The 72,089-nt window shown below is 40.0% G+C and overlaps 1 protein-coding gene across 1 annotated transcript; it reads left to right on the top strand.

Moving 5' to 3' along the window:
- The first annotated feature begins 3,891 nt into the window (after positions 1 to 3,891).
- LOC131253313 (N-(5'-phosphoribosyl)anthranilate isomerase 1, chloroplastic-like) lies at positions 3,892 to 59,989 on the top strand. The gene is made up of 3 exons (XM_058254272.1): positions 3,892 to 4,163; positions 57,593 to 57,953; positions 59,627 to 59,989. Exons 2-3 carry the CDS (start codon positions 57,658 to 57,660, stop codon positions 59,871 to 59,873), a joined length of 543 nt encoding a protein of 180 aa, XP_058110255.1. The 5' UTR covers positions 3,892 to 4,163; positions 57,593 to 57,657; the 3' UTR covers positions 59,874 to 59,989.
- The last annotated feature ends 12,100 nt before the right edge of the window (positions 59,990 to 72,089 follow it).

Here is a 72,089-nt window from a genome sequence, read left to right on the forward strand (position 1 = left end):
GGGTTTGGATTAGTGTTTCGGGTTCTGGTTGTTGATCATGGTTCGGATTGTCCTTGCCTCTTCAAGATATTAGCCTGGACAGGGTGTCTACACACTCCTTCCCTTACAACTAATAAACCAACCATATAAGATATATAAGTAGACATATTATAATTGAAAAAAGGGTCAAGCCGGTGAATTGCCTCCATAGTTAGTAGAGAAGAGAAGACATACTATTAAGGAAACAATAAGAACAAGATTATAAAGAAGCCGTAAAATATAACTTAAAATTGGCATTCAGGACCAGATAACAACATCAACCCCTCCAAGATAACATGATGACGAAGTAGGTACGAGTACGGGACATAAGCCAAGCGATAAATCACAAAGTTTTTTAAAAGTCTCGTAGTATTCTATAAGCGGTTGGGAATTCCTTACAAATCAGATCATAAAAAGAGGCTTAAAAAACTTGTTGAATATATGAATGATGATGATGAAAAGGTATCTCCACCATCCAATTCAGCGGAGGTAAACAACCATCTTTTAGACACCTTCAGCTTAGACTCAGCCTAGAGTTCTTGTCATGCCCCAAATCCGGGGACGGACAGCTTCCATGATGCCTCGAATCCGGCACTCGACTTCCATACACCAAGTCTCGAGTTCGGCGCACCGCAAGGAAGATTTTTGACTGATTTTTTTATTATATAATAATAATAATAATACCTGAGCATGAAGATCCATGATCAAAATACCAAGCAACACTCTCCATTATAAATCCCGATGATTACAAGTATAATGCTTTACAAAAGGTACAAAACGTCAACATTGCCAAATTGAAAAATAAATGCAATGCATCAAGAAAACTAAGTCTTTCAAGCTACTCCTGCCCTGAAAAAAAAAAGAAGGGAAATAGGAAGCTTAGGCAAAAAGCCTAGTGAGTACAAACGTGTGTGCAGTATATCCCACATGCAAGCAAGACAAATATGCCACAAGGAAATCATGTATGGTGAAAAGCATGTAGCACGTAAGGTATGATGCCAATGCCAATGTAATGCATATGCATCATACTAATACTCCGAGTCAATACTACCAGCATCACCAAGTCATATTTTCATTTCTCCTATACCATAGCCATAACCGTATTACACGCATCTGTAATCACATCATAATTATCATATTATCATGCCATATCATAACTATATATCTCAGGAAGCACCATGGTCGACACCCATGCACCAGACATTAGTAATCGACCTCGCATACACTAGTAAACAAATTTCATATTGGTCCAAAATTCCTATGACCCAAAAAGGATTTCAGTGGTAGACATTTAATCCCCTTCGGCTTTTGTAGTGTGGTCCACTTGATAGTTAGATCTATCTTATTTTTCTTCTCAAGCCTTAAGACAACTCACCAAATGGATGGACCGTTTGGATATAACACATTCCTCATGATCAGATTGATCTAGCTTCCAATTTTTTGTATTGTATTTTTATTTATTTATTATTTTTTTAATGGTGTGGGCCACCTAAGTTCCGTGTACGAATGATTTTTGGGGGGTGACCCATTTTTAAAGGGGACCCATCAAATGCACGGTGTAGATACTCGACATGCATCAAGGTGGGACATGTGGTGGGACCCACTGTCCCTCCAGTGTCCAGCAGTAGGACGCTGCTTGCTGCAGCGTCATTTGGACGCTGACAACAACAGCGTCTAATGTTGTTTGCATTTTTTAATTGTTTTTAGTTTTCTTAAGATTTTTCATAGGTGGGGCCCACATTAGGACAATCCAGTCTGTCTGCTGGGTTTTGTGGCTCGTGACGGGTCCATTGAGCCCAATATTAGATATATTTTGGTGTATAGAAACATTATAGTGGGCCCTAATAGTTAATATCACTAATACCATTGTTTTCTACAATGTGGCCCGCTAAAAATTTGGATTGGCTTCGTTTTTTGGCTCAACGCCTAAAATGAACTAGGAAATTGGATGGACGGAGTAGATCAAACATATATGTTAAGGAGGGGGGCGTTGTGGGCCCATAGCCCCCTTCCCTTAAGCAAGCTGGGACGCTGCTTGCTCCAGCGGTCCTTTAGACGCCGGTAGCAGCGTCCTCTCTTCCTTCTCTCTCTCTCTCTCTTTTAATTTTATAAATAGATATGTGCACATGTGTGCATGGGTGTTCGTGTGTGGCCAACTTAATGAGCCACACTTAGACGGTTTGGATGGCATACAAAATTTTGGTGGGGTTCACTATTAATGGGTCCCACATGAAGCCTATGACAATTTAAGTTTTGTATATTTTCTCTTATACATCCACACCATTAATCACATCATTATCATAATATCATCACCACTATTAACCATCGTTTTACATGTATTCACCTATACATCCACACCATTAAACACATCATTATCATCATATCATCACCATTATTGATCATCTTTTTATATGTACTCTCCTATGTATCCACATCAAATCATCACCACTAATAATCATATACATAATAAAAAAGAAAACAAACCAAGAGTGGAGTGGGTGTACTCACCTTGATGGATTAGATGGATGGTTGAGATGGATGGAAGGGATGAGATTGATGGATTTGATGGCCTACCAAGATCACTCCCCTCTCTCTCTCTCTCCATGTGTAGAAAATGGAGAAATGCTAAGGGATGAAGGACTATTTGTAGAGAAATTGTTAAAATATGGTTAGATTCAATTAATGTGATCTTGGTTAGCTTAGATTAGGATTATGACAATTAATTCATGATTTGTAATTAATGGTGGGTTAAAGGAGCATGGGATGATATTGTGTGATGATGTCATGCTTAAGGTGTGGCATGGAAAAGAATTGACTTAAGGTGTACATGAGAGAGGGAGAGGTATGGGTGTGTGACATCACACACATGGGTAGAGATTCTCTCACCCATGTGTGGCATGTGTTGTGCACATGTGTGGAATGGAGTAAATGGTGCCTTGCGCACATGATATATTAATGATTCTTGATGGCGTATCTCACTAATGTAGTATCGTACAGATGCACAGGTGGTAATTACATGATCGCAGCGACGGGGCGGTTGATATGAAATAAGTTTTGAGGTCTTGGGGTTCCGGTTAGTTGGGTGTGTACTATGAACGACCAATCCAGGTCTAGCTAAGGGCATCGATCACCGTGTATATATGCATAGAAAATGGTATGGAATGGACAAGGTGTTACACTTCTCCTGCAGTTCAAGCCGTAAAAAGAAAACTAAAGAATGATTCTGGTTATGAAGGTGGAGGATGGGGTTACTATTATAGACAATGTTACTTGGGTTATACGCCATAAATGCATTAATCATACAAAGGATATTGAATGAACAAATGACTTATTGGTTTGTATGTGGAACCTCATTTGAGATTCCGAACATACTTTTAATTTTTAACAATGTTTATTTACTTTGTTCAATTTTTTTAATTACTTTTGAGTATTTGATAATGTTTATTTTGAACAATTCAAGTAGGAAAAAATATATAGAAAAAACAAGCTTAACTCGATTTGACTCGGTGCTGACTTGACCCGACTCAGTCATTGTGTCCACCCTGATAAACATGGATAAAGAGAAAACACATATATCATCTCCATCCAAAACTTCTCTGGACCCGAGAAGTTTTCAACTGTAACAGTTTAATCCCCATTGTGTAGTCCACTTGGGCCTTGGATATGCCTCATTTTTAAACTTATACCCTAAAATGATTTAAAAAAAATGAATGGACGGTGTAGATAAGACCCATACATCAAGGTGGGCACTCAGAGCTCCTGCCCGTTCTCAGCTGGAGACGGGCAGGTGTAGGACGCAATCCGCTTCCAGCTCTACCGGTTCAAAACACATACAATCCGCATTCATGAAACATATTCATGATGGTGGGTTCCACGAGAATTTCCAGGACCGACAGCACGGGGTCGGTACCGGAGGTTTAATATGGAATCCATGTCCGATGAATACGATGAAGAAGATGGGAGAAACTGAAGAAGGCAGACATTTCTACGACAGAAAAGACCTCATAAACACACTCCGGCGCTGTTAGCAAGCAAACCCAACCCTCCCTCTCGTCATCTCCAAATATCTCTCGATCTCGATCTCTGCTTCAGGCATATCTCCTCATCCACCATGGAAACCGCTGCACTTCTCCGCTCATTTCACTGTAAATCTCTCTCTCAGCTCCTGACCCTAGGTTGAAGTTTTTGCATTTTTCAGCATGCGATTTGAGCTTAATTGCTTACGATTCAGTGAGGATTCGGTCTGGATGCACTTTATTGTTTGTTTTATTACGTTTGAGATGGTTGGGAATGATGGAATGCTGTGAAAATTGGCTTACGAAGAACTCCCTACCCACACTTGTTGGAGAGGAAGGTGAATCTGGACTGTTGATCTCGTGGGTTACACTGTGGATGGTCTGTAGTTTGAAGACCACGCCAGTTGGATTATCGTTTTGGTGTGATCTGTGTCCTTGGCAATGGCAAGAGCTGTGAAATGGTAGATGGTCAGCCGGGGGGAAACGTGCAATGGTGGTGGCTTGGATGGTCCTGATCCATGGTGTGGCCTACTAGATGGATGGTCCTGATCTACCTTCTCTCCTGCTGCTGATATTGGTGGGAGGTTGTTTTATGGGGTTTCCCATACAACTGGGGCCACTGTATCACTACCCTTGTGATAGAACATTTTTTTAATTTATTTTTAATTTTTATAATTTTAATTTCAGGTGAAGGATTTGATGCAATTGATGTGTATTTTAGGTTCTATTTTCTACATTCTTATATGGTCGGTCTTTATGTTGGTTGCATCCTTATATGTTGCTTCAATATTTCACCTATGCTTGCTATAGGATTAAGAAGAAGAAATGAAATATACAATGCTTGGCCCAAATTGCCAGCGTCTCCAATCGCCCTTTCTAATTCATCCATAGCATTCATCTGTTGGGTTCCACCATGAACTGTTGATGGACGAAAGATCTCCCCGAGCCATCCCATGATGCAATAATTGAATTGTGAGTGGATGGTTATAAAGAAAAGGTAGGCTATGGTTCACATGAAATGGGAAGAAGTCCTCTGATTGGATGATGGGGATTGTCTGCTAAGGAGATCTTTTTTTTGTCACCCATCCATGGTGTGGTCCGCAAGTGAAAAGCCTGCATCACTCGAAGGTGGTTCCCTCCTGCACAAATACTAGCTCTGATCAAAGGACTAGTAAATTTCGGCAAATATTGTTTATTTGTTTAGATATGCCTCCTTTATAAACTTGAACATCCTTATTTTTTTTTTTTTTTTTCAAGTAACACTAGTTTGAACTTCTATGGATTATGGGGGGATGTCATAAGACTCACTAAAAGTAGCTTCTGTCCATGGTAGACTGTCATTCCAGATGTGTGGGACAGAATACATGTCCTTTAATTGGCATAATGTTTAGCAAAGGAGAAGGGAAGGAGTTGCGTAATCCTGTTAGTGTTAGCTTCTGTTTCTTGAGGAAGCCTTACCTACCTGGTTGTTATCTATGTTAACATGATCCATTGTGCGATGGGGTACTTGCAAAAGATAGACTGGACTCAAGGTGTAAAGATTCAGCACTATCTTGGGAATTGCCTTGAGTTAATATGAATTGGGCAACAAGGTGTCTTTGGTGCTCTAGTGCCTTCTATTTTACTCCTATTTTGAATACGTATAACAAGATAGGATTTTCAGCGATAAGCTTAGCATAGGTGTTTTCAATTATCATTGTCAAGGTTCTTATCTATAGATTTATGAAGGTATTAGGTCTTGACTGAGGCAGAGTGATTTTGTTTGGAGGTAGATGCTTGGAATTTTTTTTCTCGGCAAATGAATTTATTCAACCGGTTTCAACATTTGGTGTCTGTATCCTGAGCCATGCATTTCTTTGTATATTACATATTCCTTAATATGAATCTCATCATTCTCAGAGTTGCCCATAAAATAAAGGTCTTGTAGTGAAAACGTAGGCTGCTAAATGTGTGCTTTGGTATTTGAGAGGCACAAGTATTTCACCACTTTTAACAAAGGATTGAAAATTCTGCATGGTTTTGGAGATCCGATTTCGCCCATTTTCTCGCTAAGGGAAGGTCACTATGGGGTATGTATTTCATTTTGGTAATGAGCCGATATGATGGATGTTAAAGCTTTAAGCAACGGTGGCATTGTTGACACCGGAACCAAGTACATGGTGGTAACACAGGCGTGTAAGGAAGTGGTTTTGCTTCAAGGCTTGAGGGATGATATAAAGGTTGAATTATTGATTATAAACATATTGATTTATTTTTTGACAACATGGGAGCCATTTATTTGGCTAAGAATCAGGTGAATCACAAAAGGATGAAAAATATTTTGGTCTAATACCACTTTATTTTGTAAGTTGTTAAAAGAAAGATTCGATTGATAAAAGTAGGAACTGAGGAAAATATGGCGGATAGGCTTACAAAAATGGTTCAAACGGAGAAATTGGAGTAGAGCCTAACTTCTCTAGTCTTCAACATGAAGTGATTAGGGTGGTTTGACAAGGTAAGGATGCGATTTTGCTATCTAGGTGGATCTTGTTAGTGTGTGATATTAAAATCATGTACATATTTATTCATTTTAGTGGAGTTATAATGTACTCATGGGGTAGTTATGCATATGTACACTTTTGGGTGGTATTGAAGATATTTTACTCCTAAGTTGTTGGTTTGTAGCGCATGTTATATGGGGCTAAAAGGTAAAAGTGAATTTTGGATATAAGAGTGAGAGAAAGAGGAAAGGGCGAGTTTAGAAGGGTTTTTTTTTTTTCTTTGTTGAAATCTTAGTAGTGAGGTGATCTCTAATGACGTCTTTTAACGACAGGGATAATGGTTCGAGAGGTCAATTGTATTTATTTGCTAAAGGGTTTGTTTTTGAGAAGAATAGATTACTCATATCACCCTTGTAATATCCTTTTGATAGTCTATTCTTTTGGTTGCCATCTTACTTATGGATGTAGCTTGTTGTGGTGAACCACGTAAATCTTGTCTCTTGTGGACTATAGTTGTGTATTGGTACATTTTTTCTTCAATTTATTTTCCTTTATTTTGTTGCACACGGTTCTTAGCGAAATTAGTGGTTGTTGGTTCTGCATGCGAGGTGTTTGTGGGTTTGCTTGAATTAACGATTGGTTTTGAGCAACGGACGATGGTGCTACTCATTACAACCCATGCCGTCTAACACTAGGAGACAAACATCGGTATGAGGCCACCAACATTGATGCATTATGTGTAAACATCAGATTATCCAATTGATTTTATATCTAGGATGTGGCTCCTCCACAATGGGGCCCGCGGTTCAAAGAGTACATATTAGCAAGCACTCTTACCATTTTTATGGTGGATGAGTTTCTACATTTTTTTGAAACTAATAACACATTTTCATCAGCCTATTTGGATTAGTGGAAACTCAAATGTAGATGGGGAAAGGAAAAAGTCACATCTAAGGAAAACTATGAAACCTGTAATTGTGAAAAAGAATCCTTAAATAACTTGTGTGATTTAACATACATGATTTCAATGGAAATGTGGATGATCAATGGTAAAAAAGTGGGAGTTGTTTATAAAAATCTCATTTCTTAGTTTTTAGAGAGGAAAAGAAAATGACCATTTTTGAAGGGAAATTGTGGAAAGGAAAATCAATTTCCTTAGTCATTTTTTCTTTAGCAAATGTTGGGAGCCGTCACATGAGAGGAAATCAATTTTCTTTCCTCTATTGAATCCTGTTTTCCACCAATATAAAGCATGAAAAATATAATGAACCCATTGCTTTAGATTAGGGCATGCGAACATCCCCTATAATGTCTTTACTTGTGAACACTTTACAACCACAACCAGTGTTCGAGTTGTCGGTATCCCTACAAGTTTCGTTGGCCGGAGATAAAGATATAATATCGTTATCGCAGGTAATTAGAAATGCGGGGAAAAAGGGGGAAACATGGAGAAAATGGTGGAATTTTTTAGCTAAATTTCAGGACATGCCTAAATACACATATTTACATATTCAGGAATGAAAAAATTGTAAAAAAAAATGCATTAAATAATAAGTTTCCAATTAATGGGAGCCAAAAAGTATGCGCTGCCATAAGATCACTCAAATAGTAACCAAAATGAGTTTATATAATACAAATGCAAGCTTACAATAATTAAGACATGCAAAAGTAAATTAATTCAAAAAAATACACATTTTTGGCCATATTTCATCCCCACATAGCGACGAGGTGGCTCGTAATCATTGTCCGGATCCCGTGGCAGTTGAGAGTGGTACAGTTGCCCAACATGTTGGCAGTACTGTTCCCAGGTCATCCTCGTATCAATTGAGGAACTCTCTTATGTACTTCTGATAGTCATCCTCCCTGAACTGTATGAGTATACTTAAACATGGGTATTGTATGACATACATCGATGACATTTGCTGAATAGGGTGCTGAGGGAACATATCAAGTCTAACCCCGACTCCTTGATAGTATTGCTACTAATCATACGGGTACCCCGAATATCCTCCTGTCAAAGGGTCATGACTTGAAGAACTATCTTCCGGCTACGGGCTACCTGTACCCATGGGTAGATGAGTGTGACTGAATGTCAGAGCTGTCATGGCCATACCCATGATATCCCCCATGAGCATAAGGTGGGATGGAGATGGAGCTCCCCTTATATGAATTTATGTCCATAGATGATAAGTTGTGTGGGAGAGCATCAGCCGCGGCGCGTCCGGCTTTCTTCTTCGAACGACGCTCGAACATATATGTGGGATCTGATATTCTCACCTTGGATGGTGGATGAGATCCATGGTCCTCGTTTTGAGTGATATGGTCAAAGCTTTGCTCCTTAATGAACTAGCCAACGGATCGTTGGCTTTGACCCGTCGTATAGCCCCCACCACTGCCACCCCCACCCCCACTGGTACCACCTATACTAGTGTCGGTGCCTCCGTCCCCTCCTTTATCACCGTTATTGTCGTCGTCGTCGTCCCCACGACCAGTGTCGAGTGGGGATTAAGTCTCATCATCATCACTCACTATGACTTGATAATGGAGAGGGGGCAGTGAAGATGCTTCCTTACCCACATTGAAAGGTGCCAAACTCCTCACCAAAGGATCAAATGAGTTGTATCCACCCTTTGTTGGTTCACTACCTGATCGACATCGATACAAAGAGACGTTGCTCCTTCGGCTACCTGTGGAGCAGGGCCTCCCTCAACATCATCTAAATCAATTGATTTGACCCACCCATAAAGTGGGTCCTCATCATCGTCCCCTATCTATGCCATGGTACCTATGGACAACAGGTCGAGTGGGTCCAGATTTTCCTCCATGTCTCGATCTATCCGCAACTGCCTCTCTTAACTTCATATTGTAGTGGTAGTAAATGAGCTTCTGCAACTTCTCGTATGCCAGCCTGCTCCTCTTGCTGGTGTGTATGAGTGATCATGTGCTCCAATTCCTCTCACATAATGAAGAGGATACATTCTATGTGAGAACATGGGCTGCCAATAACTACAGTACGGGCATGTCGACTTCGTACATCGCCAACCACTCACCTATATGTATATATATGTATGTATATATATATATATATATATATATATGATGAGCTTGTTTTAGTTTGAAGTTTAAACAAAAAATGTGATTACCTAATTATGTGACTATACTCACACGACAATATCGTTTCTGTCGATGCTTTTGCTAGTGCGGATGAGAACGTACCCCAAGCATCCTTAAACCGCAACAACTGTAAATAAGGATTCAAAGGTCATTATTTTTAATCAACCATATTTCTAGAGGCTATAAGGAAGAAAATTTATTTTATCAATTATCATTGGTGAAATCTGCTTAAATTGCATTACCTGGTTATCGAATTCTGCCTGCACTGTCGATTTTGGGAACAATCGTTCGAACACCTCGTGGACGGCCATTGTCAAATAATTATTCTCATGGAGCCGACATTTATGATGAAATTTGGGATTTAGGTAGTATGCTGAAATCTGAATATTAGTTACTCAGTTGCATTAACATGCAAACAGAAGTGATGCTTAAAGTGCAAGTGCAAATGATAAAAAATACAAGTAATTGTAACAAACTTACCAGCTTGGTGGAGTGGATGCTTGAGGGTCCTGGTCCATTGTTTATGGATGATATTGATCACCCACTAACACGAAATAGGGATTGGAGTATGTATCCCCTCTCTCATAATTCTCATAAGCTCATACATTGACCCTATTAAAGGCCACATCTCATTATCTACGGCTCGTAGGACCTTGTAGATCGAATGCAGGATAGAAACGACGGTGTGAACTCTATCCCAGAAGGAATCAGAAAGCACTATCTTCGAAACATTCTTTGCACCCTCAGTCTTCCTCTGATTCCATTATAAGTATTTCTCAGATTTGAACAAATTCCTGAGACCCACGCGGTGCCTGTATAAGCTGTCAACTGCAATAAGGTTAGTGGCGAACCGTGTCGCGCCTAGTCTAATGATATCCTCTCCACAACACTCGCGCATTGCAGCCAACAACCATGAGTGATTGTATATAAAGTTTGTCACTCTCCTTGCATCTTGAATGATCCTCTTGACAGAATCTCTCTAGCCTATCCCCTCAAGCATTAAATCAATGCGGTGTGCCGCGTATGGGGTCTAATAGAGATTATACCTCCTCATCAATTTCTTCCACACCTTAACGAACGCACTGCCATTGTCCGTCACAACTTGGACAATATTTTGAGACCCAACATCTTTAATCACTCATTTTAGGAGCTCATATATGTATTTGTGATCTTTTATGTTGGCTGATGCATCAATGGATCTGAAGAAAATGGGTTGCCCTCTATAGTACACCATAAAATTGATAATGGACAATTTCGTGGGTCTTGTCCACCCATCACACATGATCATCACCTCGTATTGCTTCCAGTTCGGCTTGAGTCTATGTACCCAAGCCTGCATCTCCTTGTGTGACTTCGCTCAGCCAACACTCTTCTCATCTCCTCTCTCACCGACTTTGTTACACTTGGGCAGTTTTTCACATTCTTGTATTCCCCTGCCAAATGTTCCTTCAGCCTAGACACTCCCCCACTCCGTATCACTTGGCCACAGCAGTTGCGTATGGCTCCATATTTATTCTCTTCCACTGGCTGTCCATGTTTCCACTCAATGTCCCTTGCTTCTCCTTTTCTCGATCCAGACAACAGTTTGCTCTCGATTGATACTCTATACAGATACAATGAGACAAATTGCATATAACTCCATAATGAAGGACGGATCAGATTGTTAAAGCTTAAGTGGACCACACCACAGGAAACAGTTGGGTTAATGATGTCCCCCATTGAAATGTTCCTAGGGCCCACAGTGATGTTTAAATGTCATCTGACCCGTTCATAAGGTTAACAAGATATGAATGAAGGGAAAACATAAATATCAGCTTCATCCAAGTGGACCACACCACAGGAAAAGCGGTGATTGAACATCCACCATTAAAAACTTCGTAGGGCCACTGTAATGTTTATTTGCCATCCATCCTATTGATTAGGCCATAACTCATAAAGGCCTAGATTAAAGGAAAAAGCGAATAGCAGCTTCATCCAAAACGTGTGACCCCAAAGAAGTTTTTAACAGTGGGGTTCAATCACTAGTGATTCCTATGGTGTGGTCCACATGAGATTTGGATCTACCTAATTTTTGGTTCATCCCTTAAAATGATATGAAAAAATGAATGAATGGTGTGGATAAACCAAACATCATGGTGGGTCCCACAGAACACCTTCAAACAGCGCTAGTAGGCAATCTGTGTCGTTAGTGCGGACTGGGAGAGGATTAGGTGTTACCTAGGTAACACAGTAGTGGGTGTTATCCTTACCGTGTGGGGCTCACTATCATCCTTGTGATAAATCCACCCCATTCATCTGTTGGATCATATCATTATAGGACATGATACTAAAAACAAGGTAGATCAAAATCTCGTGGACCTCGCCAAAGGAAACAACAGTAATTGAATCCCACCGTTAAAACCTCTAATTGTGTACTGAGTAACTCATACTGAGTAAACTTTGTGGGGCCCACCATGATTTATTTATTTTATCCACTCCGTCCATTCATTTTATTAAATAATTTTAAGGCTTTATTTAAAAAATGAATCATATCCAAAGCTCAACTAGACCACATCACAGGAAACAATGTGAATTGAACATATACCATTGAAAAATTGTTAGGGGCCTCAGAAGTTTTGGATCATGCTAGTTTTTTTTTTTTTTTTTTTGTGTTTTATCTTCATACATGTCTGTATGGTCTTATGAATAGGTCTAATGACAAATAAACATCATTGTGGGGGCCTAGAAAGGTTTCACGGTGGAAATCATTATTCCCACTGTTTCCTATCGTATGGTCCACTTAAGCTTTGGATATGCTTCAATTTTGGTCTCAACCCCTTAAATGAGTTGAAAAAGCGGATGGACGGCGTGGATAAACCACATAAATTCACGGTGGTGGGCCCAACAGAGTTTACTCATTGCAATAAGAGCATACTGAATAACGCACAGTACGCAATCCGATTTCGCACCAACTTAGGTGAGTTCGGAATCAGATTGGCTGGTGTACCGCACACCAACAATCTAGCCAACGTTGTGCTGGAAACCTAGGTGGTGCCCACCGTGATGTTTGTGAGAAATCTACCCCTCCATCCATTTTTTAATCTCAGTTTAGGACTTGATATAAAAAGTGAGCATGATCAAAGACTCAAGTGGGCCTCACTAAAGGAAAAGGTGGGTGGGGAAATTCCTACCATTGAAACCTCCCTGGGGTCGACAGTAATGTTTAAATGCCATCCATACTATTCACAACGTCATTCCTACTGGGATGAACTGAGAAAACAAATATTACCCTGATTCAAAACTTCTATGGCCCCACGAATATTTCAACTATGGACGTTCAATCCTCACCTTTTCGACCCACCTGAGTATTGGATCCGGCTCATTTTTAGTCCCATATTCTAAAATGATCTTACAAAATGTATGGGCGGGGTGGATTTCTCACAAACATCACAACGGGCCCCACCTAGGTTTCCAGTGCAGGAACTTCCTGTAACCTAACTGGCGTAGCAGTGTAGGTAAGCGTCGTGCGAAGACGAGTGCTGACGCTCCTCGAGCTCCGAGTTGTACAGGAGATCAAAGTTACATCTACATGTGCCCCACAATGATGTATTTATCATATCTACACCGTTCATACATTTGGCAAGATCATTTTAAATCTTGATCCCGAAAATTAGTAATTTCCAAGGTTTAAGTGGATCACACCACAAATAGCAGTGGGGACAATGATTCTCACCGTTAAAACATTTGTAGGGCCCACCTTAACATTTAATTTCCATCCAATCAGTTCATACGGTCACATAGACCTGGATTAAGAGAAAAAACAAATATAATATTGATCTAAAATTTCTGTGACCCCCAAAAGGGTTTCAATGGCAGGTGTTCAATCCTCCGTTGCTTTTTACAGTGTGGTCCACTTGATTTTTAGATCTATCTTATTTTTTGGATGAAGACTTATGACGATCTCACCAAGTGGAAGGACGGTTTGGATATAACTCATACCTCATGATGGGACCCACAGAACTTGGTGACGTCAACACACCAGCCACATTGGTGGTGTGTGGTACACCGACCAATCCGCTTCCGGTGAATTCAGTATCTCACCATATCTGCTACCCTCGACAAAAGACTCGAGAAAGAGGGGCAGTGCGAGAGGGATTCTCACTCAAGAGGAAAAAAAAAAAACCCTAAAATTTCACATGCAAGAGCGATTCTCGCACGAGGAATTGGGGTTTTTGCGGGAGATTTCAAATCCCTAAATCATTCCCAAATTGAGAGTAAATCTCACTCAAATCCCTGATTTTTCGCCGAAATTGTAACATGGAGCTTTCAATTGAAATAGAAAAGGGAGATACTGAGATTTTTCTTACCTTTTGCGTACCGGCTCTATCGATCGAGAAGTTCCTCTGAGTTTCGACTTCTGATTAACCAAGTACGAAAATCACTCTCAATTTTTTTACCCCCCCCCCCCCCCCCCCATTTTTAAGTATTTATGCAATTCCAGCCCTAATATTCCAATTTTTCTTTTGATTTTTATCTATTTATTAGAGAAAAGAGGTAGTTAGCTACAGTTTTCTCGTGATAGGTTGCGTGGTTGGTGGCCACAGTCTATATTCCGATAATATCGCCCGTATTTCGATAATATCGCCGATATTTCGTCGATAATCTAGAACGAAATGAAAAAATGGGTTATCAGTGTCGCCAGTGGGTATCGTGCAATATATTGCGCAATGTATCACATGCTATTTCGATATCATGCATATCGCAATATCGTGCAATGTATCCACACTCCTTTATAAATTCTTAATGTATTGTGCAATATATTGATACCGAGTGCAATATCGAAAGGATAAAAGGAAACCAACGTTATTTTGTTTGGAAAATCCTCAAAAATCACAAAAAAACTTTTTTTTTTTCAAAAAAAAAGAAGAAGAAGAGTTTTTTGTGAATTTTTTAGGATTTTCCAAAAAAAAAAAGAAGGGATTTTTACCCGAAAATTCCTCTTAATAGTTGATATAAGGAGAAGATGCTTTGAGGTTTCATATTTACTAAAACATTCTTTTGAAGAAATGAGAAGTCTGATTTACCCTTCAAGAGAATCGTGTACAATCGAAGATCGCAGCTCCCTGCCTCATATGGAACCAATTGCATTTGTGACACTATAAAGCTACGTGGGCCCCATCGTGATGTGTTTACAAAATCCACACCGACCACTAGTTGCGTAACCCAATTTTAGGTGCAATTAAAACAATCTCCATCCTTAATTCAGATGGACCAAATGATTGGAAAAGGTGTACAGGTTGACACCTACCCTCCAAACTATTTCCCTCGGTGTGGCCCATCTGAAGCACAGATTATCCTGATTTTTGGGCACCAGACCTAAATTTTAGCATGGCATCTAATGTTTTAAGTGGATTTCACATAATCAACACATTAGGCTCTATAAAAAAAATCATTGTCGGATGCCTCTCCCATTCGTTTCCTTTGATGTGGTCTATCTAAATCATAGGTCAGCTTAGTTTTTTGGCCTTGGATTTAGCATGGCATTAAACATCTACGGTCAGAGTGGATTTCACAAAGCATGGTAGGCTAGAGTGTGCAATCTCATATATATATATATATATATATATATATATATATTTTAAAATATGGAAATGAAAATCTCTTTCAAATAGTTGGAGAGCAATGGACTTGGAGTAGTGTAGCAACAATGGTACTTCATGGTGGTATAAAACCTTTGTGGGCCCCATTATGATGTATGTGTTTTATCCACATCGTCCATCTAATTTTTCAAATCATTTTAGGGCATGAACCCAAAATTGAGGTTTATCAAAATCTCAAGTGGACCGCACCATAGGAAACAATGGTTATCGCAAGCCCAACATAAAAGTTTCCTAGGGGCTATAAAAGTTTTGGATCAAGCAAATATTTTGATGCAAACCCGAAAGGGAAAGCAGATAAATCGAGAAGAAAAGAAAGAGATTGTGGGAAAGACCCAACAATCCCCTAGGCAAATGCTAGAGATCACAAATGCAAGACTGTAAGCAAGCTCAACAGTCCTCTAGTCTTGAACCAGAGATCACTCCCCCTCCCCCCGTTAATAGCTACCGTAGAGAATAAGAAATTTCATAAAGAGAATATTAATCAGCTTGTATTATTCCATAGGACATAAGTCCTATTTATAATCAACCTTACTATTTGTAATAAAAGATATAAAATCTAAAAATCTATGAAATAGGAAAGCACTTAAGTAACAAAGCATTCTATAATTAAGAAAATGCCTAAAATAAGAGGATACTTGGATAAGAAAATATTTAAAATTATTCCTTGCCTAAAAATAAAGATATGAAAGAAAGAGCAGATCTCATAATTTAGAGATTTGAAAAAATAGAAAGTAGGGATGGCTAAAAAAGGAGGGTGGTCTGTTTCTTGTACACATGTGCAAAGCATGCTCGCATGAGATGCATGCCTTTTCTTCAAATCCTACTTAATTGACATGTGTGGCCATTTGGTCAAAGAGTTCTGGGTTGATCCGCCTGAAATCCTCTACTGAAATCCATGTGCTGTCGGACCTTGGTCGACCCTTCTATTTGACAAGAAACTTCTGATACCCCCCTTGGTGTGTGGAAACTATCTGATCATCTAACACGTCCTCGATGATTTCTTCAAGTTAGCGTGGTACCTCAGGTATATGGATAGCCTGTTCTTCCGTGCTCTCGTTTGTATGATGTCCAAGAGAAACTGTAAGGTCTTCCACATTAAAAATGGGGCTGATCTTCATTTCAGGTGGCAGCTTGATTAGGTATGCATTATCACCTAGCTTCTTCAAAATGTGGTAAGGACTTGCCTTTCTGGAGTGGAGCTTTGTATAAGAGCCTGCTGGAAATCGCTCAGGCTTAAGTTGCACCACGACTCTATCTCCTTCTTGGAATTGTGCAAAACATCGTCGAACATCTGCATATCCCTTGTAATTTTCATTACTAAGGGTGATCTTTTGCTTAACTTCTTCATGTATCTCCTTAACATGTTGTGCAAAAGCTTTAGCGTCCTGGCTCGATCGAGTCACACTAGGAAGTGGGACTAAATCGATAGGTTGTCGCGGTCGCAATTTCGAAAGGAGAGAGTCCTGTAGTGCGGTTCATAGAACTATTATAAGTGAACTCAACTTGTGGTAACACGATGTCCCATGAGCTTATATGATCACCAACCAGACATCGAAGTAGACTCCCAAGGCTATGGTTTACGACTTTAGTTTGCCCATCTATTTGCGGATGATACACACTTGAGAATTTCAACTTAGTTCCCATCTTAGACCACAAGTTGCGCTTGAAGTAGCTCATAAACTTGACGTCACGATCAGATACAATGGTCTTGGGAACACCATTTAGATGAACCACCTCCTTAAAGAAAACATTGGTGATGTGCATGACATCCGATGTCTTCTTACAAGGGATAAAATGAGCCATCTTCAAAAAGCTGTCAACCACAACATAAATAGAGTCATAGCCATGTTGAGTCTTAGGCAATCCCAAGACGAAATCCATACTGATGTCTTCTCATGGAGCATCTGGCACAGGTAATGGCGTATAAAGACCAATATTCTGCTTGCTACTTTTACTAAGCTGAGACGCTTGACATTGACGAACAACGTTCCCAACGTCTTTTTTTAAACCTGGCTAGTAGAAACGATCTTCAACTAGAGCGATCGTTTTATCGATACCAAAGTGACCACCTGGGCCCCCTGAATGAAGCTCTCATATAACCAGGGGTGTACATCAAGTCGAACCGAGTCTAGCTGGCCTTAGCTTGACTCGGCTCGGCCACTGGCTGACCTCAGCTTGAACTCGGCTCAGCTTGGTCCTTGAGCCTGACTGGCTAGCTCAGCTCGGTTCGGTCAGCAGCTCGGCCTGAGTTCGAGCCAAGATTGAGCCGAGTTCGCCATTGAGGCATTTCCACAAACACCTAAATTGCAAATTCAAAATCCCACTGTTTTACAAACAGAGGCAATGGTTTTACAGGTATTTTATCAAACACCTTCTATGCAACATAAAAATCAAGAAAAACAAAGAGAAAAGGGTATTTATTTCATGTACATACCTTCCTTGCCACCAGCCACACTTCGTTGAGTCATTTTATCAAACAGTTGGTGAGCAACATCAATGGCAGAGTAACCGAGTCACTGAACTGGTTCGATCCGAGCTGGATTCGAGCTGGATTCAATCCGAGTTGAGTCGAGCTGGGGCTTGCTCGAACTCATTTTCGAGCTCAAAAAATTAGCTCGACTCGGCTTGAACTTAACTTCGAACTAAGTTGAATCGAGCTTTTTCGAGTCGATTCAAGCAAGCTAACCAAGCTAGCTTGGTTCATGTACACCCCTACGTATAACAAGTTCTCGCAAGGAACTCTTAGGAAGACAACCTTATGTCGAAGAATAAGTACCCATTGTGCAAGCTATAACTTGGGTACTCGGTGCCTGCATCAAAAATAAGTGTTAAAAATACCTTTCCAAAATCTTCATCTGTGGCATAGTCCTGTTTAAGTTCTTCAAATCCAACAATGGAAACTGATAAGGTAGACAAAAGGTGCGACTTTCAGCTGAGGGCGTCTGCTACCTTATTTTCAATACTGGCACGATGTTTGAGGTTGAATGTAAACTCTTGAAGATAAGCACTCCACTTGGCATGCCTAGCACTCAACTTCTTTTGAGAATTCAAGTAACATAATGCCTCGTGATCAGAATAGAACACAAACTCTTGATGAATGAAGTAATGACACCAATGCTTCAGAGCTTGTATAATAGCATATAACTCCACATTGTAAGTAGAATACTTCTTTCGTGTCTCATTGAGTTTCTCACCGAAAAAGGCCACCAGATGTCCTTCCTGGCTAAGAACACCTCCTATGCCTACGTGCGATGCGTCACAGGCAACTTTAAACACTTTTTCGAAATCAAGAAGTCTAAGAACTGGAGCCTCTGTCATTTTCTGCTTGATTTCTTGAAATGCCTTTGTTGCTGCTTTAGTCCACTCGAATGGATTGGACTTCATACATTCAATAATTGGCGTCATGGTGGAACTAAAGTCCCGAATAAACTTTTGATAAAATGTCTCAAGCTCATGAAAACTACGAACCTCATGAATGTTTATGGGAGTAGACCATTCAACAATAGCCCTTATCTTTTTTGAATCAGCCTTTACGCCCTCTGCTGAAACGACGAACCCGAGAAAGACCACACTAGAACTCATGAAGGTGCACTTCTTCAAATTGATGTAGAGTTTCTCATGGTGCAGTACTCTCATCACTTGGCGAAGATGATCTAGGTGATCTTCTTGTGAATGGCTATAAATGAGGATGTCATCGAAGTATATGACAACAAACTTGCCAATGAATGGACATAGAATTTGTGTCATCACCCGCATGAATGTGCTAGGTGCGTTCGTCAAGCCGAATGGCATAACTAGCCATTCATACAATCCATCCTTTGTTCATCTTCTTGTGAATGGCTATAAATGAGGATGCCATCGAAGTATATGACAACAAACTTGCCAATGAATGGACATAGAATTTGCGTCATCACCCGCATGAATGTGCTAGGTGCGTTCGTCAAGCCGAATGGCATAACTAGCAATTCATACAATCCATCATTTGTCTTGAAAGCAGTTTTCCATTCATCGCTAGGACGAATTCTTATTTGATGGTACCCGCTTCGTAAATTAATCTTCGAAAAAATTGTAACATTTGCCAACATGTCCAACATGTCATCTGGGCATGGAATGGGAAAACACTACTTTATTGTTATCTTGTTGATGGCGCAACTGTCAACACACATTTGCCAATTGCCATCCTCTTCTTTGGTGTCAGCAATGCTGGCACAACACATGGGCTGAGACTATTACGAATGAACCCCTTTGTTAATAATTCTTCCACATGTCAACGAAGCTCTGCATGCTCTGTCGAGTTCATTCGATATGCTGGAAGATTTGGTAATGGCGCTCCAGGTACTAGATCAATAGCATGATGAATGTCGCGCATGGGTGGAAGCTCACTTGGTAGTTCATTAGGGACCAAATCTTGAAATTGGGACAATGTCCAAAATCTCAGGTGGTTGAACGACAACGTTATCAATTGGATCGATCTTGCATCCTACCAGAGCATACATGATTCCACGTTCATGACTCTCCTTCATGTAACGGGCATGCTCAACATAGTGGAAGCGGACTTTGCCTCTTCAAGTTCGTCATCTTTCATAGGGTTAAGAGTAATGGGCTTTCCTTTGTATATAAAGTTATATGTGTTCTTGCGACCCTTGTGAGTTACATCCCTGTCATATATCCATGGGCGCCCCAGTAATATGTGTGACCTTCATTGGAATGATGTCGCACCAAAGCGATTCTTCATAACGACCCAGAGAGAAGTTGACTAAGCACCTCTTAGTCACAGGGATGAACATGTCATTCACCCACGTAATCTTGTATGGCTTGGGATGCGTTTGAGGTTTTGGTTTTAACTTGTCCACCATGCTTTGTGATACTACGTTCATGTTGCTGCCTCCGTCAATAATGACCTTGATAGCCTTTCCACCACACAATACTTGTGTATGGAAAATATTCATTCATAGCTAGTCTTCTTGGGCCTCCTCCATTGGTGTTGTCAGAATTCTTCTGACTACCAATGATAACTTGTTTTCATTTAGGCCATCGAGGCCTTCCTCATGTTCCCGCTCATCATCTTCTGGATCATTTGCATCTTCATCTTCCACTTAGCCTCCAATGAAGTCTTCTGTCTCATAAAATTGGAGAGTGCGAGAGGGACACTCAGTTGCATAATGTCCACGACCACCACACTTAAAGCAATTATTGGTCGACCTCCCTTGTGTTATTGCAACAGACTTTCGCTTGGTATCACCGTTTCGGGGAAGAGGATTGGGAGCAGATTGGGCAGAGTTCTAACCGATTTTGTAATCTCGAGGTAAGTTAGTGCGGGGCACGAATGGTTGTGGGCATGAAGTGGAGCCACTAGTAGTGGAATGAGTGGATGCATAACCCCCGCCTTGAAAGTTACCGCCCTGTATCATCAACTTCTGGTCCTGCACTTTTCGGGCCATTTGATATGCTTCGTCTACACTGTTAAGCTGAATAGTTACCAACTCTCTTTGAATCTCGAACCGTAGCCCATTACAATAACATGCCAGTACTTGTTGTCTTCCTGTTTCTGTAAAGTAGCATCGAATGACTAAGTCATAATAATGCTACATGTACTCCATGGTCAGATTGTCTTGTCGAAGCGTGAGGAGCTCTTGAAAAGAGGTAATCTCATAATCTAGCGGCAGAAACCTTTGCTTCATTCTTGCTTTCATTTCCTCCCAATTGCTTACGGTAGGAAGGCCACATCGTTGTAGATCTTCTTCGATGGTGTACCACCAGTCTTAAGTTGTGCCTTTAAGTTTCAAGGTAGCAAACGCAACTTGACAACTTCTTCCATTTCGTATCAATGAAAATATCACTCTATCGACTTTAGCCAGTCATTGAACACTTTGGGATCCAAATTACCATTGTAATCTAGAATATCAATCTTGATATGCTTGGCGAGATCTGAAGTGTGAATATTCCTCCCTCCTTCGGGATAAATTGGATGATCTCGTTGGAGGTTGTTCATCCCCCTGGCTCTTGGTTGCGCATAGCGATATTGTTGGGCCCCGTAGCCAGGCTCATATTCTTCGTCTTGGAAATTACCATTCCAAGTATGATGCCTTGAGTCAACATTTCTAGACTCTAATTCTCCATCAGGGTCATCTATATATGTTTGGCAGTTTGGATTGATTCCCTTTCCTGTGTTTTCGAGAATAATAATACGTCATTCTAAAGTATTCATTATGGTTATGGAATGGGCTTCTAAGTCATCTATCTGTTTTGTGATCAAATCGACCACTTATTGCATGGTTGTGACAGTTTCTTCTTGAGGTTCTGTGGCCATCTCAGGATTGTAAATCGTCCCTCTTCTAGTGCGGTGCATAAGACAACGGGCTTTGGCAAACAAGCAAAATAAAATTTTCTTCTTCTTCTTCTTCTTCTCTCTCTCTCTCTCTCTCTCTCTCTCTCTCTCTTTTGCGTAAGGAAAGAGAGGAAGGGCAAGGAATTGATATGCTGGGATGGGATTATGATGTGGTAGGGTTGGAAGAGTTTTTTTTTTTTTTTTTTGTAGAGTTAAGGTTTGGTGATTTTAAGATAGGAAAAAAAAAAAGAGGAAAGAAAAGAGAAGGATGATGGATGGATGAAGGGGAGGGATGAAAGGTTAGATTGAGATGGAAAAAAATAATTTACCTTCTAATTTTCCCAAGAGCAGAACTTGCTCTGATACCAATTTGATCCAAACCCGAAAGGGAAAGCAGATAAATCAAGAAGAAAAGAAAGAGATTGTGGGAAAGACCCAACAATCCTCTAGCCAAATGCTAGAGATCACAAATGCAAGACTGAGCAAGCTTAATTGCCCTCTAGTCTTGAATTAAAGATCACTTTCCCCCCCTTCAATAGCTACTGTAGAGAATTAGAAATTTCATAAATAGAATATTAATTAGCTTGTGTTATTCCATAGGACATAGGTCCTATTTATAATCAACCTTACAATCTGTAATAAAATATATAAAATCTAAAAATCTATGAAATAGGAAAGCACTTAAGTAACAAAGCATTCTATAATTAAGAAAACACCTAAAATAAGAAGATACTTAGATAAGAAAATATTTAAGATTATTCTCTGCCTAAAAATAAATATATGAAAGAAAGAGCAGATTTCCTAATTTAAAGATTTGAGAGAAACAGAAAGCAATGATGACTAAAAAAGGAAGGTGGTCGTTTTCTTGTACACAAGTGCAAAGCATGCACACGTGGGATGTGGGATGATTGCATCATATTTGTGTTTTCCCTTCATCAAGGTCTGTGAGACCTAATCAACAAGTTGGATGGAAAATAAATATTACAGTGGGCCTAAGAAGTTTTTAATGGTGGGCTCTCAATCACCACTCTCCTGCGGTGTGGTCCACCTTAAATTTGGATCTACCTCGGCTCATCCCCTTAAATGATCTTGCAAAATGAGATTTGGAACTTCTCTAGCCCCACCATGATTTATGTGTTAGATCCACACCGTCCATTAATTTTTTAAGATTATTCTAGAGCATAAACCCAAAAATGAGGCACATCTAAAGCTCAAGTGGACCACATCACAGAAAGCAGTGGGGATTGAATGACTACCATTGAAACCTTCCTAGGGTCCACCGTGAGATTTATTTTCCATCGAACCTCTTCATAATGTCACACAGACTTGGATGAATGGAAAACACAAATAATAGCTTGATTAGAGACTTCTGTGACCCTAAAAAGTTTTCAATGGTACATGTCCAATCCCCATTGTTTCCTGTAGTGTGGCCCACGTGAGCCCTGTATATGCTTTTAGCTCGGTGGAGTTGATGGTGAGTCAGTGACCATAGTCAAAGTGTCGGTGATTGAGTGGGCCTCTCTTTTGAAAGATGTAGCCAATTGTGATATGCTCTCCCCCTTTTGGTTTTTTCTTTTGTATTCTTATCCCGTTCCGGTTGATAACAGGCTTTCTAATAAAAATTTCATTAACCCTATAAAAAAATCTTTACATAGTGGGTTGTTAGAAATTGTCCTGATGGTTCCAAATTAAACAGTTTGTTTTAGGGGTCGTTTGGATGCTAGTAAAATATTATAGTTGTAAACAGTGTTTATATTATCAGTGATTTTATCGAATTATTGCCAATAATATCGGTGTTGCTGCATTGGCGACATCGATAACCCATTTTTTCATTTCGTTCTAGGTTATCGATGAAATATCTATGATATTATTGAAATATGGGCGATATTATCAAAATATCGACTGTGGCAACCAACCACGCAACCTATCACGAGAAAACTTTAGCTACCTCTTTTCTCTGAAAAATAGATAAAAATCAGAATATCGGGGAAAAAAGAAAATTGAGAGTGATTTTCATACGTGGTTAATCAGAAGTTGGAACTCAGAGGAACTTCTCGATCGACAGAGCCGGTACGCGAAAGGTAAGAAAAATCTCAGTATCACCCTTTTTCTGTTTCAATTGAAAGCAACATGTTGCAATTTCAGTGAAAAATCAGGGATTTGAGTGAGATTTACTCTCGATTTGGGAATGATTTAGGGATTTGAAATCTCCCGCAAAAACCCCTATTCCTCGTGCGAGAATCGCTCTTGCATGCGAAATTTTAGGGTTTTTTTTTCTCTCGAGTGAGAATCCATCTCGCACTGCCCCTCTTTCTCGAGTCTTTTGTGGAGGGCAGCGGATATGGTGAGATACTGGATTCACTGGAAGTGGATTGGCCGGTGTACCACACACTACCAATGTGGCTGGTGTGTTGACGTCACCAAGTTCTGTGGGTCCCATCATGAGGTATAAGTTATATCCAAAATGTCCTTCCACTTAGTGAGATCGTTGTAAGTCTTGATCTGAAAAATAAGACAGGTCCAAAAATCAAGTGGACCATACTGTAAAAGCAGCGGAGGATTGAACGCCTACCATTGAAACCCTTTTGGGGGTCACAGAAATTTTGGATCAATATTATATTTGTTTTTTCTCTTAATCCAGGTCTGTGTGGCCTTATGAACAGATTGGATGGAAATTAAATGTTAAGGTGGGCCCTACGAATGTTTTAACGGTGAGAATCATTGTCCCCACTGCTATTTCTAGTGTGGTCCACTTGAACCTTGGAAATTACTAATTTTCAGGATCAAGATTTAAAATGATCTTGCCAAATGTATGAACGGTGTAGATATGATAAATACACAATTGTGGGGCACATGTAGATGTAACTTTGATCTCCTATACAACTCGGAGCTCGAGGAGCGTCAGCACTCGTCTTCGCACGACGCGTACCAACACGGCTACGCCAGTTAGGTTGCGGGAAGTTCCTGCACTGGAAACCTAGGCGAGGCCCGTTGTGATGTTTGGGAGAAATCCACCTCGCCCATACATTTTGTAAATCATTTTAGAACATGGGACTAAAAATGAGTTGGATCTAATACTCAGGTGGGTCGAAAAGGTGAGGATTGAATGCCCACGGTTGAAATATTCGTGGGGCCATAGAAGTTTTGAATCAGAGTAATATTTGTTTTCTCAGTTCATCCCAGTAGGAATGACGTTATGAACGGTATGGATGGCATTTAAACATTACTGTCGACCCCAGGGAGGTTTCAATGGTAGGAATTTCCCCACCCACCTTTTCCTTTAGTGAGGCCCACTTGAGTCTTTGATCATGCTCGCTTTTTATATCGAGTCCTAAACTGAGATTAAAAAATGGATGGACAGGTGGATTTCTCACAAACATCACGGTGGGCCCCACCTAGGTTTCCAGTGCAGCGTTGGCTAGATTGTTGGTGTGCGGTACACTAGCCAATCTGATTCTGGACTAACCTAAGTCGGTGCGAAATTGGATTGCGTACTGTGTGTTATTTAGTATGCTCTTATTGCAATGAGTAAACTCTGATGGGCCCACCATCGTGAATGTATGTGGTTTATCCACCCATTCACTTTTCTAAGTCATTTAAGGGGTTGAGACCAAAATTGAAGCATATCCAAAGCTCAAGTGGACCATACGACAGGAAATAGTGGGAATAATGATTTCCACCATTGAAACCTTTCTAGGCCCCCACAGTGATGTTTATTTGTCATTAGACCTATTCATAAGACCATACAGACATGTATGAAGATAAAGCACCAAAAAATTAGCTTGATCCAAAACTTCTGTGGCCCCTAAGAATTTTTCAACGGTATACGTTCAATTCACACTGTTTCTTGTGATGTGGTCCAGTTGAGCTTTGGATATGATTCATTTTTTAAATGAAGCCTTAAAATTATCTGAGAAAATGAATGGATGGAGTGGATAAAATAAATAAATCACGGTGGGCCCCACAAAGTTTACTTAGTATGAGTTACTCAGTACACAATTAGAGGTTTTAGCGGTGGAATTCAATTATTGCTATTTCCTTTGGTGTGGTCCATGAGATTTTGATCTACCTTGTTTTTGGTATTATGTCCTATAATGATATGATCCAACAAATGAATGGGGTGGATTTATTAACAGGATGATAGTGGGCCCCACATGGTAAGGATAACACCCACTATCGTGTTACCTGGGTAACACCTAATCCTCTCCCAGTTCGCACGAAGGAGACAGATTGCCTATTAGTGTTGGTCGAAGGTGTTCTGTGGGACCCACCATGATGTTTGTGTTTATCCACACTGTTCATTCATTTTTTTAGATCATTTTAAGGGATGAGCCAAAAATTAGGTAGATCCAAATCTCATGTGGACCACACCATAGGAATCACTAGTGATTGGACCCCACTGTTAAAAACTTCTTTGGGGTCACACGTTTTGGATGAAGCTTCTATTTATTTTTTCCTTTCATCTAGGCCTTTATGAGTTATGGCCTAATCAATAGGATGGATGACAAATAAATATTACAGTGGCCCTATGAAGTTTTTAATGGTGGACATTCAATCACCACTTTTCTTGTGTTGTGGTCCACTTAGATGAAGCTGATATTTATGTTTTCCCTTCATTCATATCTTGTTAACCTTATGAATGGGTTAGATGACATTTAAACATCACTGTGGGCCCTAGGAACGTTTCAATGGGGGACATCATTAACCCAACTGTTTCCTGTGGTGTGGTCCACTTAAGCTTTGACAATCTGATCCGTCCTTCATTATGGTGTTATATGTAATTTGTCTCATTGTATCTGTATATAGTATCAATTGGGAGCAAAATGTCGTGAGGATCAGGAAAAAGAGGAGCAAGGGACATTAGGTGGAAGCATGGACGGCCAGTGGAAGGGAATAAATATGAAGCCATATGCAACTACTGTGGCCAAGTGATACGGAGTGGGGGAGTGTCTAAACTGAAGGAACATTTGGCAGGGGGATACAAGAATGTGAAAGACTGCCCAAGTGTAACAAAGTCAGTGAGAGAGGAGATGAGAAGAGTGTTGGCTAAAGCGAAGTCACACAGGCTGCAACAGAAGGATTGGGAGAGGGATCTGAGGGAGGAGCTATGAGGCATTGGACGGGGCATAGGTGCCATCAACGAGCAAGATGACGACGATGATGAGGGGATCGTATATCCCGATGAATGTGTTACGGCTCGAGATAGGAGGGAGTTTAGACAAGTGATTCGTGAGTCTCGAGCATCAGAGTGGGGGGAGCAAAAAAGATGGTGTGATGAGAGTAGGCTGTTGTTTAGGACGTCCTGACATTAGGCTGGTGGGTGCAGCAGATAGTTTGAGGGAGGCAGTATGGGTGGTAGTGGTTTTGTCGGGCATGGCTTGCAACTCATGTAAAGCACTCGTGTCACAGATGCACTCATTGCAAGTGTTAATCAAAAGAGATTAAAAAATATGTGGAACAAGGAGCTCAGGAAGAAAGTGGGAGGCTATATCTAAGTGCAGCAGCCAGTCCTTACTTCAAAAATATGATTGAGGAGGTGCAGCGTGACGGGCCCAGCGTAAAGTCTTCGGCGCTGTAGGAGATTCTTGGCATCTACCTCGATTGGGAGTACGAGGAGATGCAGGCTCGAGTACGTGGACTCAAGACAAACTGGAAGCAGTATGGGGTGGGGATCATGTGTGATGGGTGGATGGGACCCATGAAATTGTCCATTATCAATTTCACGGTATACTATAGAGGGCATCCCGTTTTCCCCAAATCCATTGATGCATCAGCCAACATAAAAGATCACAAATACATATATGACCTCCTAAAAGGAGTGATTAAAGATGTTGGGTCCCAGAATTTGATTAAAGATGTTGGGTCCTAGAATGTTGTCAAAGTTGTGACGGACAATGACAGTGCATTCATTAAGGCGGGGAAGAAATTAATGAGGAGGTACAATCTCTATTGGACCCCATGTGTGGCATACTGCATTGATTTAATGCTCAAGGGGATAGGCCAGAGGGATTCTGTCAAGAGGGCCATTCAAGATGCAAGGAGAGTGACAAACTTTATATTCAATCACTAATGGTTGTTGGCTGCAATGCATGAGTGTTGTGGAGGGGACATCGTTAGACCAGGCATGACATGGTTCGCCATAAACCTCATTACACTTGACAACTTATACAAGCACCGCGTGGGTCTCAGGAATTTGTTCAGATCCGAGAGATACTTAGAATGGAATCAGAGGAAGACTGAGGGTGCAAAGAACGTTTCGAAGATAATGCTTTTCGATTCCTTTCGGGAGAGAGTTCACACCGTTGTTTCTGTCCTACATCCGATCTACAAGGTCTTACGAGTCGTAGATAATGAGATGTGGCCTTCGATGTGGAAAATGTATGAGCTTATGAGAATTATGAGAGAGGGGATACAGACTGCAATCCCTAGTTTGTATCAGTGGGTGATCAATATCATCGATGACGATGGACCAGGACCCTCGAGCATCCACTCCACCAAGCTGGTAAGTTTGTTACAATTACCTGTATTTTTTTTATCACTTGCACTTGCACTTTAAGCATCACTTCTATTTGTATGTTAATGCAATTGAGTAACTAGTATTTGGATTTCAGCATACTACCTAAATCCCAAACTCCATCGTAAATGCCGACTCTATGAGAATAATGATTTGACGATGGGCGTCCATGAGGTGTTCGAACGATTGTTCCCAGAATCGACAGTGCAAGCAGAATTTGATAACCAGGTAATGCAATTTAAGCAGATTTCGCCAATGGTAATTGATAAAATAAAATTTCTTCCTAATAGCGTCTAGAAATATGGGTGATTAAAAATAATGACTTGTGAATCCGTGTTTACAGTTGTTGCAGTTTTGGGCTGCTAGGGGTACGTTCTTATCCGCACGAGTAAAAGCATTTACAAAAACGATGTTGTCGTGTGAGTATGGTAACATAATTAGGTAATTGCATTTTTTGTTTAAACTTCAAACTAAAACAATCTCCTCATGGATATATAGGTGAGTGGTGGGCGATGTACGGAGTCGACAAGCCCGCATTGCGGTTATTGGCAGTTCGTGTTATCGTATAGACTGTATCCTCTTCATCATGTGAGAGGAATTGGAGCACATGTCACTCATACACACCAACAAGAGGAGGCTGGCATATGAGAAGTTGCAGAAGCTTGTTTACTGCTGCTACAATATGAAGTTAAGAGAGAGGCAGTCGTGGGTAGACTAAGACATGGAGGAAAATCTGGACCTGCTCAACCTATTGTCAATAGGTACCATGGCATAGATAGGTGATGATGATGAAGACCCACTTTATGAGTGGGTCAAATCAGCTGATTTAGATGATGCTGAGGGAGGCCCTACTCCATAGGTAGCCATGGGGGCAACGTCTCTTGGTATCGACGTCGATCAGGTAGTAAGCCAATAGAGGGCAGATACAGACTCCTTTGATCCTTTGGTGAGGAGTTCGACATATTTTGATGAGGGTGAGGAAGCATCTTCATGGCCCTATCTCCATCATCAAGTCGTAGTGAGTGATGATGTTGAGACTCAACCCCCACTTGACACTAGTCGTGGGGACGACGACGATGATAACGGTGGAGGGGACGGAGGCACCGACACTAGTATAGGTGATACTAGTGGGGGTGGGGGGTACATGATGGGTCAGAGTCAACGATCCGTTGGCTAGTTCGCTAAGGAGCAAAGCTTTGACCATGCCACTCAGGATGAGGACCATGGATCTCATCCACCATCCAGGGTGAGAGCATCAGAGCCCACATATATGTTTGAGCGTCGTTCGAAGAAGAAAGTTGGACGCATTGCGGCTGATGCTCTCACATGCAGCTTGTCATCTATGGACATAAATTTAGATCAGGGGAGCTCCACCTCCATCCCACCTTATGCTCATGGGGGATATCACGAGTATGGCCATGACAGCTCTGACATTTAGTCACACTCATCTACCCATGGGTATAGGCATCTAGAAGATAGTTTTTTGAGTCATGACCCTTTGACAGGAGGATGTTCAGGTACCCGTATGACTGGTAGCAATACTATCAAGGAGTCGTGGTTGGACTTAATCTGTTCCCTCAACACCCTACTGAGCAAATGCCGTCGATGTCTGTCACGCATTACCCCTGTTTTGGGGTAATCGTACAGTTCAGGGAGGACAACTATCAGAGGTACATAAGAGAGTTCCTCAATTGGTACGAGCAGAGGATGACCTGGGAATGGTACTGCCAACATGTTGAGCAACAGTCTCACTCTCAACTGCCATGGGATCTGGACAATGATTACGAGTCATCTCGTCACTCTGTGGGGATGATGAAATATGGCCATAAATGTGTATTTTTTTAAAATTCCTTTACTTTTATATGTCTTAATTATTGTAAGCTTGCATTTATATTATATAAACTCATTTTGGTTACTATTTAAGTGATTTCTTACGGCAATGTATACCTTTTCGCCCCCATTAAATGGAAACTTATTATTTAATGCATTCTTGTTGCAATTCCATCATTTTCTCCATGTTTCCCCCTTTTTTCCCTGCATTTTTGGTTATTGGCGATATTATTAGCGATAATGATATTATATCTTTATCTCCGGCCAGCGAAACTTGTAGCGATACCGACAGCTCAAACACTAATTGTAAGTGCTATAATGTATAAAGCACACTCTTGTTTGTCAAATTTCGATGAGACAAAACAACTTATAATGTGTTTCACATAATGTGAATCAAGATGGAAAGTTCATGACATGACTTCAAAACATGTTTTTTACTAAGATCAAGATGAAAAGTTCACCTTCAAGATAAATTCTACTTCAATTCAAGTAAAAGATCAAGCTCCATCTTCGAGTCCTATTGAAGATTCAACTAGAAGATCAAGCTACAAAAAGTTCAAACTACTCCATGTCAGTCTTTTCAGGTATAATTGACCCTCGAAAGACCCTAGGCTTAGGTCATTTCAAAACATAATCATATATGGGTTTTTATGCTTAATATAAACTAATCTTCGACTAGTCTAGACTTAGGTTCGACTAGTCTAAGCTGTGGCTCGACCAGTCTAAGATATTTTTAACTAGTCTAAGTTCAAAATTTAGAAAAGCGAAATTTTCTGTTGCTTCCTCGACTAGTCGAGCAGATTGCTCGACCAGTCGAAGAGAGGTCTTCGACCAGTTGAGGGTTGCTTGACTCGAAGTCCAGTAACTACATTTTGGTATCCTCGACCAGTCGAGCAGGGCATTCGACCAGTCGAAGAACCATTTTATCTGATCACGCTCAAAATTTAAAAATTTGTTTAATTTTAGACGAGTCAAAGCAACAACTTTTCTAACTATAAATAAAGGCCTTCTCTCAATCTGAAATTACTCATCCAAGCTAGTAAAGGCCTTCACCAAGAGAGAGAAGTCCCCACTATCTTCAAGCTATTGCATGGTATTTTAATATTTTCTTTAAATAGATTTTTGTTTTAATTCTTTGATCTCTTTTTATGAATCTTATTATTTAAAGAGAGCAATTGCTCTTCTTTGAGATCTTGAGGAATTCAAACAAGTAGCCTTTGGTTTGAATTAATTTAAAATCAATCTAGAACCTAGAACCCTAGTTTATGTGACTGGACATTGAACATTCTACTTCAAGAGAAGCGGTTCTATAGGCTACATCAAGAGATACGTCTTCAAGGAGAAGATAAGTACATTTCTATTATTTGTATTTTAGTTTATTTGAGATAGCTAGAAAATCTCAGTGTGGGGTTTTTGTTTGTGATAAGCCCTTTAAAATCACAACTATATTAGGTTTTAAGGTGACCCTGTGAAAACCTTGTTTATATTGAAAGCCAATATCACGTGGGTTGTGATTATTAGGAGTGAAGTAGGTGTGGCTGTTTGAGAACAGTTGCTATACATACCGAACCACTATAACTCCTGGTGTTATGGTGAATGTTTAATTTTTGTATTTGTGGTGAATGCTTGTAATTTTATTTTTGCACCAGTGGTGAATGTTTGTAATAGATAACTTTATTATCTCTTGCTTGGTTTGAAGTCTTGATCCTTACAAACATTCGTGAAATAAGGTTGTCCTGTCTAAAACATTGTTTTTGGTGAAGGTTGTCCTATGAACTAAGTTTGAATCAATTTTTCAATATTAGTGCTATTAAGATTTCTGATTTATTCTGATTTATTTATTATTTCAGTACTTTAAGTTTTTATTTGGCATTATCCTATTCACCCCCCCCCCCCCCCTCTAGGATTGTTAAGCTCGCCTTTTTCAAGTGGTATTAGAGATAAGTTGTTGATATTTTTGAATTAAGTTCCTTGAGTTTAAAGATCTAGAGCTTTCATTATATCAAATTTCGATAGATTGTCTATTACCAGACCACCACCTTTTGATGGCTCTAACTATGCATACTGGAAAGCTAGAATGAGGATTTTTTAAAAAATCCTTAGATGAAAGCGTGTGGCAAGCCACTATAACCAAATGGAAAACTCTTATGTCTGAAGTTCTAGGCAGTGATGGAACTAAATCTATGAAAGAAACTGCATTTTATTTATGGACTACACCTCAGAAAAGAGAAAGCAGTGCAAATGCTAAGGCCTTAAATGCCATAACTTGTGCTCTATCACCTGATGAATTGAAGAGAATTATTTCATGTGATACAGCTAAACAAGCCTGCGATATTCTTGAGATGAAACATGAAGGAACTTCTATAGTTAAAAAATCTAAAGTTCAATCCTCACCACTAAATTTAAGGAAATACATATAGAAGAAAATGAAACTTTCATGGACTTCTATACGAAACTAAATGATATAGTAAATTCCATGTGGGGTCTAGGAGATGGAATCCCATAGAGCAAGGTCTGTACTAAAATACTGCGATCTCTTCCTGAGAGATTTAATTCCAAAGTAACTGCCATTCAGGAATTAAGAAATACTGATCAAATGAAGGTTGAGGAGTTAGTTCTCTCTAAACATATGAGTTAAATTTTAAAGCTCCTAAAGATAAGTCCATTGCTCTTAAATCATCTAAATTTATTTCAAAAGATAACTGTGTTAATTCTGATATTGAAGATACAGAAGATGATATGGCTTTACTTGCTAAGAAATTTTATAGAATTTTCAAAAATAAGAAAAGATCTGATTCTAAAAAACCATCTAACAAAAGAAAAGGAAAATCTAAATATTCGAAATCTATAAAAGGCAATCAATGTTTCAACTGCCATGAATATGGGCATTTGACGAATAAATGTCCTAAAAGGGACAGATAAAAAAGAAAGGGCATGATAGCTACTTGGGATGAATCATCTGGCTCTAAAAGTTATTCTGAGTCAGATGAATCAAAACAAGAAAATTCAAATGAAGTGAAAGCCCTGATGACTATAGCTAGAGTCACCTCCTCAGATAGCTGTAACTTATCCGATTATTATAATCCCAGGAGTGACCCTGAAAATGAGAATGAGGATGATCTTCAAGACACCTACAATGCCTTATACAGGGAAAGTTGCAAAATTGTTGTAAAACAAAAAATTCAAAGAGAAAAATTTCTTAAGTTAAAAGAAGAACTTGAAAATAATATTTTAGAAAAATCTCATCTTTCAGATTATTTTGAAAAAGCAAAACTAGACTTAAATTTCAAAACCTCAGAGTTAGAAAAACTTAGAACTGAAAATGAGAATCTAAAACTTGAAGTTTCTTCCCTTTTGAGTTCTAAAGATACTTGGAGATATACCCACGGAGACTCAAAATTGGAAAAATTATTATCATCATCCAGAAAATGTGGTGATAAATCAGGTCTGGGTTATATCAAAGTTAACTCTCAGAAAAAGAAGAATTTATCTCTTATATTTGTAAAAGGAGAATCCTCAAACTCTAAAGGTAAAAACTTGAGAAATTTTGGTCGAAATGATTTAAAAATTCCAAAATCTTTTCAAGTTTCTAAGATTAATTCTAATACCATTAGCTATAGAAATCAAAGATTTAATAAACCCCCTTTAGCTGAAAAAATAGTGGACTTACTCAAAAAGCTTCTTAAATCTAACTCAAATGGAATCAGAGTTGATAGACAGTGGAGTAATTCCAACTCCCAAATATGGAGAAAATCCAATGAAACTCCTAAACCTAGAACCATATTGAAATGGGTTCCAAAGGTTACATGTCTTGTTGCCCATAAACCTTCAAAGCCACTAGCCATTCAAAATAGTACCTGGACAGTAGATGTTCAAGACATATGACAAGTGACAAAGCAATATTCACCAACTTCAGAGAAGTAAACGATGGCTTAGTTACTTTCGGTGATGGAAGCAACTGCAGAATCATAGGCCAAGATACTGTTCAACTCTCTAATCTCCCTCCGTTTGAGAATGTACTGTATGTTGAAGGTCAAAACATAACCTCCTAAGTATATCTCAAATATGCGATAACAAACATAGCGTGAGATTTACAAATCACAGACGTGAGATATCAAATGAGAAGGGAAGTCTGATATTAAATGGTCGTAGGACTTCTGAGAATTGCTGCATTATTAATGACTTATGCTCTTCTAATTTTTCATGTTACATGGTCCAAACTAGGGTATCCTACGTAGGTAATGGTCTGGACCGTTACGTGATACGGGGTCGAAATGGGCACCCCCCCGATTCTGTATGCGTAACGGCAGTTACGGGGTGTAACGGTCCAATAATGACAATTTTTTTTTAAAAAATTTTTAAGGTCCGATTTTTCACTTTTTATACTACTTTCTTCCAAACTCTTCTTAAATCATTCTATCACAATTTTTTGACCACTCTTAGCTTGAAATTATAGATAAAAACAACTTATATTAAGGATTTTCTTGATTCGAAGCTCCGTGGGCCATTTTCCAGAAATTCCTCAAAAATAAGTATTTATACTTTTTATTCAATGTGTTGCTTTTTTAATGGTAGAATATGATGTGTTAATTATAATAGAACATATTAATGTCCATTTTACAGATTTTGGATGTGATTTTATATTTTTTATAATTTTTTTCTATTTACGCACTATTTTCGGCCTTTTTATTTTAAAATTTGAAAAATTATTTTTTATTTAATGTGTTGCTATTTTAATGGTAGAATATGATGTTTTAATCATAGTAGAACATATTAATGTCCATTTTACAGATTTTGGATGTGATTTTATATTTTTTTATAATTTTTTTCTATATACGCACTATTTTCGGCCTTTTTAAAAAAAAATTCAAAAAATCATTTTTTATTTAATGTGTTGCTGTTTTAATGATATAATGTAATGTTTTAATCATAGTAGAACATATTAATGTCCATTTTACAGATTTTGGATGTGATTTTATATTTTTTTTATAATTGTTTTCTATTTAAGCACTATTTTCGGCCCTTTTGTTTTTTTTAAAAAAAATCGAAAGATCATTTTGTATTTAATTTGTTGCTATTTTAATGGTAGAACGTGATGTTTAAATCATAGTAGAACATATTAATGTCCATTTTACATATTTTGGATGTGATTTTATATTTTTTTTATAATTTTTTTCTATTTACGCACTATTTTCGGCTTTTTTAAAAAAACAAAATGAAAAATCATTTTTTATTTAATGTGTTGCTGTTTTAATGGTAAAATATGATGTGTTAATCATAGTAGAACATATTAATGTCCATTTTTACAGATTTTGGATGTGACTCTATATTCTTTTATAATTGTTTTCTATTTATGCACTATTTTCAGCCTTTTTTTTGTAAAATTCAAAAAATCATTTTTTATTTAATGTGTTACTATTTTAATGGTAGAATATGATGTGTTAATCATATTTGAATATATTAATGTCCATTTTACAGATTCTTATTGTGATTTTATATTTTTTTTGTAATTTTTTTCTATTTACGCACTATTTTCGGCCCTTTTTTTTAAGAATCAAAAAATCATTTTTTTATTTAATGTGTTACTCTTTTTAATGGATAATTATAATTTTTTAATCATATTAGAACATATTAATGTCCATTTTACATATTTTAGATGTGATTATATATATATTTTTATAAATTTTTTCTAGTTACGCATTATTTTCGGCCTTTTTTTAAAAAAAATTCGAAAAATCATTTTTTATTTAATGTGTTGCTGTTTTAATGGTAGAATATGATGTTTTAATAATAGTAGAACATATTAATGTCCATTTTACAGATTTTGTATGTGATTTTATATTTTTTTTAATATTTTTTTCTATTTACGCACTATTTTCAGCTTCTTTTTTTTGTTTGTAAAATTCGAAAAATTATTTTTTATTTAATGTGTTGCTATTTTAATGGTAAAATATGATGTGTTAATCATAGTAGAACATATTAATGTCCATTTTACAGATTTTGGATGTGATTTTATATTTTGTTTATAATTTTTTTCTATTTACGCACTATTTTCAGCCTTTTTGTTTTTTAAATTCGAAAAATCATTTTTTTATTTAATGTGTTGCTGTTTTAATGGTAAAATACGATGTGTTAATCATATTAGAACATATTAATGTCTATTTTATAGATTCTTATTGTGATTTTATATTTTCTTATATTGGATAGGTTTTGGAGCTTCTTAGGGTTTAGAACATAAAATCATCTTTATTGATTAGATTCTGAAAAATGTATATAAATTTAGAATAGCGAGTAGACTCATAATCTCACATAGACATAGTTCATATTTAATCTATATCTAGTATCTATCTACCTTAAATGCTTGGGTCTGGCCAACAAGTGAGGATATTGGATGACAACATTGTCAGAGAGGTGGTGGTACTAGGCACCAAATGAAGTGCAACTATTGTGATAGACCAGTAACTAGTGGAATTACGTGTCTCAAACAACATTTGATATATTGAAAGGGTCAAGTTGCCACATGTACTAGAGTACCAAAAGAGAATGATTTTAATGCAAGCCAATCTGGATGAGTCAAAGGGTAAACGTACTGCTGGACAAAAGAAGAAAGATGAGATTTTGGATGCGGCTCGACAGGAGGTGTTTGGTCCTGAATATATGGGCGTTCGTGATGAAGATATTATTGATTCTGACGAAGATTCAGATCGGGAATTAACTATAGCTAGGAGAGAGATCTTGCGTCTAGCTCGTGAAGAGGAAGAACGTCACCGCATGTTTAGCGCAAGTGGGTCGATACGTGATACAAGGGGGGGTGGGGGGGCAGTGGGAGCGGGAGTGGGAGTGAGAGTACAACTGTGGAACTAAGAGTGCGATTGCTTCTGCATGGGGGTAGGTTTGGTGGGTTACGACGTATGTTTGGGAGCTGATGAGAGACATCTTTACTAGATGCCCCTATACATTTGGATGAAGAAGTAAGTGAGCCTAGGAGACCCTCTATTGATTCAATCCTATTTAGGAAAGAATCAACTAAATAAAAGAAGATAAGACAAATGTGGAGTAAAACTTCCGTTGAGAAGCTAGGTAGGGCAGCAACAAAGTTATTTATATATGCCAACATACCTCCTAACACGGCTAATTCTCTATATTGGTAGGTGGTAATTGATGCAGCAGCAGAAGCAGGTGAAAAAATTAAAGCTCCCACGGCTAAGGATATTAGGGGGAAATGGACAGATGTAGAGTATGCAGATGTGAAAGCATACGTGGCAACCTTTAAACCTGTATGGCAGGCCAGAGGATGCACGATCATGTGTGATGGTTGGACTGGCCCAACCAAACACAGCATGTTCAACTTCATGGTGTACTGCCACTTAGGAACTATATACCACAAGTCAATTAATGCCTCAGAAGTAACAAAAGATTCTAATTATATTATTGGACTAGTGGATAAAGTTGTGGATGAGATTGGAGAGGAGAATGTAGTGCAGATTGTAACAGATAATGAAACATCATATAAGCTTGCAGGACATAAGTTGATGAAAAAGAGACCACATCTTTTTTGGTCACCATATGCTGCCCATTGTATTGATCTTATATTGGAAGATATTGGGAAGAAGAATAATGTTAAGGAAGGGCAAGAGAAGTGACGATGTTTATTTACAACCATAATCAAGTAGTCACAATAATGAGGAAGTTCACGAAAGGACGAGAGTTGTTGAGGCCTGCGGCGATTAGATTCGCAACAAACTTTATAGTATTAGAGAGCTTATATCAGCATAGGGGAGAATTGAGTGAGATGTTCGCTTCCCAAGATTGGCCAATGTAATGCTAAATAGCGTGAAAGAACAGAGTGTTACAGGAAATGGCCAATGTAATGCTAAATAGCGTGAATTTACCAAAAAAACTTATGAGCTGAAGCTGTTAATATTGCTTGCTACATTATAAATTGTGTGTATGGTAGAAAAGTAAAAGATAAAACAACCTATGAGCTATGGTTTAATAAGAAGCCAACTGTTAAATACTTTTGAACTTTTGGAAGTAAATGTTACATTTTACATGACTAGGAAAATTTGGGAAAGTTCGAAGCAAAGAGTGATGAGGGAATATTCTTGGGTTATGCTTTGAATGGTCAAGCATATCGTGTTCTTAATAAAAGAATATGAGTGATTCAGGAATCTATTAACGTTGTAATTGACAATCACTTGATCACACCCACACCAAGTCAAGATGATGATAAAGTCAACATTATCGACAAACCTGACTCTTCATCTAAATTAGATAATTCTGAATTAAGATCAGTCAAAGACCATCTGACTGATCAGATATTTGGTAACCCTCGTACTGGTGTTCAGACAAGAAAACAGTTAGAAAACATTTGTAATTACGTCTGCTTCACTTCCCAAATTGAACTGGCAAATGTAAATGAATCACTTGCCAATGAAAGTTGGATTTTAGTTATATAAGAAGAGTTATATCAATTCGTTAGAAATGATGTTTGGTATTTGGTTCCCAAACCTTCAGATAAACATTTAATTGGAACTAAATGGATTTTTAAGAACAAATCTGATGATATGGGAAATATCATTAGAAACAAGGCTCGACTGGTTGTACAAGGCTACACTCAGATAGAAGAATTGACTACGATGAAACCTTTGCACCAGTTGCATGCCTTGAATCCATTAGATTATTTATTTCAATTGCTTGCTATAAAAAATTTAAGATATATTAAATGGATGTTAAAAGTGTGTTTCTAAATGGTGATTTACATGAAGAGGTATATGTTGAACTTAAGGGTTTTGAGGACCCTAAACTCTCAGATCATGTATATCGTCTTAAAAGGGCACTTTATGAAAAATGCAAAACATATAAATTTCAAAATTTAAAAAAAAACATATGAAATTTTCTAGCTGCACAACTGGTCGAGCACGTCCTCGACCAATCGATCTTCGACGGGTCTAGGACCATACTTGACCGGTCGAAGTGCGCCGGTGGACCTCTTAAAAGAGGAAAATTCTCTTTTCCTTCCTCGTTTCATCCTTCTTCCTCGGCTAGCCTTGGCTCGACTCGCTGAACCCATCTCCATAGAGTCTTTGTAAGTGGTTTATTTTTGATTTCTTTCTAGATTTGGGTTCCTTGTTGCTAGTTATTCTTCATTTTGTGATTGATTTGAGATTTACATCCTTTCCATAGAGGGTTTTTGTGCAAAAATCTGATTTCAGCCAAATCCATCTTTAATATCTTCCTTTGTAAACTCCACATGGAGGCATCGGTATAAGAGGAAGGCTACAAGCAAGGGCCTTAGCGACTCTCCTCCCAGACGACTCCAGTTAGGGTAAGAACCTTGAGAGATCCTGAAGAAGATTTGGAGCATGTAAGGGATCTCTGCTCTAAAGATATTATTATAGAAAGGACTGTGAATATTGATCACATTGCTCCATTCAAACTCTTGCCTATTCTTTCTTCCATTGGTTGGGATAACATTTTGGGTTGAGGTGGAACGACATACCGCTCCATAGCTCAAGAGATGTATGCATCAATAGGGGAGCTGTCTCTTGATAATCTGACATTCTCTATTAATTTTAGAGAATGGACAATTCTGGTTGATCGGCACCTGATCTCAGGATTTCTTGATGTAAATGTGAATGATGAAGGCCTACCCATTGTCTCCCTTACTGATAGAATGAATGAATTTGAGCGAAGGGAAATTACTCGCAAGTTATGTAGATTTAATGTAGATTGGAGTTCTGGTGATGCCCTCTGTGCCACCCAGATGATTTCAAGATTCAGGGTATTTCATTGTATTTTTATATCAAATGTGTATTCTCGTTTCGGGAATAAGTATGAACTTACTCCCTTTATGACTCATGTCCTTCACGCCGTTGCTTCTGGCATTCCTATTTGTCTTCCCTCATTGATATGCTACTTGATTATCCAATTTCGTATTCATCCGGGTCATGGTTCCATACCTTATGCATATCTCATGACAACTCTTGCCATCCATTACAACGTTGTCATTCCTTCAATCGAGGCGCCCGAGTCCGCTCTCCCATTTGATAATATGAATATTAATAAGATGAACCTGACATACCTTCCCGACCAGAGAGATGAGGATGAAGAGGAAGAGGCAGTCGCACCATTACCTGAGGACACATCTATGGATGATATCTTTGCAGAGCTGGAATTGGATGATGAAGCTGATCCTGACTATCAACCATCTCAAGTTGATGATCAGCTCAAGTCTTTAGAAGAGAAGGTTGTTGAGTTGAAGGTATCACAGGACAATCGGGTTGAAAGTCACAAGTCTTGCATGAAATATATGCGAAAATACTTTCATCGCATTACTAGAGGACTTCACCAGATCGACCAATCTATACCTCCTCCATCCTCTTCTTCTGAATCCGATTTGGTTGATGTTATTTTATTTTATACTTGGGCTGTATAACTTTGTACTATTTGTGTTGGATGATAACTCTCTCAAACTCCCATTTTAATCCTTATTGATGACTTTATGTTAACTCTTAATTGACATTCTCTATGCGTTTTCTTTTTCTTGGTCTACTATTTCTGATGTGGTTTATCACATGAGTATTCTTCCCTTTGTCATTTTATGACAAAAAGGGGGAGAGATTTCTAATTTGATAAGTAGAATCAATGAAGTTATGCTTTATATTGATTGTTGATATATGGATGGTTGTTGGAAGTTTTGTATTGGAATTGTGTTATTTGTCATAAAACAGGGATAATCTCACATTGAGGGGGAGAGTTAAAATTTTGCTCATTCAATAGAGCTGCATCTTCTACAACATGGAAATCAAGCTGTTTGTATGAATGTTGTTATGTTAAGTGTTTTGTCACGAATTTGACAAAGGGGGAGATTGTAAGTGCTATAATGTATAAAGCACACTCTTGTTTTGTCAAATTTTGATGAGATAAAACAGCTTATGATGTGGTTCACATAATGTGAATCAAGATGGAAAGTTCAAGAAGTAACTTCAAGTGATCAAGATGGAAAGTTCATGACATGACTTCAAGACATGCTTTTTACTAAGATCAAGACCTTCCTGAAGTTCAAGTCAAGAAGTAGATCAAGACGGAAAGTTCACCTTCTAGATAAATTCTACTTCAATTCTAGTAAAAGATCAAGCTTCATCTTCGAGTCCTATTGAAGATTCAACTAGAAGATCAAGCTCCAAAAAATTCAAACTACTTCATGTTAGTCTTTTCAGGTATAATTGACCCAAGAAAGACCTTAGGCTTAGGTCATTTCATAACATAATCATATATGAGTTTTTATGCTTAATATAGACTAATCTTCGATTAGTCTAGACTTATGTTCAACTAGTCTAAGCTGTGGCTCGACCAGTCTAAGATATTTTCAACTAGTCTAAGTTCAAAATGCAGAAAAGTGGATTTTTTTCGTTGCTTCCTCGACCAGTTGAGCAGACTGCTCAACCAGTCGAAGAGAGGTCTTCGACCAGTCGAGGGTTGCTCAACTTGAAGTTTAGCAACTATATTTTCGCACCCTCAACCAATCGAAGCCCATGCTCGACCAGTCGAACAGGGCCCTCAACCAGTCGAGCAAGGCCTTCGACTAGTCGAAGAATCGTTTTATCTGATTGCGCTCAAAATTTGAAAATTTGTTTAATCTTAGACGAGTCGAATGAGACCTTAGATGAGCTGAGGCAACAACTTTTCTAACTATAAATAGAGGCCTTCTCTTAATCCGAAATTACTCATCTAAGCTAGTAAAAGCCTTCACTAAGAGAGAGAGAGAGAGAGAAGTCCCCACTATCTTTAAGCTATTGCATGGTATTTTAATATTTTGTTTAAATCACTTTTTGTTTTAATTCCTTGATCTCTTTTCATGAATCTTATTCTTTAAAGAGAGTAATTGCTCTTCTTTGAGATCTCGAGGAATTCAAACAAGTAGCCTTTGGTTTGAATTAATTTAAAATCAATCTAAAACTTAGAACCCTTGTTTATGTGATTGTACATTGAACATTCTACTTTAAGAGAAGTGGTTCTACAAGTTACATCAAGAGATACATCTTCAAGGAGAAAATAAGTACATTTTTATTCTTTGTATTTTGGTTTCTTTAAGATAGCCAGAAAATCTCATGTGTTGGTTTTGACTGAGATAGCTGGAAAATCTCAGTGTGGGGTTTTTATTTGTGATGAGCCCTTTAAAATCACAACTGTATTGGGTTTTATGGTGACCCTATGAAAACCTTGTTTATAGTGAAAGCCAATATCACGTGGGTTGTGATTATTGGGAGTGGAGTAGGTGTGGCCGTTTAAGAACAGTTGGTGTACACACCGAACCACTGTAACTCCCGGTGTTGTGGTGAATGTTTAATTTTTGTATCTGCGGTGAATGATTGTAATTTTATTTTTGCACTAGTGGTGAATGTTTGTAATAGATAGCTTTATTATCTCTTGCTTGGTTTGAAGTCTTGATCCTTACAAACATTCGTGAAATAATGTAGTCCTGCCTAAAACATTGTTTTTGGTGAAGCTTGTCCTACGAACTAAGTTTGAATCAATTTTTCAATACTAGTGCTATTGAGATTTCTGATTTATTTATTATTTCAGTACTTTAAGTTTTTATTTGGCATAGTCCTATTCACCCCCCCTCTAGGACTGTTAAGCTCGCCTTTTTCACTGACGATACCATGAAAAATGGATATTAAAGTTGAGTTTCGTTTTGCCCCAGCTGGGATAACAGATAAGTCGTGGGATATATTAGTGATATCACAAGATACTAAAAATACTATGTCCAGTTATCTCAGATGATTTGCAACTCCTCCCAGAGAGAGGCCCTTTGGTTGGCCCTGCATGGGCCATAAACAGTTGAGATTAGCCATATGGAGCTTGAAGACATTATAGAGCATTACTAAAATTGAGTGCCGATCACACCATCTCCTTTCCTCCACTCAACTGAGTTCCAAGCGATCAATATGCCCCTACAGAAGCCTTTCGTGTCCAAGCAAATCCGATCCTTGTCACGAAACCCCCAAACTGAGTTTGCAATTTTCTTATTGATAGATTGGAGCTTCATTTCTTTGAGGAGAATGATCTGAGCCTTAGAGTTCTTGCAAAGTTCCTTAATCTGGAGTCTTTTAGATTTGCACGTCAGGCTGCTAACATTCCAACTTAAAACATTCATTGAGAAACTGACCTTGCCCTTCTTCCCCTACGAGGTTCGTAGACTTTTTTGACGCACTTTGTGGTTGACAGTGCTCTCTAGCCGAAGGAGCTCTCTATGAACTTTAGGGGTATGCTTCAGTGATCTTTTGAGCACCACGTCTTGATAATGATCCCCCTTTTGATCTAAGAACCGTAGAAAATGCTTCACCATTCTCATCCCCAGCTACCAGGGATAGGCCTAGTATTCGGCCCACCCTCTTTATGACATCCTTGGTCCAGTCAAGATCTTCATCCGATAAAATTCTATTTAATATCTTCTTATTGGGAGTTGATGGAGGCGCAATTAGCAAGATCTCTCATCGGATAGGGATAACGTTCCTCTCGACAATTTTCTGGTGTGGGGTGATGTCTAAGGTATTTGACAGATCTTTGCCTAGAAAACTAGGGATCTCCTCCAACTACCCTTGCCTCCAACTGAGAGTCAAAATCCATAACCACTAAATTACTGTCTCCATCATCTGCAATGTGGAGATTATATATATTAGCATTTGGCATGTGTGTGTATGTTTATTGTTTGCCTGTTGTATTAGTGCATGTGCACCATCCTTCATGTTCCTGCAGAACACTGTACCTTTATTGTAATAAGAGTGTTGGTGTTAGGGAAAGAGTAACGCAACACTCATTCTTTCAAACTCGCTCTCTTCTCTTCTCTTCTCTTCTAATCTTCTTCTCTTCCCTTCACCATTATTTCTTTCTTTTAATCTCCTACTTGGTATCAGAGCAGATTTTCGGCGTCAAACCTTATTTCTGTGAACAGTATACTGCTGATGTCAGCAGGTACAAATGTACGGTGTGGTTTGATGAGATTTATTTTGGATTATGGAAGAACATGATGTGAGAAGATTTTTGGTGATTTTTTGGATCCCTCTTTCTTGAGTTTTTCCTAAAATAGCTTTTTTCAGAAAAAAGGCCCCAATTCTCCATTTTCTCGATTTCTCTCAATCAGCGAGCTTTTTCTCAAATCTCCTCAACATGAATGGTCAAAATACCTCCCTCAATCTTTCAATAAAGGATTTTCTAGGAAAAAATCATCTTTGAATGTTGTTTTACCCCAAAAACATGGTCGGGGGTGCCTTTTTTTTTTTAGATTTACTGTTCCAAACATACACCTAGCTGCTGTGTATGGTCCCTTTGACTATTTAATCCTATTTCTAGATGTTATTCATCTCTTATTGGTTGTTTGGTGGCGTCTTTGTAGCTTCGGGCTGCCATTTTCCTCTTTTGGTCTGTGCATGGGCCTTTTCTCCTCTCTTCTCATGAGTTTCTGGTTTGGGTCATCTATGGAAGACAAAAGGGGCTTCGTCTTCCTCTATCGCATCTCTTGAATCTAATCCTCTAGTGATTACGTCAGTTAAGTTGAATGGTAGCAACTAGCTTCAATGGGCTTAATTTGTCAAAGTATTCTTGGGGACCGTGAGAAGTTATCTTACATATTGGATGACCCTCGAGCATTTCATATGCTAATTACAAGACTTGGGCAAAGGAAAATTATCAAGTTATCACTTGTTTATTGAACAGTATGGAGCCTTCCGCGAATAACTCTATTATGTTTCTAGCTAAGGCTAAGAGCATTTGGGACACTCTTCATGATATGTTTTTTGAGGCTCAAAACTTCTCAAAAGTGTTGCAACTTATTTTAGATTTGGCTAGTTTTAACAAGAGTCCAGAACGTTGAAGGATTATTATTTGACCTTACGGGGCATGTGGGATGAACTTGATATCTATCAGCCTCTTCCCTCTAGTGTAAAGACGATCACAAACATGCCTGGAAGCATCACGACGACACTCGCATCATGCAGTTCTTAGCTGGCTTGAACTCCGATTATGTTGTGATGGATCCTCTCATACCGTTGATGACTGTCTGTACCATGTGTTAGCGGACTTCCACTTCTACACTTTCCTCTTATTCCCCCGTGCCTCCAGAGCGGTCGGCTCATGTTGCTGTGGATCGCCCTCCTGCTCTTCATGAATCCTGAGCACCATCTCCTAGTTTGGGGCGTGACTTTGGATCAGGTGGTCATGGTAGGGGTTGAGATGGCGATTGTGGTCGTGGTGGTCATTTCCCCTATGGTTGCGGAGGACGTGGTCAAGGTCGTGATGGTTCCTGCTCATGCTCTCATTGCGGTGGAAGCGGTCACATTGTTGATTATTGTTGGCAGCTGCATGGTTGTCCTCATGCCGCCACCTCTTTTATTGTTATAGATACTACCGAGGGATAGTCTTCTTCCTCTGTTGTTGAGTAGACATCTCCTGGGGATTCTCTTGTTATTTCTCGGGCTGCCTATGATGCCTTGATGCGACTTCATGTTCGTGATATCCCTGACCCTTCCCATGCAGCTTTCGCTCAGTTAGGTACTGATCTCCTTGCGTCTTGATCTCCTACCTCATGGGTCATCAACTCTAGGGCATCATCTCACATGATCGGTAAGTCCCAACTATTTTCTTCGTACTCTTCTCCTTGCTAGTTTTAGTTTGTGTTGTCAATGGAAATCAAACTCTTGTCTCAGGAGTTGGGTTCATTTCTCTCTCTCCCACCTTATTGCCGTCCTCTGTTTTACAGGTGCCTTGTTTTCCACTCAATTTATTATCCGTCAGTTCTCTCTCTAAAACCTTGTCTTCTTACACTCATTAAAATCTTGTTCTGTGACTTTCTTTCCCTCTCATTGTGTTTTCTAGGACCTTCAGACTAAGGGGTGATTGGTAGGGGCCATGAGCGAGGAGGCGTTTATGTCCTTGATGATACACCTGTTGCAGCTTCCAGTACTACTCTTTCCCTCGATCGCGAGTCCGTGTCACGATGGCATTTCCGTTTAGGGCATCCATCTTTAGCTAGATTGAGCCTTTTATTCCCATCTATGTCTGGTTTTAAAATTTTGTTGTGAGATCTATGAGCTGTCTAAGCACCATCGTGCCACTTTTCCTCCTAGTTCATATGGGAAGAAATCTCAACCTTTTGAACTTGTCCATTCAGATATTTGGGGCGATGCCCCTGTTCTCTCTACTTTTGGATTTCGATATTTTGTTACCTTTATTGATGACTATTCTCGGATGACTAGGGTTTACTTATTGAAATCTAAAAGTGAAGTGTTTGATATGTTTAAGGTGTTTTATAATGAAGTGCTTACTCAGTTTCAATGCGATGATCATGGACACTACTGGCACAATCGGCATCACAATATCTAAAGAGGTGAAGATGGCCATGGAACTAAAAGTGGAGCCCAAGACCAGGAGCTAATTTAAGATACTGGAGAATGCGGTAGACAACAATAAGATGCGACGAATGAGGAGCATGCATAAATTGACTAACAACACCCACCTCATAGGATAGATCTGGCTGGGTAATAGTTAAGTAGATAAGCAAACCAACAAAGCGCCTATACATCCCTGGATCAGATAGAATGGCACCAGCATCCAATCAAAGTTTCTGAGAGGGATCCATGGGACTAACTATAGGGAGTAACTGTAGGTTTGCACCCTATTACGTTGAAACAGAACCACCCCTAATTTGGAGCAAGCTACTTCAATGCCCAAGAAATAGTGAAGAGGGCCAAGATCCTTGATTTCAAAACGAGTCTTCAGGAAGGCTTTGACAGCTTCCATACTAACAATGTCACTTCCAGATAACAAAATATCATCCACATACACAATGAGCACAATAATTCTCGTTGATCGGTGACATATGAAGAGAGAATGATAGGCGTGACTGCGCACAAAGCCAAACTCAAGGAGAGCATGACTAAATTTATCAAACCATGTATGCAAAGACTATTTAAGGCCCTAAATCACCTTCTTCAATCAGCATACAAGGTGAGGATTGTTAGAGGCCACAAAACCAGGTGGTTGATGCATATAGACTTCCTCTACAAGATCCCCGTGAAGAAATGCATTCTTCACATCAAGCTGGAAAATGAGCCGAGACAAGTTAACAGCCAAGGAAATGAGCACCCGAACGGAGTTGAGCTTGGCCACGAGAGAGAATGCCTTAAAATAGTCCAAGTTGTGTATCTGAGTGTAGCCTTTAGCAACAAGTTGAGCTTTGTGACGATCAATGGAACCATTGAGAAGAAACTTGATGGTATAAACCCAATGATATCCAACAGGCTTGTGTCCCTCAGTAAGAGAGACCAACTCCCAAGTATGATTTTTTTCAAGGGCAACAATTTCTTTCATCATTGCCTTTGTCCAGTTAGGACTCTTGAGAGCTTGAGAAATGGAAGAAGGAATGCCCACTGAAGAAATTGAAGTTGCAAAAGACTAAAATGAGGGTGAAAGATGACCATATGAAATAAAATTGCTAATAGGGTGCTTAGTGCAAGATCGAGTCCCTTTGCGCAAGGCAATAGGGAGATCTTGACTGGGAAGGGATTGATCACCTGAACAATCATCCAAAGTGAGAGAAGTGGTGGATGGAAGAGTAGTAGAAGGTATAGCCCGTCGATGATACACTTGAAGAGGCTGTAGATTACCTGACTCACTAGCAGATGAAGGAACAGAAGAAACGATAGTCTCCTCGGAATCAATAGAAATAGGAAGAGGAGAACAAGATGAATACTCCCCCTGAGTCGTAAGAGGGTCACCAAGAGACCTTCCATGATCTGAGAAGGAATGTCCTAAAAAAAGGTTACATCAACTGACATATACTTCTTGCAAGTCAAGGGGTCATAACACTTATACCTTTTCTGACTGTGAGAGTACCCAATGAAAACACATTTAGTGGCCTGTGGACTGAGTTTATCATTATTACCATCCAAACTTTGAACAAAACATGTGCAACCAAACACTTGGGAGAGGGGAAATAGATTGTCATGGGGATACAAAATACCCAAGGAAGATTTATAAGATGAGGTGCAAGATGGTATGCGGTTAATGAGAAATGTGGTAGTAAGAAGAGCATCACCCCAAAAATATTTCGGTAGGTACATACTAAGAAGAAGAGTTCGAGATACTTCAAGAAGGTGACGGTTCTTTCATTTTCGTAGGCTGCTAACTGACGTTATTCCGGTTCTTCTCCATTTTCATGAAACTATTCCTCAAGCAAGCTAGCCGATAAGTCATCGAAACTTTTTTCTACCAATAGGAATAAGGAGGGGGAGAGAGAGGATCCTCTTTTCTTAATCACCTTGAACTCTTGAAATGTGATACACTGAACCATTAATAAGGATAGAGAAGTGAGTTGTTGAAATGCATTCCACGATTGAACTCTTCCATTTATCTCTAAACCCCATTCCACTCATCATATAGCTTAGGAATCCCCAGTTGACTCTATCGTACTCCTCCTGTCAACTTTGCATATGATCCCTAGATCTTTTGTAACCTTCCTGGAATGATTGCATTAATTAGCTATTAAAATGCCATCTAAGATCCTGCTCTCTTCTACAAATGCACCTTGGGAGGGGGATATGAGAAATTGCATTATCATCTTCCTTATGTTAGTAAGAGTCTTGGCAATGATTTTATAAACATTGACACTCCTTGAATTTTCAGAACAAGGAAAATAAAGAGTTTTGTTTATGCTTTTGTTTAGTTTGCCTCTCTTGTCATGCATATCCTAACAACTTTGGAAGAACCTGATCAAGAATTTCTCAACACCTGGAGCTTTATGCCTATCTATACATGTGATCGACCCTCTTATTTCCTCCATTTCAAAAGGACTTTCCAAGTCATGAATTACCTCTTCTAGAAGGCTGTTGCATTGGATATTGTCCAATTTAGGCCTGCGTAACTCTTATTTGTTAGAGCAAGTTCTTGTAGAACTCAACCACTATGGTCTGGATGTCCTTATCATTGATCATTCTCTCGCTAACCATTAAACCATTAATTGTTCTTCCTTCTCCTAGCATTGGCCTTGCTATGGAAATGTGTAGTGATACGATCCCCCTCTTTCAGCCATAATGTTCTTGATTATTGCCTCCATGCAAATTCCTCTTACTGCATAAGAAACTTTGATTCCCTTCTTAGCTCCAACCTTTATTTCCTTGCTGACCTCTATATCTCCTAAAGCCTCTTTCTTTTCTATTCTTCATGTGGTAAAGGATTAACTCAGATTTAGCTACTTTGACTGGATAAACTTCAATCCCTTGGCCAAGCCTTTCAATTTAACTTTTGAAAGTTTGTATGAAAAGAGAGAGAAGAGGCAAGAGGAGAGTGGAGAGAAAAAAAAAAGGGAAAGAGGAAACGAAAGGTTAAGGTTGTATGTTTATACAACCTATATTACAAGTCCCTGGGAATATAGGAAACCAAAATATAGGAAATACTCCTCACTTTATTATAAGTCCCCGGGAATATAAAATATGTATAACAATAGGAAAGGATAGAACTAGAGGATTTGGTGGGCCGTATGTTTATACAACCTATATTAATATACTTTTAACACTCCTCAAGTTGGAGCATAGATTTGTGCCTAGCTTGGAAAAGATACACTCAAATTGACTGGGACAAAGAGCTTTAGTGAACATACCCACAAGATGATTTTAAGACTTGAGATAAGGTGTAGAAATTTCACCACGGTTAACTTTCTCACGAATAATAGTTGACTTCAATATGTTTAGGTCGTTCATGAAGAACTGGGTGGTTTGCAATATGAGTTGTTGCTTTATTAGAACACAAATGCATTGGAAAAATTACAACATACCCATCTCTTGTAACAACTTTACTCATACAAGCTCACACATCGTATGTCCCATGGCCCTATATTTTGCTTCTTCACTAAATCTTGATACTACGCTTTTGCTTCTTACACTTCGACATGAGAAAATTTCCTTCTTACACTTCTTGCCTTTTCAAAAAAAAAAAAAGAGGAAAGATTCCTTGACTTGGAGTTCCCTTATGATATTGTAAAATCCAGATCACTACATCTAACTTTGGAATTTTAGGAGAACTCATGAACTAACCACATTGGCAACGTATGATATGTCTAGTCTGGTAGTCAAGCAAATGAGTTTTCCAACCAACCTCCTAAACCTTCTGGGCCTTCAACTGCTTCTTCTTGGTCATTCTCCAGCTTATGATTAGGGCCCACTAGTGTATTGGTAAGCTTGGCACCATGAGAACCTGTTTCTATAAGTAAAATTAGGGTATATTTTTGTTGTGATAGATTAATCACTTTCTTTGATCTTGCAACCTCTATCCCTAAGAAAGATTGAAGATGACCCAAATATTTTGTGAAAAAATGATGTTGAAGGTATAGGTTAAGTTCTTCAATTCCTCTATTATCATTACCTATGGCCACAATATCATCCATGTACACAATTAACCCAATCAACCCAAATGCATCTTGCCATATGAGGATCAAATGATCAGTTTGACTGCCTTATAAACCACAGGCCAACACAACCTTATTGAACTTCTTAAACCATGCCCACAGTAATTGGTTCAACCCATAAACCGCCTTATGAAGCTTACACACTTTATCTTACTCGCCCTGAACAACAAACCCATGTAGTTGCTCCATATAGACTTCTTTTGTGAGATCTCCATGAAGAAGGTTTTTGTTTTTCTTTTTTCACGTCTGTGAGACAAGGCCCCGAGGCCGGATGACTTTCCCATGGATTTTTATTGGGTCTTTTAGGACATCCTCAAGAAGGATGTGGTGATTTTTGTCTAAGAGTTTTGTTGTTCTGGTTGGCTTCCAAAAGGAATGAGGGCTTTATTTATAGCTATTATCCCTAAGAAAGGAGTAGAACCATTGTCAGATCACCATCCTATCATCCTAATTGGAAGCCCTTGTAAGATTTTGACAAACCTATTCACTTCTTGATTCAGATTGGTGCTCCCCTCCATTTCCGAGAACCAAGGAGGTTTTGTGGCAGATAGCCAAATTTTAGATAGTGCTTTGCTCGCCCACAAATGCATAGATATGGGGCACAAGGAAGGCAAGAAAGGAGTGGTTTGTAAACTAGACATCGAGAAGGCTTATGACCATGAGGATTGGGGTTTCCTTGAGTACATATTGAAAAGATTAAGATGCGTGCATAAATGGATTAATTGGATCCATGAATCTGTATTGTCAGCTTGTTTATCAGTGTTGGTTAACAGCCATCCAAAAGATTTTTTTTAAAAAGCTTTGTGAGGTCTAAGACAAGGGCATCCGCCCTCTTCTTTTTTATTTGAAGTGGTAGCGAAAACTCGAAGTAGAATGTTAGCGAAAAGGAATAGAGGTGGACCTTGTTTTTGGATTTTGTGGAGTTCAAGACAGGAACTAGATATCTCACTTACAGTATACGGATAATACTCTATTGTTTTGTCATGTAGAGGTTTCATAGGTGGACAATTTAAAGAAGTTTCTGGGTTGCTTTGAAGAGGTATTGGGCTTAAAGATTAATGTTAGAAAAAGTGAAATGTTGGGCATCATGATGCCCATAGAAGTTTTTTCTATCTTTGCAGATGTCTTTAGGTGTGGAGTTGGTTCTTTTACCTCTACCTATTTGGGTCTCCCCCTTTGCTTGGGCAATCTCGTGAAACATTTATGGGGTTAGAGAGATTTGATAGGAAATTATCAAAGTGGAAGAGCTAGCACTTGTCAATGGCGGGTCGTGTTACTCTTATAAATGCGGCTATTTCAAATCTTCCTATTTATTTCATGTCCTTGTACAAATGCTCGAAGTCATTTTGGATAATCTAGAGAAGTTGTAGTGTTTTTCTATGGCAAGGGGCCGACGATAAGCATAAATCGGACGAGTGGAGGAGGGAGAGAGAGAGAGAGAGAGAGAGAGAGAGAGAGAGAGAGAGAGAGAGAGCTTTTAGATGAGGGAGGTGTATGCATTAGAGTTTTGGAGACTATGAATCTGGCTCTTCTTGGTAAGTGTCAGTGATGGTTTGATGTTGAAGAAGGTAGGTTGTGGAGAGAAGTCATTGCTTCCAAATATGGTGTGCAAGTAGGTGGGTGTGAAGTTAAGTAATCCTTGAACTATCGAGAGTCGGGGATTTGGAAGGCAATAAGTTCTATAACTCCATTGGTCAAGCTTGGCCTGGAGGACCGGTGATGTGGGTCTTGTTCATTTGAGTCGAAATTTCCATCTTTGGCAAGACTAGCTCCTTTGAAGAATATATCAATGGTTAGTTTCTATTCCTCCTGAGCATGGTGTCCCCTGTGTCGTAGAGATTTGTCTGACAAGGAGGCTGAAGATTACTCCTCGTTGTTGGAGAGGGGCATTATAACATTCTTCCTTCTTCGTCTTTTGGGGATTATTTGGTTTGGTTAGCTTCTCTGTCGTGAAAATTCATGGTTGGGTCTTGCTACATGCTGCTTCGGGATCATTTGTTTCCAAGAAATGATTTTTTTTCCATGCTTTCTGGTACTATGGTGCCCCGCCTAAGGTGGCAGCCTTCGTTTGGCTAGTTGGGCGGAAGTGAAGTTTAACCATAGGTAATCTTCAGAAAAGATCCATGATCCTTCCCAACATTTACCTCTCATGTATGGGTGAGTTGGAGTTGATAGGCCACTTATTCATTCATTGCCCTTTTGCGTGTTGGGTATGGACGTCTATCTTATTACCCTTTCGTGTTGATTGGGTCATGCTGCAGGCAGTGGATGACCCGCTTTAGCTATGGCATGATGTCACACTTGCAAAAGAAAGTTTGGTGGGCTAGAGATTGTTCATGCTAGTAGTGTTATGGAACATTTTGGGGGAGCGTAGCAGGTGATGTTTCTTTAGCAAGAAAGGTCCGTGGGAGGAAGTGGCATGGAATCCAAGATGAACGTCATAGATTTGGTTTTTAGGTTAAAAATACCAATATATCTATGATGTCATCCTTGTTTGGATTGTAATATTTTTTGTTGTAGTTTGTGTATTTTTTTTGCTGTCTTTATATGGTTAAGAAGCTTTGCAATAAAATTGACTATCCTTCAAAAAAATGGTTAACGATATAACTTACAGAGTAACAAAAATATAATTGAGCTTTGTAATTGGAGAGAATGACTCAGTGTAATCATCTTTGAGAGCCCGAGTTTATCCCTTGGCAACTAATCAAGTTTTCAATCTTTTGATTGTTCTATCTAGTTGAAACTTAATGGTATACACCACTTGTATCTAATATCATGCTTGCTAGCTAGAAGAAGGGTCAACTTCTAAGTACTAGTACGATGAAGAGCAACCATCTCTTCTTCTAGAGCTTGCCTCCACCCCTCATGAGACAAGGTTCAAAATGTGAGGAAAGAGTGTAAATTTGTGAAATATGGGAAACAAATAATGAAAAGAGACAAATATGTGATAGCGAACAACCGACCAGTGCACCAAAAGCTCTAGAACTGATGGGGAAGGATGAATTTATCCCTATATACAGGCTCTCTCGGGCAAACCCAGGCGAGACCTCCCCATGGGCAACCCCCGCTTCGCATGGTTCCCCGAATCTCACGGTCCTACAGTGGGCCCTACCTCATGACCATTTTGTATCTCACAAACCCCACCTCATGGCCACCTCATCCCATCGTGGAGATATGGAGCATCCTTGGAATCACACCAAGATGCCCTCGCATCATCTACCCACGCCGATGAGGAGAGTTGAACACTGGGTTTCCGCTTTGATACCATTTTGATAGTGGATAACCGATTAGTGCACCAAAAGTTCTAAAGTTGATGGAGAAGGACCAGTTTATCCCTATATGCAGGCTCTCCCAGGCAAACCCAAGCGAGATCTCCCCATAAGAAACCCCCCGCTTTGCACGGGTCTCCAAGTCGCACAATCCCACAATTGGCCCTACCTCGTAGCCATTTTGCATCCATAGACCCCACCTCGTGGGCCACCCCACCCTGGCGTAGAGATACGATGCATCCTTGGAATCACACCAAGATGCCCTCGCATCATCCATCCACGCTGGTGAGGGGACTCGATCCTTGGGCTCCTACTCTGATACCATTTTGATAGTAGACAATCAATCAATGCACCAAAAGCTCTAGAGTTGATAGGGAAGGGCCGATTTAACCCTATATGCAAGCCCTCCCAAGCAAACCCAGGAGATACCTCCCCGTGGGCAACCCCCACTTCGCACGGGTCCCCGAATCACGGTCCCATAGCAGGCCTCACCTTGTAGCCATTCTGCATCTCACAGACCCCACCTCGTGGGCCACCCCATCCCAGCGTGGAGATACGGTGCATCCTTGGAATCACACCAAGATGCCCCCGCATAAAAAATCACAAGGTATAGGATTGAAAGGCTTGGAAGAATGTGGTGGATGGCAAGTCATAAACAACTTCACTATCTCTCTTCTTTCGTTGTGAGCAAACCTTGAGAATAGGTTCAGTTGCAGGAAAAGACTAAGACTGACCCATGGAAGAAAGTGTCTGGATAGAATGGACTTTTGCAAGGAGAGGCACTGGCATCGTAGAAGAGGACTAAGGATCTTCTATTGTAAGAGCTTTACCTTATATTTGAAAAGAAAGGTCTCATTTCAAAGAAGGAACATTGGTACACTTGATTTTTTATGAACATTGGCATTGTAACACTTGGAGACTCTCTATGTTCTTGAATATCAAAGAAACATTCATTTTATTTCTCGAGGATCTAATTATCAATATCCGACTCAAACCTATGGACAAAGCACACACACCAAAAAAACTAGGGGGAAGAGAAAATAACAGTCTCAAGAAACAAAATAGAATGAGGTGTCTCGCTTGCAAGCATGAAAGGCATTTGATTAATTAAGTAGCTTGCCGTCAGAATGACATCACTCCAAAAGACTTCTGGAACATTCATATAACTTAATAACGCACAAGTAACTTCTTTGAATTGATTGTATGCTACCATGTAAAACATTTTCAAAATAGAAAATAACTGAGATTGATCTTTAATTAAATAAAGCCAAGTCAGTCGTGAGAAATCATCAACAAAAGTAACAAAGTACTTATACCCTAACATGCTAGAGACTTGAAAGAACCCCAAATATTTGAATGTATTATAAAACAAATGGGACTTTACTTTTCTACACGTGGAGGAAAAGAGACACCCTATGATGTTTTCTCAACTGGCACACCTTGCATTCTAATTTTGATACATTGGACAATAACAAAACAGTGCTCTTGAGACCATTCGAAGATGGATGACCAAGACGAAAGTGCCATTGGTGATGAGAGATACTTGTCTGCATTGTTGCTTCAGTTGACTTCCAATGAAGACAATATAGACTACCTATGTTCGTGCTCTCCAAAAATCCTATTCTTCGTCTTTAGATCCTAGGAAACGTAGTCTGCAAGGTAAAGGTTACAGAACACTAAAGAGATTTAGTGAGTTTAATCACTGACATAAGACTAAAATGGAATTTAGGGACATAAAGAACAAAAGACAATGAAAGTGATGGACGAGCCTCAACCTTACCCACTCCACATATTTTGGATAAGGTTCCATTTGCCAAAGTAAGAGATGACCATGACAAGGTGAATTAACGAAGGAAAAGACACTAGACATGCTTTTTATATGAATAGACGCTTCAGAATCAATGACCCATGGAGCCAGAGACAAGCTAAACTAGTTATACTGAGTTTACAAATGTAGCCATAGGGAAAGAAGATACAGAAGTAGGTTGTCTTCAATAACTTGGCGACTTGGCGTACTCAACCTTAGTAACAGTGACCACATCTCCGGAGGCAATAAATGACTTAGATGCAGTGATGGAACTAGTTGGATGAGATCTGCTGCTGTCTTCAGAATAAGAGGCCTAATTAGCGCAGGTTGGTTTCCCATGGATATCCCAGCATATCTCTACTATGTGATTAGTTAACCAGCAATGAGTACACTTCCAAGGTCCATGTCCTCTGTCAGAATCATTACAACCATCTCGACCACTTTGATTGCCTTATCCTCCATGACCTCCTCCCCTTCAATCTATCATTGGTCCCACTAGGCTGACACTAGAACTAACAGATACACACTGAAGACGGGTATAGACTTCATTTAATGATGAAACATCTTTATCACTCAAGATTTGCATCCACACTAGCTCATATTTTGGTTTCAAACCAGACTGGAACTTGACCACGCAAAACTCTTCACATTGTTGTCATTGTTTCTCTAGACTGTTAGTAAGCGGCTGATACACATTCAACTCTTACCACATTCCTTTGAGTTTTGAGAAATATTCACCTTCCCCCATTGGAATGTGAAGATTTCTGCAAACAACTGATTGGTATGAGAGATGTTTCGTTGACAAATACATCTCCTATAGAATATCCCAGACTTCTTTTGCTGTATAAAAAAAAGTCGCATTCTTAGTCACAGATGCTTCCATACTGTTTCATAACCATGTCATAATCTAAGCATTTTCCTGAATCCATTTATCATACTCACTATCACTTTCATCTGGTTTCTCCATGGTCAAATATGTTAGCTTTCTGTTGGCTGTCAAGGAAACTTGTATGGTTTTGGACCAATGGAGATAATTTGCTCCATTTAAGTTAGTAGAGGTAATTTGTGCCCCTAAAAAGTCAGATGGATACACATAACCAGGTCTATGCTTTTCATGCTTCATCTTCATTAGAACCAGATACGATAAGAAGACAAGAACAAGTACCGCTCACACTGCTCCCAAAGGGATGACAACTCCAGCCGCACACTCTAGCATGGTACACACTTGACTTTTGAAGCACTAATCAGCCATACACTTCCAAAATGATAATAGACTGAAATGTGTAGCAATCACCTACAAGAGGCCAAAATGGCAAAGAAAAGAAATCATAGGTTCCTCAGGGGATGCTCAGCCCAAGAGAGCATTAGAAAGAGAAAACGAAAGGGAAGAGAAATATAATTAAGAGGGAAGAAAGTAAAAAAAAAAAAAAGGAGCTTAATTTTATCTCTTTGATACCATGTAAGTTTGTATGAAAAGAGAGAAAAAGCAAGAGAAGAGAGGGAGTAGAGAAAAGAATGGGAAAAAGAAAAAGAGAGGGTAGGGTTGGATGTTCCCGTCTCTTGCATTTATCCACTTAAGTTATGAAACCAAATACTGAAAATACCCCTTTATGCAATTTTCAATATAAGCTCCTGAGAATATAAAATATGCATAAGGAGAGGAACTAAAGGATAGAGCTGGAGGATTAGGTGGGCCGTTTGTTTATACAACCCATATTAATCATCTCTAACAACTTTAATAATCACAACTTTTTGCTTAATCTGAAACCTGCCCAACCAGCAACATTAGCTTTCTACTACTGTTCCACCATGTTGAGAATCCTAATTTTTTGATACAGTTTTGTCCAACCATACCACCCTGATTTTTGTATACAGTTTAGTTGGACCACCCTGATTTTTGGATATGGTCATCTTCATGGTATGCATTATTCAGATGCTCCGCCAACTTGCCAGGTTAACAAGTGCTGTGTTTGGAGAGGGGTGCTCTCTTTGAAGTTACACTTTTTCAATGGCGTTAGCCGTTTTGCATCTGTTGTGCATTTTAGTTGTTGGAAGTCACCAATGTCATTTATCATCATTAGCTGCATAATGAATGGTAGAGCATCACTTTTAGGTTTCCAGACAGGATAGTTGCACTCGAAGAAAAATAGGCTCTATCTTAATACACTGACAAACAGTATGGTTTCCCAACCTACCACATCTTCCCCTGCTCAAGAGGACATCAAAAGGAGTCACCCTTTGGTGAAAATGTGTGGTATTACATCGGCTAAAGATGCTGCAATGGCTGCAGAGGCTGGTGCTAGTCTCATCGATATGATCATTTGGCCCAAATCAAAACGTTCTCTCTTTCGGTGGCTAAAGAAATCTCAAAAGTTGCAAGAGAGTATGGTGCGGAACCCGTTGGGGTGTTTGTGGATGATGGCACAGACACAATATGAAGAGCTTCTGATGCCTCAAATCTTGAGCTTGTGCAGGTAAATTTCACTCTTTAACCTGAGAAATGCCATTGCTACCCGCTACTTGTGTGCAAGATCCAGGTTGTTCATCTGGTGGTCATGGGCCCCACCATGTATTTACCATGATGGGTAATCAAGCCCATGGTGTGCCGTAAAGGCCGTTACGTAAAGGTAACGGTGGCAACCATTACAAGTTATAGGGTGGTAACGGCTGTAACAACTGTCATGGAAAAAATGACCTGTAACTGCCGTTAATGGCCCGTTATGCCATCTAAAAAGGCCGTAACAGCCCCATAATGGTCTGTTATAGGGCAAGTACAGGTTTTATTTTTTATTTATTTTTTCCTTTTTCAATGTTACGGGGCAAATACAGGTTTTTTTTTGGTTTTCTTCTTTCAAAAAAAAATTGGAGAGACCCTAACGGCTATCGTAAAGGTTACTGTGGTGGCCGTTATGGCCACCGTTGCCGTCATGGCCACCGTTACCATTATGGAATACCTTGATCAAGCTGGTCCAATATCAGTTGGGCCACAGGTGTATAAAAAGTGGATAGTTAAGGAAATTGACTGGTGGTCCACATGTTGCCTGACTAATGAGCGGACAAGCCTGATTTCTGGGCCATGGCACATACGTCAAGGGTCTAGGTATCGGCACACATTATAGTTCTGCACATGCCTGGATAGTGGGATTTCTGTTCCTACTCTCATGAGTAGCTGTAGTAGGGCTCATCTAACCTTAAAAATCAAGCAGCATAATGCCCTTGTAATTGTGACAAATTGCAGTTATGCAGGTTCATGGGAATGGGTCCAGGGCTATACTTTCCTGCATTTCTTCCATTCACAAGCTATTATTTGCCTTCCGAATTGTGTTGCATATTTAACTTGTACACATTCTTGCCCAATTGGTATGACAGGCGTCCAGCCAGAGTCCAGCTTTACTTTGGGCTGACACTCCCCGCATCCCATAGGCTATCCCACTCGAGCCCGAAGTGAAAATGCCCCTGCATTAGTCACCCCCGGTGAGAAGTCTTGAACACGAGACCTCCCACTTTGATACCAATTTGATGCAGGACAATTAACCACTTGCTCTAAAACTCGAATTGTTAGAGCATGGCGAATCAATCTCTTTATCTCATAGCTCAGGCCCCACATCTCATGGGTTAGGACCTCGGTCGAACCCCCATCGTGGGTCCCAAATCACATGGGTACCAGCTCACACAAGCCACCCACCTCACACGGGTGGGGCCCTCCTCACATGGGCCACCCGCCTTACACGGGCCGCCTACCCCGAGTGTGTCCCAACATCCCACAGGCTACCCTACTCGAGCCCGGTGTGAAAATGCCTCTGCATTAGCTGGGTCCTTATCTCATCAGTTGGACCTATAAAGGCGTCAACCTGGCCTTAAATGTCCCAGTTGCAAGTCTGATTACGAAGCTCATTTCCCATTTCCTATTTCTATTTCTATTTCTTTAACCGATATATTGCTTTTGCAGAATAGAATTGTAAATGTTTTCCATGAGAAGTGGCTAATGTTTTGTTTAATATGAATGCGATTTGGTATTTGTTTACTGTTTCTAATGAATAAAAATCAGTCTGGTTTTGAGGTTCTTTTAAAAGATTTCTTTTCCTCATACGTGCATGCAAATATTCATACATTTGTTTACTTTGAACACCATTTTATTTGGTTGCAGCGGTAAGGGATTCAATTGGGAGAAGTTTAAATTACCATCAATAAAAAGCAAGCACGGATGGCTTTTAGCTGGAGGGATCAATTGTGAAAATGTTCGTGAGGCCATTGCAACTCTTAGATCCCATGGAGTTGACGTGAGCAGTGGCATCTATGCCTCTGATGGGGTCCAAAAGGATCCATTTAAAATATCTTCCTTCATGAATATGTTGAACTCAGTGTCCATTATCGATTATCGGCAAAATGATTGAAAGCAACCTGATTTTATTTTTATATAATTATTATTATTTTTAAAATTATAAGTATGAGCAAAATTTGGATAGTGTCATGTATTATTTGTTATGTCTATGTAAACATCATCAACAATAGGGGTGCACACGGGTCGGTTCGGTCCGGTTCTGGGGTGAAACCGGAACCGAACCGTTCTTAACGGTTCTAGGATATTCGGAACTGGAACCGGACCATTAGCACCCTAGAACCGAACTAGAACCGGACCATTAAAACCGGTTCGGTTCCACGGTTCTGGGCTTTTTATGATCCAGCCCAATTGCATATTTTATTTTATAATTTAGCCCATGTCCATTCGTGTTGTGATCCATTTGATGAATGGTTTAGATATTGTGTAAGGTGTGCAAAAATACATTTATGGAAACAATCAAATGATGCATTGTAAACCATAAATCATGAGTCAAATATGGAAACAATCAAAGGGTTCTTGGTTCGGTTCCACGGTTCGGTTCTACGGATTGGTTCACGGTTCGGTTCTACATACCCCAAACCGAGAACCAAACTGATGTAATCAGTTCTTTGATTTTTGGAACCGGAACCGGTGCACTCTAGAACTGGACCAAATTGGACCGTTTGGTCGGTTCGAGTCCAGTTCCACAATTCTACCGGTTTGATGTGCACCCCTAATCAACAATTATATAAAATGCTACACAAGAGTTAAAAATAACTTCCAAGTAGGGAGCAACACTGACTATTGTGATAATATTGTCGGCATGCTATGAAAATCACTACCATTTAAGTACGCGAATTTTTAATTCTAAAAGGAGATGATCTTGGGACCACTATATATATATATATATATATATATATATATATATATATATATATATATATATATATATAAAAGATTTTATCACTGTTAATGATGATGGGTTTATTCAAGAAATATCTGGTCTCTCCCACATAGTTTTCTATTCCATGGAGAATTTGCATGCAGGATATTACTAGGCACTTTGTGAGTCATGATTTGAAATGATCTGTATTTACTAGAAAGTCTGTTTGCTGCCAACCAGTTACACTTGAAAAAATAGGGTTACAACTGAATCTGGCCCAGATGCATAGGTCCAGCACATGAGCTGAGGGCCAGAGTCGAAGCCTAGCTCTGCTTCTTAGCTATGGAATCCAGGCTAGGCTGGTCCAAGCAGTCAAGTACTAAGGAAAGTAATGTTGAATAAGATGGAAAGTACCGGCTTGGAGTGGGCTGGACTAGTCCATAAATTAGTCCTTTACTGGTCTTAGTCCGAACCTGGCTGGGAGTGGGCTGGACTCAGTCCATGATTAGCCAGCCAGCCCAGCCTAGTAGCAACCCCACGTATAATTTCCTTGCTAAGAGATTATGGTTTGGTGTTCCATTAGTAAAAGCTACTGATGGATTGGCATTATTCTCTTTTCTTGTTTGGGAACCTATCAAACAATTTGCAAAGAAGTGATTTCCAGTGGAAACTTGTTTTTCATGGTTTGAATGTGGAAAGCAATAATCTTTTTGTTTTTTTTGGGAGTAACTAGGACATTTCCATGGAAACAACCTACCAACCACCCTTTGGACATTTGTACAAGGAAAAATTTGTCAAATGCCTCCATTATATAGCATTATTTTATTAAAATGCCTCTATAACCTAGATAATAACTCCTTTTATCCCCACCTGGGATCCATATAAATTCATAGAATTAGATAGATGGATCGGAGATTTCTCCATTTTGACCCATCTTGAAGATATCTAGCATGGTAAAAACATTGTGGTACTGAACATTTATGGTCCCACTGATTGGTTTAGTGGAGATTCTTTGCGGACGGAACTGGACAATATCATAGCTCAAAGCTTGTGCTGTTTGGAGGACGGTTGAAAAAAAAATAAAAAAAACCTACCGTAGACTATTGCATATGTGACCTCATGAGAAAACTGATGGATCCTGGAGGACGATGGCCATGCATCATAGGGCCAACATGCGGTACATGACCACTGTTCATTGCTACCAAGATGGACTACAGCTGACAGGCGACCTGCGCATCGAGCAAGCACTCATCAAAACTCCTACGTTGGGGTGATTTTTACGTCACCAATGGCCCATGCAAGCTTGCACCAACTGGCATGGCCGGGGCGCTACGCATACTCCCAACACCCCAGTACTACTCTACTTCTACTACTACAGTGGCCGATCACTAGGAATGCAGCTCGCCATAATCGAATCCCCAGGAGTAATTAGATGAATCGGAGTAAATTCTTTAATAACCGTTGGATAGAAACACAAAGGAGACTTTCACTTTCGGATTACGAGATACTTTGAATAAACCACCTGAACGAAGCGCCTCTCCTTTTGCCACTATGGTAATGTGATCCAACTCCGTCTCCACTCGCTCTGACTGAGGGCGACTTTCCTGCACTACTGACTAGGGAGTAGGGAATGCTTCTCTCCCTCCTACTTTGACAACTCTACTGGGAGCTCCCACTCCAGAGTCCAGTGAACCAACATTCGCCAACAGAAGTCCGTCCAGAGTTGCCTCTCAAGGCATTTCATCCCCTAATACTCCCTAGTAGCTACTAGCTCTGTATCTTATACGCGAGAAGCTACCATGATGACAGGCAACTCATGAGAACCCTCTTGTCAATCTTCTCCAAGTCTAGGCAGAAATGCTTGAAGAATTCAAGGCCTCACTAGGTTTATTAGCCACCCGCCTTTGCTCGAACAACAATAATTCCGTTGACTTCCCCTCTTGGGAACAAGAATGTGTTGGCTATTGTAGCCTTTTTACTTGGAAAAAATAACTTAGTAGGGAATAGGAGAATACTGATTTTTGTTGTATTGCTTCTTCATACTTGAAAATGAAATCCATACACATATTTATAGGCTTTTGGATACATTCAACAAATAAAAGCTATTTAATAGATGCATAAAAAACTAAAGGAAATGTGACTCTTCAACAAAGAGACATGAACCTTTTCACAAAATTCTAAGCATGAATACATGCACGTATTGCAACAAATACATGTATTCCAAAAGGTACATGTATTGGAACAAATACATGTATCTCTCTTCAAGTGCATTAATTCAACAGAATGCAGGACCAGATGATCAGTTGCTTTGGTTACAGGAAGTGTTGGATTCTGCTCTAAATACCTCATTAAAGGGTCATTTTCAAGGTTGGTCTTTAGATTCTTGGGTAGAGAATCATTCTTTTACGACCAAGTGTTGTCGGTGAAATTAGAACTGGCGTCCTTTTTTATTCACAAGTGCGAACAGTTCACCTGCTCTAAAATGCATGGACCATGCTCGTGCCAATGCCTCCAAAGCTTTAAAGTCACGGCATACGAGGAGCTAAGCATACGATTCGTGCTCTGTTTAAACCATTCCCTGTATTTCATGATAGTCCAAGTCTGATTATCATGAGGTTGCTCTGCCGCGCTCTTTTTCTGAAACCTAGCCAAGTGGAAATGTATTTTGGACATCATGATTGTGCTCTTCCAATTAGAGAAAATGACTCGTAGCAGGGATAGCATGCCTCACTCCAATGTTAAGGACTAACGTCCATGGGGTTGCGCTATTGTCCTTCTAGAAGACATCATATACCAACTTGAAGGAGTCTTCTTGTCGTTTTGATGCTATTCTCTATGCTTGCGCTCCTATTGGCAGGCGACAGATACAGTCCCACACCCCTCATGTGTTGTGCAGTATGCCAACAACGCAGTGAACCGAGATCTAATCTCTGGTCTCACTCACAAACGATAAACAGAAAGAAATATAATCTAGAAGTAGAATCAAAGCATACCAAACAAACCACAAGACAAGATATACTTGGAAAAACCCCAAACAAGGGTAAAAAACCACGGGTGCAAACTTCCACTTTGAAGAAAACAAGATTACAAGCAATATACTAACCTTTTCCCTTGGATGTATAAAGAAAACGCTTTGCTCACACTTTAGAATAACTCTCATAACCCTAGAAAAGCCTTAGGGACCCCTATTTATAGTTTAGGCAACTTCCCTTTTGCACATCTACGAAAACTGACTCAAAAATCCGCGGTCCGTGCAAAATCCAGAAATAAATCTGCGTAACCTCGACTGGTCAAGTGGACCCTTGACTGGTCGAGCATGAGCATCGACCGATCGAGCACCTCAGAACGTAAAGCCTGATGCTCGCTGGACTTTGAGTCGAGCCAGTCCTCGACTGGTCGTGTGGGCCACTCGACCGATCAAGCAGGGCACTTGACTGGTCGAGCGATCCTGTCCAGATATGGCTTCACATCTCAACAATCTCCCACTTTAAGACACATCACCATAAACCTCCGTCTTCTACATCCGGAGTGCACCACCTCCCTATCTTCAAGCCTGAAGACCAATCAAAGCTAAACAGAGCTTCAGCTTCTCCCGTGTAACCGCCTTACTCAGCATATCCGCAGGATTCTCACTTGTATGAATCTTCTCTAGAGCAATCGATCCACCTTCCAGTAACAAATGTATGAAGTGATATCTGATGTTAATATGCTTGGTCCTTGAATGAAAGACTGAATTCTTAGCCAAGTGTATTGCACTCTAACTGTCACTATACAGCTTACAATCTGCTTACTTCTTACCCAACTCTTCCATGAAACCTTGCATCCACACCATCTCCTTGCATGCTTCTGTAGTTGCAACATATTCTGCTTATATCGTACTGATAGATATTATCTTCAGTAACCGAGAGACCCAACTGACTGCAACACTACCCAGAGTAAAGATATAACCTTTAGTGCTTCTTCTGCTATCAATATCTCCTGCCAAATCGGAATCTACGTAGTCTTGTAGCTTGATTTTCGATCCACCATAGCACAACCTTATATCCATAGTACCTACCAGGTATCTGAGGATTCATTTCACAGCTTCCTAATATTCCTTCCCGGGGTTGTTCATGAACCTGCTAACAACTCCCACTGCTTGAGCAATGTCTGGCCTTGTGCTCATCATAGCATACATGAGACTCCCAATGGCTGATGCGTATGGGACTTTAGCTATGTAATCTCGTTCCTTCTGCGTCTTTGCACCTTACTCCTTAGAAAGCTTGAAGTGGTTGGCTAATGGAGTGCTAACTAGCTTAGCACCTCCTATATTTAATCGATCAAGTACCTTGACTATTTACTCTGCTTGTGAAAAAACTTGTTTCTTGTTTTCTCTGTCACGCTATATCCCCATGCCTAGGATTTATTTTGCAGCTCCTAAATCCTTCATGGCAAATTCTCTAGACAGTTGTCTTTTGAGATCTAAGATGTCTTTTATGCTTGATCCGACCACAAGCATATTATCAACGTTTAGAAGAAGGATGATGTTTGACGTATCAAACTTCTTTAAATAACAACAGTTGTCTGCATGACATCTCCTGTAACCGTTTTCCGATATGAAACTGTCGAACTTCTTGTACCACTGCCTTGGGCCTGCTTCAGGCCATATAGACTCTTCTTCAGTCTACACACCTTGTTCTCCTTTTCTGGTGCCACATATCCTATCGGCCGATGTATGTATATCTCTTCTTCAAGGTCCCCATGAAGAAAGGCTATCTTAATATCTAGCTGCTCTAGATGTAACTCCTCTATATCTACTATACTCAAGACCATACGAATCGTAGACATTTTCACCACTGGTGAAAATATTTCGGTGAAGTCGATACTTGCCTTTTGTTGGAACCCTTTCACAACCAATCTATCCTTGTACCATTTCGAACCATCATACTCCTCCTTCAGTCTGCAAACCCACTTGTTATGAAGAGTTTTCTTACCCTTATGTAGTGTGACTAGCTCCCATGTAAGATTAGACTCAAGATAGTCCATCTCATCATCCATGGCCCGCTCCCACTTAACCCGTGTATCTGACTGTAATGCCTCTTCAAAACACTCTAGTTCACCATTATCTGTCAGTAGTAGATAATGTAAGGAGTGTGAGTATCGGACCGTGGGTCTCCTCTCCCGAGTAGACCTCCTCATAATCGATGTCTGTAGCTCTGTCTTATAATGCTCCTGTGCATGATCATCCTATGGCGCTGTAACACCCGTGTCTGGTAACTCTTCCAACTCTATGAATTCTTTCTCTTCAGCCTTATTTTCCTGCAACTGTCCTTATCCATCACTTTTTCATTGAAGACTACATCTTTACTTCGGATGATTTTCTTTTTTTCTGTATCCCAAAACCTGTAGCCAAAATCATGCTGCCCGTAGCCTATAAACGTGCACCTCCTGGACTTCACATCCAGCTTGGTTCTGTGCTCTGCATCAATGTGAACATATGAAGTACAACTGAACACTCTGAGATGTGCAAGGTTCACTTCTTTTCCAGTCTACGTTTCTCTGGTAGCCCACCATCCAATGGTGCTGAGAGACTTCTATTGATGAGAAATGCGGCAGTATTCACAGCATCTACCCAAAACGTCTTGGGCAACCCTGCATGTAACCTCATGCTTCTGGCGCGCTCAAGGATGGTCCTGTTAATGCGCCCAGCCACACCGTTCTATTGCGATGTCCCTGGAATCATTTTTTGATGTTTGATTTCATTTGCTGCACAATACTCCTTAAATTTCTTATCACAGTACTCTCCCCTATTATCAGATCTGAGACATTTTACTTTTTTACCTATCTCGTTTTCTACCATTACTTTCCACTTCTTAAATACATCAAATACATCAGATTTGTGCTTTAAGAAATAAACCTACAGTTTTCTTCTAGCATCATCAATAAATGAAATAAAATAACGTGAACCACCAAGAGATGATACCTGTGCCGGTCCTCACACATCAGTGTGTATAAGCTTGAAATAACCCTCTTCTACTTGACATACACGCAGTCCTCGCAGAATTCTAAGTCAATAGACTTCAGCCTTGGTAGCTTCCCTTTTGACAATAGCTTTCATCCCCTTCTCACTCATATGTCCTAACCTCTGATGCTATAACTGCCCATTCACTCCAGTTGATGCGACTGCAAGTGAACTATACGATCCTGAAGTCACGTATAAAGTACCTTCCTTCTTGCCTTGAGATATCACCAAAGCACCTTTTGTGATCTTCTAAGAATCACTAGTGAATATCGTCACATATCTAATATTGGCCAACTGCCCCATTGAGATCAAATTCTGTTTCAAACTCAGTACATGTCTGACATCCTTCAATTTCAAAGTCGTTCTGTCTTTCTGATTTATATGAATGTCTCCCTTTCCAACAATACTGTATGGCTCATCATCACCTAGGTAGACTCTCCCAAAGTCACCTGATACATAATCACGCAGAACTTCCTTACATGAAGTGACATGAAACGAAACACCTGAGTCTATGACCCAAGACTCATTCCTTGCATCAAGAGACAAGATCAATGCCTTTGTGTCACTCTCCTCAGATAGATTCACTGAATCCTTCCCGCCTTAAGAAGTTTCTTCTCGTTTCTTAAGCGCCCTGTAATCACATTTCATGTGTCCCTTCTTCCCGCAATGCCAACATCCGTCTTTATATTTCAGTCCCTTGGACTTCTTCCTCGACTTAGAACGTCCATATTTATTGCCTCCTTTGTTTAGCGATCTTCCTCTTCCTTCAACATTTAGAACATTCCCTGAATCCCCTGAAACTCCTAATGCCTTTCTTTTAGATTCTTCGCTGAGAATTAGACTGGCCACATCATCAAATTTCAACTTTGTCAACCCTGAAGAATTGCTCACAGCAATCACCAAACCATCTCAACTGTTTGGTAAACTGGGTAAGATCAATAATGCCCTGATCTCGTCCTAAAAAACAATACCAACAGATTCCAACTGGCTCATGACTGTATTGAACTCGTTTAGATATTCAGCCACGCTCCCACCATTTGAAATCTTTATGTTGAATAGCTGTTTCATGAGATGAACCTTATTGGACGCTAAGGGTTTTTTATATATCGTTGTTAGGGCTTCCATTAATTCTTTTGTGGTTTTTACCTTGGATATATTGAAGGTGACGCTCTTAGACAAAGAGAGTCGGATCGTTCCTAAAGCCTTTCGATCTAATAAAAACCATTCATCATCTGTTATCTTTTCTGGTTTCTTCTCTTTTCCTCCTAGAGGAATATAAAGGTCCTTCTGATACAGATAATCCTCCATCTGCATCTTTCAGAAGGCAAAGTTTGAACTATCAAACTTCTCAATTTTAGTCTTCCCTTCTTCCGTCATCGCTCCCAATAGAACTAAATCAATAGCTTTGATACCAGTTGTTGCGCAGCGCGCTAACAACATAGTGAACCGAGATCCAATCTCCGGTCTTACCCACAAAAGATAAACAGAAATAAATGTAACCTAGAAGTAGAGTCAAAGCATACCAAACAAACCACAAAACAAGATATACGTGAAAAAATCCCAAACAAGGGTAAAAAACCATGGGTGCAAACTTCCACTTTGAAGAAAATGAGATTACAAGCAATATACTAACCTTTTCCTTTGGATGTATAGAGAAAACCCTTTGCCCACACATTAGAATAACTTCTACAACCCTAGAAAAGCCCTAGGGACCCCTATTTATAGTTTAGGCAACTTTCCTTTCGTACATCTGTGAAAATCGACTAAAAAATCCGCAGTCCATGTAAAATCTGGAAACAAATCTGCGTAACCTCGACTGGTCGAGCAGTCTACTCGACCGGTCGAGCAGTCTACTCGGCCAGTCGAGCACGGGCCTCGACCGGTCGAGCACCTCGGAACCCAAAATCTAATGCTCGCTGGACTTTGAGTCGAGCCAGTCCTCGACTGGTCGTGTGGGCCACTCGACCGGTTGAGCAGGGCACTCGACTGCTCAAGCGGTCTTGTCCAGATATGGCTCCACATCTCAACATCATGTACTCATGTATTATGAATGGTCTAACACTGTCAGTGCTCTCCCTCATGATGTGCCCTAAAAGCAGTGAGTGATGCTTTCCTCTTTGAATTACACAAAGCGCTTTATAAACGGATACAACCTAACACTACATATCCAATGAGCTTCACTCTCTATTGTTCATGTAGTTTCCTTTCCCTTCATAACCCATTCCGTGCTCACTGTGGTGAGGACTTTGCATGAAGGAGAAGTATGTGTAGCGTGTCTTTCTTTACATGAGGGGCGCAAACCTTCTTTTGCTCATTAATAAAGGGACACAATGTATTGTGAATTAAATCTAGAATCCATACGTACATTTGCATTAATAATAACTTTAACTTTTATTTTAAATCAACTAAATTGTCACTTATTATTGTCTTATAATCAAGGGTTACTCCATGTGGTATAATTAAGGGCTTTTGGTATATCATGGCCTAAAATGTAATAATAACCCAAGATAATTATAGAAACCTTCCAACAATATGCATTTGTCTCTTTACGTGAATGTGGCAATATCTTGTGAATGAATGTCTGTGGATGTGAATGTTTCTGCCTTATTTATTTCTGTTGATGCGGAAGTCTGATTCACCCTATTGTCAGATTGCTGGACCTTCAGACACCTGCACATAAAGAGGACAAAAGGAGACCCTGGCTGCAACAGGGGACCCTCGAATGCCAAAGTCAGGTTAGGAATCTGGGTCTAGTAGCGTAGATGGGTTTTTGGGTGAGATTTTGCGTACCTTTTAGTGTAGAGGGGTCATTGTTGAGGTTAGAAATGATTCTCGATTACAGGCGCAATCTTCATGTATGTTTCTCAACCACTACGCGAGATTTGCAGACGTGATAAGTGTTGAAGTGGTTGGCCCTATACTCATGTAATGGATGGTCGAGGCTGAGCTGAGCTGAGCCCTCGATCAATCGAGCTGATCTCCATGGTCAACTAAAGGTGAACTTTCGAGCTGAGCGTCGTTAGTTGGCTAGCCAATTCCTTGGTCTGTCCGTGTTTGGGCACAAGGAACAGGCTCATCTCCTTAGCGAAATCTATCATTTTGGATGACCATCCTCTTGATCCTGTCAAACTGATTGGTCTTTTGGTTGTCTTTTGATCATACAAACCCGGGAAATTCTCGGAGATAATACAGAGGCTTGGTAAGAGCTCAAAAATGCATGGTGTCATGGCCTAGGCTCAGGAGTTCGGCACCTGCTCTTCTTTTGATCGATCTGAGACAAACGGTCATTTAGGAGCTCCTTGGTCACGATCAGTCCTAACCCGACCTGGTCGTTTAGGAGTTGCTTGGTCATGATCAGTCATGACCCTACCCTTCAACCTCAGACCAGGAAGTGTGTGTTCATAAGTCCAAGCTGACCTCATAAGCGGTTAGACCATTTTCACCTATAATAGAAGCCCCCTACTTTCGAGTTTGCAACGCAAGCTCGGGAAGTAAGTCAGTGAAATGGGGTTGGGCGGACGAGCTGTCTTGCCTATATCGTTAGTGGATGGGAGGCACGAGGATCAAGGAAAATCCACAATGATGGCCTATCACAATCAAGGCGTCGTATGCCATTGCAGCAGCCTTTTGTCTTTTGGCCTGTAGGGTGTAAACACGTGGCACTGCTAAGGAAGTCAGGTCGGGATGGCGAACGAGGAGCTACCGCGTGTAAAGTAGTTAGCGCTGAAACATCCCTTTGTCTACGACATTTAATGCGGGCCATCAATGCTTGTAGCCGGGGAGGTCTATAAAAGTGGAAGACCTCACACGCAACTTGACTATTTGCATTTCATCCTTCCCATTGCCGCTTTAGAGCTCTTGGAGTAGGCGATTTTCAGTGAGTTCTTCCTCCTTCTCCAGCAATTGCTGTTCCACTCCCTTTCTTTTTCTCCTCTTCTCCACCTGATATATCGGATATGTCAGGTGAAGGGCGCGAGATCTATGCCTTCGAAGGTGATTCAGATCGGGGAAGCATCGATTCCCGATCTAGGGTCCCTTCGGAGCCACCTTCTCCAGTGCCGTTGGGATTCAACCGAGAAGTGGCCTCTGGTCCTTCTAGATGGGCGACTATTCAGACCTCGACTAAGCAGCCAGTTGATGTCGGCCCTGGGGGGTCAACTCTGAAGGAAACGACACTGGTCGAGATTCGATTAGAGTTCCAAATCTTGGACTCCGTGGGGCTTCGAATCCCTTCTCCTTACGAAGTCCCTAGAGAACCGACTAATGGGTAAGTCACCATTTTTGTTGTCACTCTTCAGTGCAGGCTTTGACTTCTACTTCATCGGATCGTGAGGGTGATAACTTCCTGTTTGAGGGTGGCCCCAAGTCAGCTCATCCCGAACGAATGGAGGGCACTTCTAGGAACATACATCCTTTGGTTTCAGCTTAGGAACAATGAGTTGACAACCGAGGAGTTTATGTATTTGTACTAGGTCAAAGCCTATCCTGTGCAATTGAGCTGGTACTACTTCTTAGCATGGGCGAACAGAGGCTAAGGCCTCATCGTTAATCTCTTGTCTTCCAACAAGAATTGGAAGAACGAGTGGTTCTAGGCATTGGGAGAGTGGGAGGAGATTGCTACAAAGTTGGCTCGGCTATGAGTTTGGGTCCCCACCAAGTTCGCACTCCAAGTCAGGTATTGCTAATGAGTTAAACTTAAATTTCATTTTCGTATTTTCTTGCCTTGTAATATTCTCAACATTTGACTATCTTTGCAGCCTTCTCGAAGGGTCAGCCTGATTTGTCTGACTTGCAGCGCATTCAAGGGGATAAGGCGAAGGGGTTGAATGAGAAATTTCACCGTTAGAATGTGTTGATCACCCCAAAGCTGCTTCACCGATCTTAGCTCTGTCAGTCGGTCCTAGCTCAACAGCTGACCTCTCTCCACGCTCCTGCTCCTACTTCCTCTAGTAAGCAATAGATTGTAAATTTCCCAGAGTTGGTAGGATCTGACATTTTGTTGACTTGAACTTTGTTGTGCAGACATGGTCGAGTTCCCTAAGTCGGGGAAAAGGAAGCGCCCTCCTCCCATGGAGGAGATGGTTAAGAAGAAGACTATCGCTCGGAAGAAGGTGGAGGTCCCCTCCATCACTCAAATACTCACCTCCGTCATGGAGGTTCGGTTGGGAGCCAATGGGGAGCAACCCTTGGCAGACCAAAGGTTTTGATCGCAGCGGGTGAGGGGGAGGCCCTCGCTCTGACTACACCCTAATGGCTGAGCGTGTTGATGGTGGTAGATCTGGAGGAGGCACCTCTGGTCCTCGAGGTCTATGTGTCCGAAGAAGTTGAGGCCCGCGTTGTTGATGAAGCTATCCGTGCAGTCGAGGAAGCTAAGCCCCCAACGGTCGAAGAGGCTGATTCCTTGG

This window comes from Magnolia sinica, chromosome 8, assembly GCF_029962835.1.
Source record: "Magnolia sinica isolate HGM2019 chromosome 8, MsV1, whole genome shotgun sequence".
NCBI classification, from domain to species: domain Eukaryota; kingdom Viridiplantae; phylum Streptophyta; class Magnoliopsida; order Magnoliales; family Magnoliaceae; genus Magnolia; species Magnolia sinica.

Coding starts and splice junctions, on each gene's coding strand:
- LOC131253313 (XM_058254272.1), top strand. CDS start 57,658: ATGGTTTCCCAACCTACCACATCTTCCCCTGCTCAAGAGGACATCAAA. Junction 57,954..59,626: donor CAAATCTTGAGCTTGTGCAG/GTAAATTTCACT, acceptor ATTTGGTTGCAG/CGGTAAGGGATTCAATTGGG.